The 59,512-nt window shown below is 38.1% G+C and overlaps 6 protein-coding genes and 1 pseudogene across 7 annotated transcripts; 1 reads left to right on the forward strand and 6 right to left on the reverse strand.

The window, feature by feature from the left end:
• Positions 1 to 7,712: 7,712 nt before the first annotated feature.
• LOC148636296 (ubiquitin-like protein 3) lies at positions 7,713 to 14,304 on the forward strand (the record flags this gene model as incomplete). The annotated part of the gene is made up of 4 exons (XM_088623512.1): positions 7,713 to 7,839; positions 9,315 to 9,401; positions 12,153 to 12,230; positions 12,546 to 14,304. Coding segments are annotated over 4 exons (345 nt in total), but the record flags the coding sequence as incomplete, so codon positions are not given.
• Positions 14,305 to 20,966: 6,662 nt separating this feature from the next.
• LOC148636297 (olfactory receptor 1E16-like) lies at positions 20,967 to 22,983 on the reverse strand. Its single transcript, XM_088623516.1, has 2 exons — positions 22,975 to 22,983; positions 20,967 to 21,950 (listed from the first exon to the last, which is right to left on the reverse strand). The coding sequence occupies exons 1-2, from the start codon at positions 22,981 to 22,983 to the stop codon at positions 20,967 to 20,969; spliced, it is 993 nt and encodes a 330-aa protein (XP_088479642.1).
• Positions 22,984 to 27,940: 4,957 nt separating this feature from the next.
• On the reverse strand, positions 27,941 to 29,942 carry LOC148636298 (olfactory receptor 1E16-like). The gene is made up of 2 exons (XM_088623511.1): positions 29,934 to 29,942; positions 27,941 to 28,924 (listed from the first exon to the last, which is right to left on the reverse strand). Exons 1-2 carry the CDS (start codon positions 29,940 to 29,942, stop codon positions 27,941 to 27,943), a joined length of 993 nt encoding a protein of 330 aa, XP_088479637.1.
• Positions 29,943 to 34,563: 4,621 nt separating this feature from the next.
• Positions 34,564 to 36,837, reverse strand: LOC148636299 (olfactory receptor 1E16-like). The gene is made up of 2 exons (XM_088623513.1): positions 36,829 to 36,837; positions 34,564 to 35,804 (listed from the first exon to the last, which is right to left on the reverse strand). Exons 1-2 carry the CDS (start codon positions 36,835 to 36,837, stop codon positions 34,794 to 34,796), a joined length of 1,020 nt encoding a protein of 339 aa, XP_088479639.1. The 3' UTR covers positions 34,564 to 34,793.
• Positions 36,838 to 41,690: 4,853 nt separating this feature from the next.
• Positions 41,691 to 42,695, reverse strand: LOC148636300 (olfactory receptor 1E16-like). The gene has a single exon (XM_088623517.1). It carries the CDS (start codon positions 42,693 to 42,695, stop codon positions 41,691 to 41,693), a length of 1,005 nt encoding a protein of 334 aa, XP_088479643.1.
• A 7,263-nt stretch (positions 42,696 to 49,958) lies between these two features.
• On the reverse strand, positions 49,959 to 51,193 carry LOC148636301 (uncharacterized; annotated as a pseudogene).
• A 4,412-nt stretch (positions 51,194 to 55,605) lies between these two features.
• LOC148636302 (olfactory receptor 2AT4-like) lies at positions 55,606 to 57,963 on the reverse strand. Of its 2 annotated transcripts, XM_088623514.1 has the most exons (2): positions 57,955 to 57,963; positions 55,606 to 56,595 (listed from the first exon to the last, which is right to left on the reverse strand). In XM_088623514.1, the coding sequence occupies exons 1-2, from the start codon at positions 57,961 to 57,963 to the stop codon at positions 55,606 to 55,608; spliced, it is 999 nt and encodes a 332-aa protein (XP_088479640.1). The 2 variants fall into 2 exon arrangements, with proteins under 2 accessions (XP_088479640.1, XP_088479641.1); XM_088623515.1 differs by lacking the exon at positions 57,955 to 57,963 and having other exon boundaries at positions 55,606 to 56,608.
• Between the last annotated feature and the right edge of the window lie 1,549 nt (positions 57,964 to 59,512).

Below are 59,512 nucleotides of genomic sequence, written 5' to 3' on the forward strand. Positions count from 1 at the left end.
GGCTTTTATTGTTTTTATTATTGTCCATTTTGGCTGCTCTCTTGATTGACTGATTGATTTGTGGATGAAGAGGCCAGGGCTTTGTGTTTGACATTCGTGGCTGAGGGAGGTGAAAATGCAGTTGCTGAATATTTAAAACGGAGTGGCTCGTGAACAAAATTAAGAGTTACAGCACCACGACTAATTGTCAGTTTCTGTGTTTGCCTTTTCTCCTAACTGTATTATTAGGTTTGGTTGCAGCTGCAAGGCGTGTTTGACTGTTATTCTTGCATGGTGTGCCATGTGATGGAATAGCAGTGCACTCCATTTGATTTGAGACCTTTTAGACTGCTTAGCCTGTATTTGCTTTCCTTTCCTTTATTGAGTAACTGGCTCGCAGTAACTTCAATGTGAATTCAGCCTTTCTCTGACCTCTGCCTGTTCCCATTTCTTGTTAAGTGTTGCCTGTTTTTAAATGTGTGTGATCTACAAATCTACTTTTGTAACTATGGTTTTTGTTGCTGCCTTAGCACAGACTTCGTATCTTCCTGCTAACATTATGCTGATATTATAGTGGTTGAACTGATGCATCTTAACATGAAATATGACTTGGTTAGTTTCAGTAATTCGTTAATTGCTCTTTGAGTATAGACAATAGCAAGTATGTCAGATTCAGTGCAAATGAAGTAAGTGTAGAAACTTGTAATTGCAGAAGGTGGTCCCTATTGATTTTTATACCATTGGTTTACTTATTACAAGAAAATGACACATCTTCGCAAGAGATTGGAAGTTTTCTGACTGGGGAAAAAAGTAAAGGGAAAGGAAGCTCTGTTTTTAAAATTGTTAAACAGCTTGTCCCAATATTAATGCTGTTAGCTATTCTTTGTGTTTTTCTGAAATTTTCCATGTGTAAGAGATTGACGTAAGAACAGAAAAGTCTGCAGTAGGAACTCCAAATTGCTCACAGTCTTGAAGGACTTTATTAAATACTCGTGTATCTCAAACTTCTGGAATTTTGTTGTTGGAAATGGATTTGTCAAAATTGTTTAGAAAATAACGTAAGTAACCAGACAAAACCTAGCCTTCTACTCTGTTCAATTCTTTGGTGGCTTAGTCTTAATTCCTGCCCTCTGGCTACTATTTTAATATAAGTTTTTTTTTTATCATACAAGATCGATTAGATTTACCCACTATAAAGATAAGCAGATAGTGAAGTGCTGTATTAGAGTCCTGTGCCATACAGTAGCTTTTCCTTTCACAATACTTCACCTTTTAATTTTCCCCTGGCCCTTCAAGGGAGCCAGCTGTGAAAGTGGGAGAGCTCCAGTAATTGAAAATCAATGACAAAGCAGTACATTATGCCACATTTTAGTAAACCTTCAAGGAAGACCATCTGCATTTGACAAATCTGAACTCTTAGGCAATGACAACTCTGTTGTACAAAGTAAAAACAATTAAAATGGCTCAATTACATTTAACTTGTGTTTTAAGAAAGGAATATAACAGAATGTACTTTTGCTGGTGGTATTTAGTGGTGACAAATGACATGAAATGCTTTGTGAAGAAACTGGTACAATAATTGTTTCCAAAATGGTTAACCTTTCTTTCCCTCTGTGAGTTAGAAAATGAATCTAAAATGTGTAAAAAAAAACAGCCTTCTTAATCATGAAGCCCTCCTGCGTCATACAGCAGACCGTGTGTCTGATTATTTGAAGGCTTTTTCTTTCAGCTCTGCTCAACACAAAGCATCATTCTTTACTGCAGACCTCTGCTATCCAGTGCATTTCTCTCCTTACCCCTTTCATTAGAGTAGTCTTATTTTTTGTGTTATTATAGGGGACCAGACACTGTTAGTGTATAGCTTGTGCTAATTTATCTTTGATTTCATTATGTCATTTATCAAAAATGAGAAAAGAGTTTCAGCAGTTGTCTGCAATATGAGACATGTTCTCCTGTTCCACACAATGGAACCAGTTTAAATGCAACATATGTAACTGAAACAGTAAAAGACACAGGAAAAATAATTTTCTGGTTTTGATGGACATTTAGCGCTTTGAGTGGAGTGTCCAGAAAAGCACTATATAAGTGTAAGCAATTGTTATTATTATTATTTAAATCAATTGATTTTTTTAAAGGAAAGAGGTGTATTAAAAAACTAGAAAATTGTTTTTTTACTGATTTTGAGAGTATAGATCTAAGAGTGTATAGAATACTGCTTTCCAACAGTATTGTAGAACGTTTTAGGTGTATGTACTGTCTAAAATAGTCTACAGATTCAAACAGTGTTGCACTTTTATCCTGTAAATGAATGTGTTGTCTGACTTGCCTGAAAATCTATCCCTAGTTTTTCTTGCTTTTCATGTTTACAGGTTTAGAATGTACATCCAATTTCAGTTTTTGTGTCACTCAGTGAAGTGCAACATCTTTTTTGCCTTGAACTAGTTTTTCGCTGACACTTTCAGGCTGTGCGCTTGGTTAATCCATGTATGCAGTTCATAAATTTATCACATGAGAATTTCAAAAGTGCTTTCAAATAGTGGCAAGTTGTACACAATGTCTTTTATGCTCATTCTGCCAGATCACTTAGAATCATGCTGAGAAAATTCTGTCTCCAGACGTCAGCCTAGATGTGAAAGATCTGAACAAAACAAAGTAACTGTCCTTTGTGGATCAGTACTCAAAATTGTTGTACTATACCATCATTTAAAGTATTCAAAGTGCAGATGACATTTAGATGTTACTTTGGGTGGAATAAGGATTATGGATTATGCAATATTATACCCTATTCTGCTTGTACTGTACATGTTAGGTTTAGTTTATTACTTTTGTGTCTTATTCTGTCTTTTAAACAGCCACTGAGTATATTCATGTTGAAGTATCTGAAGATGTGGACATACAGTTTGGCTGATGGCGAACAAACAATAACTAAACTGGAAGTGCCATACTATACACAGACAGCTGTAAATTACATCACCACTGACTACCTTATCTCAAGGGGTTTGGTTATATTACACGTTTGTGCCATTTCTAAATGGCCATTATAGACTGATAGTGTGAATCCCAATGATTTCGAAACCGACTCACTCACCAGTCCCGAATTATAAACGAAACTCTGCTTTTGAAGTCAGGTTTCCATCCTCTAGAAGCAAGAATTCTCTGGCAACACTACAAATGCCAAAACCTGGGTTTTTCATAATAGGATTGGTGGGCAAATTGATATTTTATGCCAAAGTATTATAGTCTTCTTTCATCAGTGTTATTCACACTTAGCTACTCGTGCAAAAAAAGTGCGGCTTATTATAGGAAACGCAATGTGCCTTTTCTAATCAAAACTTCTCATGAATCATAACAATAATTACCCAGGTATGAAATTGTTTTTATTTCCGCAGAATTGCTTTGTGTTGCTAGCAGGTTTGTAAATTCAGTGTTTGTATGTTTTCAACAGGATTTCACAATTCAAGAGCAGGGTGTGCAAGATAAGCAATTACAGTGCATATCTGAACAACTGTTTTTTTAATAAAGGGGATGCATGACTGGTTTAAAGAAAGCAATGCCTTAAGCGTTGTTTCTAATATTGCACTTTCATCAATATACTGTTGCATAATGGTCTGTTCGTGTAATTCTATTGAATAAATGTCATGAGAGCGGACTGCTTAAACATCTGTCAATGGACAGAGATGTGCACTGTATGCCACTAAAACACCTATTCTTGACTTTGTGTTTAACAGCTGCTTTGCCGAACATGGTCATGATGTTGAATGCATTTATGATTCACATTTTAATACTGGTATTTTGGTCAACCTGTGGGCCAAACAAACCTTTTGGCCAAAAGAAAGGATATTAGTGTTTTATGTTAACAGTTTTATAACCCCCCACCTTCCCTTAAGAGATACAATTAGGTTTTGTGAAAAAAGATACTTTTTCAAAAATCAATTTGCATTCCATAGCCTTTTGCCTTTCACCCTTATATCCAAAGCTTTTACTGCAGGTCACATCAAATACATCAGTGGGTGAGTGCTTCTGCAAATAGGGACTAGTTTTCATGGATTATTTACTTGTTTAAATAATCAATGGCAATTATATGCCCACTCATTGTAGCACAATCTGACCTCTAAAGTTTGAGATACAGAATATACCCCATCAACTGAGATAAAGGCATTGAAATGCTGCAAAATGCTGATAAATCTGTGGATATTACGGTTCAGCACATGATTGCATCTCAGTAAATCAAGCTGTTAAAACACCTTTCAGTCATATTTTCCTTGAGGAATAAAATCATTTCTTAAATTCTTAAATTTCCTGAAACAGTCACAAAGTCAGTTCCTATGAAGTTACTTTTGCGTGCAATCCGAAATATGAAACCAGATGCATTTGGTACAAAAATACAAGTGGAAACAGAGACAACGGAGACTAATTTTACATGATGCCAATTTTCAGATCATTAAAGGAGAAGCCTTGTCCCTACAGTATTACCCAAATGAAACTAAATTTCTCTGGGGCTTTGCTTCTGTGCATTGGAGCTGGTCCCTGGTTCAATATACTCAAGTGCAAATTCAGCAGAGGCCAGTTCAGATCTACTTCACTTATTGTGTTCACCACTGTTCACCATACTGTACAGTACATATTGATTTTTATCAGTAGTGTCTCTTATTTCTTTTCCAAGGGAAAATGATGACATCATTAGTTTGCTATTAAGCTTTGTTCTTGTTCCTTTAGAAAGGAAGATACTATCGAGAAAAGAGGGTGGGGGTGTCAAAAAGTACACACTGAGCACATGGTTTGTTGATTTCACTCTCTTTTCTGTAATATGCACTGCTTCTAATGTATTTGTTCTGAAATATGCAGATCGTGGAGTATTGTTTGGAATTGTGACACCACAAGTGTCTTAATTTTTAGCAGAACAGGATGAATACCAATTAACCAACTTTCAACTAAGAAAGCTAGAAAATCCATAGTATTTTATGGCAGCATTTACTGTACTATTCCTTGACTTGAACCAAACTGATCAGGGTGCAGAAAAAAAAGTTTACATATTTTCAAAATATTTTAAAGACCTTTTAGCTTTTAACTTAAGTATCAGGAAGTTTTGAAGCCTGTGCTTTTACAGGTCTGCCAGTTCATCTAAAAAAATGTGTCTTGTTATTTAGAAGAACTGGCAGACCTGTAAAAGCTTTAAAAGCTTTGGAAATGAGAGGCATATTTTGCAACTATCTGTTGTGACTAATTTATATTCAGTGCAGAAATGCAGTTTGCATTAAAATATTTAGGATGTTTACATATTGAGGCAATTAGGAAAACAGCATAGTAAAGTACTTCCCTATTATGTTTCATCTGCAGCTGGGGGTGATTTTGTAAGTGACAAATTAAAAATTACAAGACAGCATTAACACCAACACTAATGTTATTTTGTTAGAAAAAGTACTGTACCTGATGTTGCACTCACCATCTTTTGAGACAGCCATAGAAGAATTACATTGTTTTACAAAGCTGCTCATTCATTGAATATGCAAATATAAAAAAAAAATCATTTGACTGCCTATTGTCTACAAGTTTTTATTTAAATGTTAAAAATAAAATTAATTTGATGAACTGATTTGTATCCATCTTACATACAGTAGGAACCTTCTGGATTTTAGCATGATTAGAGATAAATGTTCTAGGTTTTCCATTCATGGTCCATAGATAAGCAGACCCATACAAATGCAGCATCATGTGTTTTATCTTGTTTTTTCTTTCAGTTTTGACACTTTGTTCACTCTCTTCTATATTGTATCTGAGTAGGAAGCTAAATACTTCAGTTTTCTGGCCTGAAGTGCAAAGTTAATATCCTTTTCTATCATTCCTCTGATGATTCAGGTCTTTCATGTACATCTGGTGCCTAAAAAAAGTCACATTGCACTTCATACATATAGAGGGTGTAGGAGGTAAAAATGGAATAAAAACAATAAAATGAAAAGTTAAAAATGTTTTTTTTTTCACAATTTGCTTTCTGTGAGCAATTTGGAAGAGACTCTTTCCCATTGAAACAGAATGGTAGGGAGCTGACTGCTGCCTTTTTAGTCACAGAGTAGGTGGACTGAAATCAGATTAGGTGAAGAGTCAAGACGGTGTTTTTGCTGTGAGCTATCAGCTTGCCGGAGGCATTCACGGTAATCTGGTTTGATAAGGTACTTAGGACAATCTCACTTTCAATCTACTGGTTGTTAACACTGTTATATCATATGGCTCAAGTGTATCAGCGTCCTGCATGTGTTCCTCTACACAGCCTTATGTCAAAGACTTTATTTTTTTTAGGAATGTACTGTAGGAAGACACAGCATGTCTGTGTTTAGCAAACAAATGCTTACCAGTGCGATTGAAATGATATATCATAAATGGTGCAATCTGTGTGAAGTCAGCTTGGTCTTGGCATGTACATCACACATGTATTCTAAGATTTGGCACATACATAATTTGACATTAATACCTCAAATAATTTTACTTGGTAATTTAAAGAGGCCGGATTCGGGCCAGGCAATCCTTTTTAAAATGAGGAATTTTTGCACCCTTTTTTGATATGTTCAGTCTGCATTGTACTGACAGTACTGTATAACATGACTGTAAGAAATCCAATATAATTTTTTGCATTTCTGTGCATTTCTGTATGCATTTAAATATCCACATGCATCTGTGTGTAATTTCTACAGATAAATTTGGTTTACTGTTCAGTAGACTTTTGCAGAGTTTAACTTGCTGGCCACAGTGACATTGACTCCACCACCAACCCTGTCTATGCCTTGACATAACCAGCCAGTGCTGAACCTGTGGTACCTCAAACATTACTAACATCAGGAGCTGCAGGACCATTTTTACATTTGTATTTACAGATACTCCTCTTGCCAATGGAACTGTGTTCCAGTAGACATTAGGATTATTGGTATAATTCATTTTTTATGTTAAAATATGTATTTACTTTTGATTTACTTGGGCTTATTCTTGACCTTTATTAGGTCAAGGTTTAAGACAGTGACTTTTGCAAACAACAAAGGATGCCTTGATCATGAGTATGCTAACCATTTAGTCTAATTCATAATTTACATTCAGTTGTCTTCAGTACTCACTTTCAGGTAATCGGTTTGCATTTCAGTGTGTCCTTAAGGGTTCTGGAGAAGCACATTTCAGCAGAGAACTGCTGCTGCAAATGATGTAAAAAAGCACCTTGAAGACCCACCCCTACATAAAAATGCAAGCTGACAAGTTCAGTGAACTTGGAACATGCATATGCAGCAATTTGAAACCGTTGCAAGAACATCACTTAATCATTTAAACACTAGCACGCCATATCTTGGTTCTTAAATAAAATGGACAGCCAGTCTCCTCTTTCCACTGAAATCGACCGTTTTCAAGCCAGAAGGTGAAGAACAGCCATTATTTCTTACATCCTTTTTTCAGTTCTCCAAATGAGACTTTGAACACTTGCAGAATGTTTTTTTCTGTTCTGTTGTCGCAAGGCTGTGGTCAAGCTTATATCAGATCTTCCAAGTCAATTTGCATTTTCCAATTCAATCTTTAAACTCACATCTATATTTGAGGTTTTCATTTTGTTTAATTTCCTATTTTAATTAATATTCACTTGTCACTTTGTTTCATTGTACAGCACCTTGAGATGATGTGTCCTAACAGGTGCTATATAAATACTGTAAAGTTGGTGATGATTATTATATTGGCCTACTTACAATGATGACTGACCATTTTTTCTTTGTCTTGTCCAGATCAACTTGCGACTCATCTTGGTGAGTGGAAAAACAAAAGAGTTTTTGTTTTCCCCTAATGATTCAGCTGCTGATATTGCCAAACATGTGTATGACAACTGGCCTATGGGTAAGTTGCTTTAGGTTTATGGTGGTAGCAGGGAGAATTAAGCATGGTGCCTTATCTCTATTAATTAAAATTAAAAAAATCAATATCTCTATCCAAACAGCTTTGGCATGTGGGGAGTTGTCTTGAATTTATTTATTTTTTTAAATTAATTTATTTCCCAATTAAACTACCAAGCCTTTTCATCTTCTTGGACTAAATAAATTAAAACGGTTAAAATAAGACATGGTTCTCTTAAAACAGCTACTTGCAAAAGGCAAGAAAGTTTTATGTGCATCAGGTATACAGATATATATTTTGGCCATTGTTATAGTTAATAAAAGTGTCATATCTGATATTTATACATCCCAAATGCTTTTTCTACATAAAATAACACACAGAAATGGGATTTTATGTCTTTTGGTGAAATATAGAGGATGTAGCATTTCAGCAAAATCTCTGAACTGCATTACTTTGATCTGTGTTACGTAAAACATGATTTTATGTAACAAATAAACCTTCGGTGAAAAGCATTAGGATATTAAAAATGAACAGGCACATCTGTATTATAGACACCCAGATGGCATGGACATCATGTGGGTGTGAACCCCGGGCTCTGCTTGTGCTGTTCTGAGTGTTGCTCTAATGGTTCCTATCATTGCCCTGCCTTTGTAAGGTGGCAGGGGGCTGTGGAGTTGGGGTCCTGCACCTCCTGCACCTTGTATATTAGAACAGCTTCAATAGAACTTGCTGTCACACCTACTGTACATGTACATACAGTACATCCTTTCCACAGGTATTACACTTGTATTACACTGCTCCACAGGTGGTCCCAAACCTTCCCTGGAGGAATTTGGCTGGTCTTATACAGTGTCAACACCTATATGAGTTGAATAACAATGAGTGATTCCTAATAAGAGTTGGGGAAAAAATATATACTGTATACAGGGATCAAAACACAGAGCTGTCTGTTTACTGGGTAGTCCTGCTCAGCTCACAGGTTTGTTAGTTGAAAACATAATCACAGAGCTTTCCCAATTATAATATCGACATACTGTCTTGCAGGCTCAGGATTAAAATGGGACTTGGATAAATGGCAGCCATATGAGGCAGTGTAAGCGGGAGTTGATCTACTAGATAACTGCCCAAGGGGCTTCATAAATTAGAGGAACACTTTCAAAATTAAAGTAAAAAATGGAGCCAGATCAAGCGCAGAATGTTATGATGCTTCACTCAGTCCAAAATAAAATTATCAAGAAGAACTTCATTTAAATGAAAGAAAAAGAAATTGGTACCAATTCTTTAAACCTACATTTCAATTGACAACAAAAGGTGTGGATATTGTCTGCCTGTTAAATGGAAATGTTATGTGTCAATCAATTTAATGAAGGCATTTTTAAAGATTAAAAAGACTGAAGATGCTATAGAAGAGGTACAGTGCATGCAGTATAAATCTTGTGTATTGCAATGCTTTCATACAGTTTTAATGTTTTCTGCAGACTGGGAAGAGGAGCAGGTTAGCAGTCCAAATATTCTACGGCTCATCTACCAGGGAAGGTTTCTGCATGGCAATGTGACACTAGGAGGTATGTAGGCCTGGTTCCATGGAGACCAACATTAAAGGTTTCCTGCCGCCCTTTTGTTGAACCATGGATCTGATCTACTTGAATCAAATTGGATCAAACACTTCTTAAAGAAGTGAAATGTAACACCAACTGACATCTACTGGAAACTTCCTCCAAGATGGTGTCTCGACTGTGAAATGTCTCTTAGGTTTTGTCTTCATTGTGTTTAAAAAATATGCTTAAGTGGCGCTGTTATTAGGGAAAAGAGATATCTTACCCGTGGTAGGGAATCTTCTTAAAACTGGAAATCTTAATCTGATCCTACAGTAGATCTCACTGTTTGAAGTTTGTACTAGTTCGTAAATACAGCAAGGGTTCTGACATGTTGTAAGAAACCAGTTTTCCATGGAACTGATTTAAGAGAAGTTAAAAGATAATTGTTATGGCTATGCATAAATATCAGTTTCACATCCAGTTTCACATCCTAAAAGTATTTCATTAAGTACATGATTTTAAAATCAATCTATGATTTTGGTATTAAAAAAAACATAACAATGGTAGACTCTCATTAATTTCTTAAATTGTTCTTTTAATTCACTTGCAGGAATTAAGTAGCAGTTCAATTCTAGAGAACACAATTTAGAAGATGTTAGAAGCCGCAATATTGAGACAACCGTAAAAGAACATGTCAAGCTCATTTTGTCTCCTGTGTTATGGATGCAAGTAATTGTGAAACCCAAACCATGTTATTCTGCACGAGCATTTTGTTACTACTTTAGTAAAATGAGATAAAGTAAAATAATCATGCATGTGAACAGTATCTCTTAAACTCAATTGACTTAAATCAGACCAAATGTAGCTTGAGTAGGAGTTGTTATCAGGAGATAAAAGTATGATCATTATGAGTTTTGCTCCTCGAAGATAATGCAGCCTTGAGGACACCAGCCATCTAACAAGAAAAAATAAATGTGTGATCAAAAAGCTGTACCTGGACTTTGTCTGCATTTGAGTGACATTTATGGTGTCAGGTTGTGTTCAAGAGATTAAGTTTTTAAGCTCTGTCTACAGCTTTGAGCCAAGTGACGGTGAGATTTTAATCCCTTCACAGGCTGCTTCATTACTAACAAAATCTTTGCTTTAATCTAGTCTCTTTGAATGGCCAGTACCACAAAAGGGTAGAACCAACCAAAAAAGGCTAGAACCAACACACGGTTTCCAAACATTTTACATCAGAAAACGAGCCATTTCAATTCATTTTCAATGCTAGTGTGTTCAATATCTTTGTGAGGAAAAATTATTTTTTAACAATTCTAAAACAGTCATTAAATAGTTGTAAATGCTAGATGTATTACAGTATATGCTGTTAAAAAAGCACAAAATTACAAACATTACAAAACTAAAGTAAGTAGACATTGCAAACACAACACAGCTACAGACTGCAGCTGCTTATGCCTCACTAAACTGTAAAAGCTGTAAAAGACATTATTTGATTTACCCCACAAAATTGTGGTTCCCTATTGCAAAGCGAACCCGTATACATCCCAGCTATAAAAGGGAGCCTGTGTAGGTGCTGATCTGTTTGTCAGGAGCTTGTGAATCTCATGGAATTGAAGAAACATATTCCTGTGTAAGATTCTAAAGATTTTGAAGCATTAAAGAGTCACAAGTTTTGCAGTCATTACAAGCTGGCTTGAGGTCCTAAGGTCTTTAGATCATTGTGTGGAAAACGTGCCTCCTCAGTGTCCATTATCACTGGAGTAAATAAAATATAATTTCTGTTCCACAACAAAAGCGGTTTACCGAGTAACCTTAGGCCACGACCATTAATAATATAAATACGGCCTTCTTTCATAGTTGGTCACAGTAGCCAAGATTCTTTAAAACTACAAATGAGAATAACAGCATAATCATATATATATAATAATTTAAAACAAAGTTCACAGTCTTTTGGGTCAGAACACATTAAATAGTTTTCCAACAATAAATCATTTCTCATTTTCAAATACTGGAAGATCTCCTGTTGGCATTTTCAAAACTACATACCATGCCAAGTGATTTCTGACTCATAGATATGCATATCCTACCAGTTGTCTTCCTGACTCAGAACAAGGATTGTAATGACATCTTGCCGCTTACAACTTAGATCAGAGGTATGGCTAGTACTGTGGTATCTTTTTTTATAATTTTTAATCTAACGCACATCTTAGCTTGTTGCTAAATGTAATTCATACACTATGTGAATGTATTCCCTACTAATTACTGGTATTCACTCAGTATTTGTGTTTCTTTTGCTTGTTCAATTGATTCTTTTCTCAAAGAAAACTGTGCTTAATACTTGTGTTTTAAGAGGTCTTCCCAAAAGAACATAAAAATTGTTGAGCTTTCTAAACACATCTGCTAATATAATGAATTGCAGTACAATAGCAATGGGCAATGTTTAAGATACATTTTCATAGCTTTAATCTGTTTTAAAATACAGCTTTTGTTTGATTTCAGCATGCATTTTGTGACTGCCACTATTTTAAATAAAGCAATCTTTGTAACTGTCTTGGTTGGTATAGGCTATATCCTATTTTAGGTCATGAAAATAGACAGATTGTGTTACTGCAGTGTAATGTGCCCTCATCCACTATCTACTATACATGTACTTGTGATGAACTACAAATGCAGTGTCAGCTGACAAAGAATCTAGTAATTGTGAATGGGATACTGTTTGTTTATTGCTCTGTAATAGTAAAATGAGCCTTCCTGTCTTTTTTTCTCTTTTTGAAGCATTAAAACTCCCTCTTGGCAAAACCACAGTGATGCATTTAGTTGCCAGAGAGACATTACCAGAGCCAAATTCCCAAGGTAACTTTATTACAGTAGCAATAAAATTCATGTGGACTTATGATATCTATACATTAGTTGTTTTCTTTGTAAGTCTATGCTTTAATTGTAATACTAATACTACTGTAGGTTTGGATTTGTACTGTAGTATTTATAAACTTGCAAGGACAAACAATTCCTTCATGCATCTTTCTTTGATGTGTGACCAGATGTGAATGATTGTTTATATGAATGAGATGCTAAATATATACAGTAGTCTAGGAATGCTTGAAACATTTATGACTTCACCTTAGAAGCAGCTGTAACACTCTGTAACTCTGTTCTCTTAAACTTCAGGTCAAAGGAACCGGGAAAAGACTGGAGAAAGCAACTGCTGTGTGATCCTGTAAATACATCCAGTTGTTTCTGCTAACCGTGATGTAATATAGTCTTCGTCTTTCATGCTGCTGAAATAGACACTTAACTTTGCTTCAAGGACCCATAGGAGCAGTCAGATGTAACAAAATCAAAATGAGAGAAGAGACAGATTTTTACCAGAACTGGATGGTTGTGTCAACATCATGTATCTTGTTCTTTGTTTCCTTTAAAACTGCTTTACTCCCAAAAAATCGTGAGAAAATGTTGCATCCTTCTGAGTAAAGTGCTGTCCTCGTCGCGCAGTGTTTGTTTGCACATGAAATGCCATAGTTTCTGCATAGTGCACTCTGGATGATTGGATGACGTCTTGATGATTCATGACAGGAAAACACGATTCTCTCTTGCTTGAAAAAGCTAGTTTGCACCTGATCGTTTTTATTTCAGTTTTGAGAAATCGAGTTCTTGAATACGGGCGGAAGGAAGGGAGGGAGAGAAAGGAGAGAATATTTGTGGGTGGATATATCCACTAGTAATGGAAGCCCTTTCACCAGATTTTTTAATGATGCATTACAGGGGTTCTCAAACTGTTTGTGTGGGCAAGGGCATTATATACCTGAATAATTTCGCTGTGTTTCCGTAACCACTGAAAAAATAAACACTTAGGTTCTCTTTAAGGCATACAATTTTGTTTTTGTAACAGAATGAGCATTGATGTGCCTGTAGAACTGAGAAACTGATCTTGTTCTTGAAGATATCCTTATCCTGAATGCATTCTAAAACAGCAAATTATGGCAAAACTTTTTGAAGTACAATGAGTACATTTCTAAGCCTTAACATAAGAATGGAGGCTTTCATTAAATCGTTTATTGTTCAAAACCTTTGAAAAGCCTACTAAATTATCTAGCTGTTTCTTTTTTTCTCATATTTAAATCTCTCTGTGCATTAACATAATGAAATCCTCAGCAATCATGTACCTAATTTCATTGTCCAGTGTTGTGTCCATCTGTATGGAGTAGTTTGGAATTACTTTTTAGAACGCATATATCTGTCAGTATAAGTTTTTGTCTGTTTTTGCAAGTAGTGTAACTGTATACAGTGCTTGCAGTTGACCAGGAGGTAAACTGGAATGATTATGCAGTGAGATTACTTTTTTCCCTTTTCGTTTAAAAAAAAAATTTTTTTTTGCTTACAAAGAAGTCAATTTGCACAACACTGAAGCATGAGCTATTTCATCAAAACTTGTAAAAAAAAGTTTTTTATATTTTTCCAGTGGGAATGATATTCTGAACTGAGGTTACATATATGTAGAATATATTTAATATGAATCTTATATAGAACATGATTATAGATCTTATTGATATACATTGGTGTGTAGTATAGGATAATCTATATAAATAGCTTATTAGCAGTCAAAAGCTGACAGTATGTCTTGGGCCTAATACAGGTAACCCTGATCTTTCCATAAAAATAATGTAATACATGTATATTTGTTTCCTTTTAATTTTTTTTACTCATCTGCTCTTACTTTAATATCATTTTCCCCCTTCTCTGTGGTAATTGCTTTAATGAAATGCTTTATAATTCAGTACAAGGTCTTATGAAAATATTGTTCATATTGATCAGGATTTAAATCTGTATAGAGCAAAGTTTTCAAACTGATTGTAAATAGCACTAATCATTTTTCTTCAAACTATCAATAGAAACCTTCTGTAAACTAAATAAAGAATATTGAAGTGCATTTCTGTTGCATGGAGTTATTTTTGTGGTAAAATCTAGAATCAAGCTATTGTTTAAGGAGATCTATTAAAAAAAACATTAAGCTGATATAAAGACAAAAGTCAAGATGATGTTCTTTACTTAAACATTGATGGTAATTGGCACAAAATGGAAACACCAGGGTAAGTGAGAGACACCAAATATACTGAAAGCAAGGGCTTCCACACAGGTGTGGTTCATGAGTTAAAGGAGAACTTCAATGCTTTTTTTATATTTTGGGGTTAGAAAAAATTGGCATTGAGTGTATTTCAAACCACCATGAAAGTAAAATGTACACAGTAATGTGTAAAACTTATAATTTACATCACAAAATAGATTACATTTCCAGGTATGTGCCATGCAATATTCTGCTATTCGGAATGGGGCAACTAAACGTCTGGTGATGTGAAGTGGCCCTATTACATTGTAAACAAGCAGGCTTGTGAATACATCTCTTTTAATCACTTTAATTGCTCTCAACTTTGAGATGGTTTTGCCAACAAATACAACTTACTTGTTGACTGCATGGAGATAAAATTGGAACATTTTTGCTGCACAACCTGTATTTGCTTGTACATTACACTAGTTATTACATTGACTATTGAGCAGGAAGGGCGGCTTCACGTGGCAAGGCCAGCAGTTTGCAACATGATTTTTGATTTTTGTTAATGATTTTTTGCTTAATTCAGAATTTGTAAAATGTTCTGATACCGTCAATTAATTATTTTTTTTTTGGAGAGATGTAATAACTGGTTTGAGAAATGAGGACCGCAGTTCCCCTTTAAATAAGCAGGCAACATCTCAGCATGCTTAGGGTCATAGAGCAATGCTAGACAGGCCTGGTTGCCTATAATTGTGGCTAGCAGGCTAGCACTGCGAGACCTCAGTGACTCTGAAAAGAGGGGTGATTTTGGGGGCGTTTGGCAGGAGCTTCAGTGACCAAAACGGCTTAATTTGCCTATCTGTTCAGAAGCAACAATATCTAAAATGATATAAAATCATTTTAAAATCTAAAAGGAGGGAAAGACAATTGATAGCAAAATACAACAGAGAGAGGAAGAACATACTCTAGGATTCAGGTACAGTATGTGTTTCTATACGGAACAAATAAACCTATTGCTTATTCCCTGGGATCTTGGGGATACTCCTTAAAAAATAACACACTGGAAGGAGAAAGAGGCTGGTGGTCCGGATTATCCTTCTTAAAATCTGATATGAATAAAACAGCCTGAAAATAGTGAGGAAATACTGTATTTCCATGTCTTTTTAAAACTTTTTCTTATTTTAGTACAAACTGGAAAAGACAGTAGCACTATGAAAAGGAATCTTCTTTTTTGCACTGAAAGTTCTTAAGGACAAAAATGCTTTTTAAACATAAGCTTTTGATCTACGGAACTCCTTTGTATTTCATTTCCGAAACGTAGGAAGTCTATAAATAACACCTTGGGTCAAAGGAAGCAGAAGTCAATATTGTTGAGCACATGTCAAAGTGGGTAATGTAAATTCCATTCCCTTCAGTTTTAGTTTGATTTGCGAACCAAAGACAAAAGGAGTTCTGGGAAATCCCTGCCATCTAATTCATTCAGGGAATACATGTCTGCCTTGTACAAATTAAGGAAAAAAGGAACACAAGGAAACGTATATAAATACTCTCTGCCTTGAGGACAAATACATAAAATTGAAAACATTGTGTGACAGGAAGCTGAAATTTCCCCGTGCAGAATTTTTATCCAGGGTGTTAAATTTCTGAAAGCAACCTCTGCTTTATCTTCATGGAGTAGAATGGCAGTCTCTGCATGTATAGCCAAGAGCCAGAGGCCTTTTCTGACCTTCTCAATCTTGAACGACAGGATCATAGTCTTGTGCGAGTTAATTTATTTAAAAAAGGTTTCTTTTTCGTTTCCTTTTTCAATGCCTGAACCATTGCTCCATATACTATTACATTTCTTATGTTAGATTATGGTGTAACTGCCTTGAGCCCATTACTTGCTGAGACTCTGGCTCCCCCAAAGCTCGTAATTGGATGAAGCGGTCTGAAAATCGACAGGTGGATTATGGTGTATAAATAATTTAATTGGTGCCATATTAATGATCACTGTACTCTAAGCTGAAGCTCTTACCATTAGTATCAGTAGTGTCCATTCAAACCTTAACCTCAGCCTAACCACATCACTGCTGAATATCTGTCAGTGTTTTATGAACATTCTGTAGAACCTCAATATTAATAAGATTTGATCATTCGTTGAATATCTCCTAAATCCATCTATTTTTACCACTTAAGCAGAGTATCAACACAAACATCTGTAGCTGGTCTAAATCTGCAATAGATCCACTGGGTGAATTTTCTCCTCCAGTTCTGATTTTGCCATTCAAAGCCTTTTCCTACTTCTTAAAAAAAAGTATGCTGAATTTGCTTCATCTGCTGCAAGAGTCCTATGCGCTAGTCCATTACACCCCCCACATGATCTACATATAAATTGCTGTGTACTGCTTCAAAAAAGACCAAGCACTGGATTTATGTTTACCTGATATATGCAATCAGCATCTGACCTCTGATTCCATTTTAAAAATATTTTGCAAGGCTTTTGTAAGCCATTATGATTATGTTGTCATTACAGGTCAAAAGCAGGGCTCCTAAGGCAGGAACTTTAAAAAAGTGTTGGTGATAACTACAAAGGCCAGACTCTGCCTTTTAATACTGGGATGGATTTCCAAGACACATTGCTCATACAGTACATGCTGGCTGGACTTTGACAGGTTGTCTTCACAGATGACACGTTTATCATTTTATAACCATGCTTCACGGTGAACCTTGTGTGGCACAGGCATGAGCTCATGAATTCATGGCAGGAGAGTGGCCTTGATCTGGATGCAACATTTTTCACTGCTAATCTGCATTGATAAACTAAATAAGTGTGATTGGTAATGAAATTGCACAACTCCCCTGACCGTTGAAACTCAGTATTACAAATTCTTACTTCTGCCTTTTCAGGATACATGCAATGAGTAATTTAATGAGTAGTTGAGCTACTACAGGAGAGAAAAGGTTATCTGTATGATGTCCCAGTACTTTCATTGCCTCTGATTTTGAAGTAATGGCATGCTGTGCTTTGATAGAAATGAGAGAAAAAGTAGCAGATTATCTGAGGTGGTTTCTGAGGGTGTGCTCACCATTGTTCGTTTACATTTGAAAACTGCTGGATTTTAATGTCAGCTAAGGACAAAAACCGACAAATCCAAACTGCACATCTGTAAAGCTAAAAATGTTATTTCCTTTTCAAGCTGTGATCAAACGCATCTCGACGTTTATTTATCATCTTATCATCTGTACAACATGCGTGTAAATCTGTGCCTAAAAACAAAAAAGTTTTTTTTTAAAAAGTCTAAAAAAAGGATTTTATGACATAAGAAGAACACCAATAAGAGAAAATGATAATGCATGTTTTATTTCGTTAAAGCTGGAATACTAGTAAATAACATACATTATATAGATTAGTTCAAGTGAGGCCAGCTTTCTTGTTTTGAGTTTCAGGGAGCAAAGAATTAGTTCCTTGTTTTTCTTTTACCATCATGTCAGTTTACCCTTCCGATAACTATCACATCAATAAAATTAAGCATCAGCAGAAATCTATCACTGTATTTACTGTATGTGTGTAGGCTTTAAAAAAATAAAGTATATGCCTTTCGATATTAATTCGATATTTTATTTTTGATCTATTGATCAAGCATGTGGGCTGCATCGCAGCAATGTGGTTGGCATTGCTGCCTCTCAGTGCTGGGGCCCTGGGTTCCATTCCTAGGATGCTGTCTGTGTGGAGTTTGAATGTTATCCCCATGTTCTCATGGGTTTCATCTGCAAGCTCTGCTTTCTTACCACAGTATAAATGTATACTTCCTTACTGGGGGAGTTGATGGGACACAGGTGATCAGGTAATTTAACCTGTTGAATGCCCAGCCTGGAGAAGGTTTTGTGACATGTTTGAAGACAAATGTGATGGATGCTAGTGGATGTGACAGAATTATACACTAAATGTTGTGAACAACAGACCAATCGATGGGGAATCGATGGGGAAGTCCATGAAGTGATGATCTGGGCAGGACTGTCTAGTCACCACAAAACTGCGGATGTAGTGATTACTTGCTATTTGACTTTATGGTGCTACATTGATCTTATCCTGGCAGATGAGAATATAACAGCTATACTTGGATACCCTTCTTGCCCCATTGAACATCTATGGGATGAGATAGGATGATATCTAGTGCTCTGAGACCTGTTAACAAACAGATGCTTGTCCAGCATCCGTAACCTGGTGTAAAACATAAATTGCAAATCTTGTATTGCTATGACTTTCTTAGTTTACCAAACCTATTGATAGTTTATCATACTCCAATTTATCAACCCTGTTGATGACAACATCAACATTATGAATTTACCTGGTGGTTCAATAAAATCTTTATGCTTCTGCTAAATAAGATTTTGCTTCCTTGTGAGGAACTTTGTGAATTAATTGCAGTTATAATTGATTTTCTTTGATACACAGTAAAGATTATTAAAGTAGTTCAGGTGGGTAGCTGCGTCAGCATGTGTAGGCTGCAAAGGAACAAGTAATAAGTTTATTCCATGCTGAAAAGAGAAGAAAGAAAACACAACGTTTTGGCAGTGGAGAAGGCTCCACGTTCGAAACTTTGTGTTTTTTTCTCTTTTCAGCATGGAATAAACCTATTACTTGTTCCTTTAAAGATTATTAAAGTAAACTAGATTGGAAAATATCTCAAGGCAGCAAAAAACTGTCCTGATTTGTCATGCCAACAAAAGCCTATATTCTTATCTATAAAAAAGATCTCTTATTTTTTGATAGTTCTCTTCAAGTCCCTGTTTTATTTGTAATAAAAACATAAGGAAACGAGTGATTCAAACTGCAATTAGATTTTTAACAGCAAACCCTAGTGAAATAGTGTGTATATGGTTCCACCACATGGTCGGTTATCATTACTACAGTCTATGAAATTTAAAGAGTCCTGAATAAACCCAGCAGATCAGGATTGGTAGTTTTAAGCATGATGGACTTGGCTCCAAAGTAAATGAAGACACCGGATATCTTATATACTGTATCTTACATAGCTTCATGTATAATACGAACTGTATGATGGGATATGACATTCCACTGTAATAATCGACAGTGTTACTGCAAGTTGTCTTTTGTACTAAAGAAACTCAAAACCTTCTACTGTCAACAGACCTTTAAAGGTTATACAGGATATGGCTGGAACCATAATGCTTTTTGTAAAAGCTCTTCAATACTTTTTTAAAACTCCTAGTGTTAATTCTATAAATATATTTCATTATCCATCCATTTTAAACATACATAACTAACATATGATGCATATATAACATTTATATATACAGTGTATATGGTATACCTTATTTGTTAAACCAAAATACTGAGAAAAGTCCGTTCATCCATCTACCCATTTTCTAACAGCTCCATCCAGTTTAGGGCCACAGAGGAGCCAGAGCCTATCCTGGCAAGGGACAGGCACAAGGCTCGATACACCCTGGAGTGGTCACCAGTCTAACACAGGGCACACACAGACACACACAGTCACACCAGGGCCAATTAACCTACCAGTTTGTCTTTAGTATGTGGGAGAAAACTGGAGCACCCATAGGAAACCCATACGAACAGGGGAAGAACATACAAGCTCCACACAGATAGCACCCCAGGTCCAGAATTGATCCCAGGGCTCCCACACTGTAAGACAGCAATGTGAACCAGGGTGGCACTGTGCCACCCACCAAAGTCTGTAACAAAGTCAATCTTTATTAGTAAAAACAAACTTTAAAAAGTAATCTCAACTGAAATAATATTCATTATGTACTATATAAAAGTGTGTTACTTATACACCCACAATGGTTCTACTTAATAAATTATATTAATGAACACATGCACAGAATTTGTTGTGTTATCTGTGCTGCTTTCCACATTATTAGAAATCAGTCTCTGCCAATTTTGTTAAAGAATAATCTGATTCTTTAGTATAAAATTAGATTAATACAATACATTAGTGAACACTCAGGTGTGTTCATGTTGAGACATAAATTATATCTTCTAGACAAAATGCAAACTGAATATTAGGAATTAAAACTATAAAACTGTGAATATATGTAGTTAAACCTGTAGAAGTTTGATTAGTCAATATTAGACTAAAATGCACAATGCACTTGTAATACTACATTACAAAACAAATGTAGTTTTCAGTCATCAAAAGAGAAAAATCAAGGGCACCTCAAGTTATGACTCTCAAGGGCTTTGACAAATTCAACCCACTGACCTGCTTTAGAGCTAACAGTGTAACACAAACCAGAACACAAAAGGAAACTATGGAAACGTGCTATTAAAACAAACTTTTTGCACACAGGGCTGTGGGAGTCTAGAATAAGGTATGGTACTAGGCGACATGTTTGAACCTGATTAATATCTTGGCTTCTTTCTAGAACAATGTGGTTAAGATCCTCAGATCAACTGGCTACATACAGTAGCAACCACATAAGCTAGATGGGGCCAAAATGGCCTCCTTTTGTTTAAAACAGTTGTTCTTCAGTTTTATTTCGGTTCTTAGCAGTATATAATGCATTTTTTCAAATTATTTGTTGACAGAAAAGATACATCTCACCCGATTTTCAGCAGTTTTAAATCTTAACCTTTTGACCAAGTTCTGCTTGATTTCTTTTGTTTTGAAGCAGTAAATCAGAGGGTTTATCATGGGTGGCACCAGGCTGTAAGTCAGAATCAGGACAATGCGGAAATCAGTGTTTATCGCAATATTCACACTGTTTGCTAGGTAAACAAAACACCTGGGAAGGTAGTAGAGAGCTATGATACACAGCTGAGAAGAGCAGGTGGAAAATGCTTTGTATCTCCCTTCAGAGCTCGCAATCCTCAAAACAGAGAGAACGATCTGAACATAAGAAAATATTATAAAGAAAAGGGGCACAAGCAACACAATTATGGCATTAATTAAAGCCACTAAGCTATAGGACCTGATGTCTGCACAAGCTAGCCTGGTTATTGCTATGTGATCACAGTAACAATGTACAATAACATCGGGCCCACAAAAAGGCAAAGTGACTGCCCGAATGGCTGAAATAGCAACAATAAATACTGTTACACCCCATGAAAAAGCACACATAATGAATACATTGGTGTTTTTAAGCAATGTTGAATACCTGAGAGGGTTACATATTGCAATGTAGCGGTCGATTGCCATTATCATTAAAAGAAATGAATTTACGGATCCCAAGTAATGGACAAAAAACATTTGTAGGAAACAAGCAGAAAAAGGGATAGCTTGAGAACCGAACCAGTACCTGGCAATGAGTTTGGGCAATGTAGTCGTACTGAAAGCTAAATCTGCCACTGCAAGGTTCCCGAAGATGAGATAGGTGGGTTTCTGCAGGTTTTTCTCAATGATGATGACCACAACAATAAATCCATTCCCAATTAGAATTGCCACGTAAATGAGAAAAAAAAGAGCAGACACCAGTGAATGATATTGTGGCAGAAGTCCAGGGAAACCCGAGATGAAAAACTCTGTGATTTGGGTTCTGTTTTCCTCAGGCATGGCAAGCTCTTCATGTAGTGTACTCTAAAACACACAGAAAAAACAGGCAGGAACAAATTAGAACATCTCATGCAGTAGAAACACTTTCAAACAACGGATGCATATTCTTAATGATTTCTTACAGAGTAGCACAGGTAATATTATGCTATTATATTCTGCTATGCTGTAATATCTCAAGTGATGCCTCTTGAGTCCCACATAACTCACGATCAAAATATGAAATTCACTCTCTTCATGCAATGTCCCATGACTTGAAGAGACTAGCTTTATCGCTAATGCATTTAAAAGAAACATATTGTGATTTGTCAGAAAACTGCAAGAAGAGATTTTGTCATCCTCACCATGAAGCTCAACATTTCTAAACACAAAAAATAAACCGTGTGCAGTATAATGAAGACCTCAGGGTAGGGAACTGCCTGAGAATTTGAGCTGCAAGTAAAACAAAATAAGAAAATATCTTTTGATCTGAGGACTCTTCTTCAGTTGTGTGAAGAACTAATTAGGCCATACAGATTAGTTATACAGTATGTAATGGATAGATAAAACAGACTAACACTGAAGAGTTTGTGCAATATTCAAAACAGATTTACCTATTGTTTACAAAAATATTAATGAGGAAAAATATTTTTCTAATAAGTGTTTCAATGTAAGCACGTATTAGAGATTTTGTGTTCTTAAAACTCACTTTGTTAAATTACTGTTGAGACATCTGGAATTATATTACAGACCCTCAATGAGAGAAAGTCTTTGTTTTTCTCTAACCATCCTGTGTCATACTGAGTCAAGTGAGCTGAGCTGTAAGAGAAAGCAGATTAACATTTTGTCCTTACCGTTCAATGTGTAATCACTGAAATCACACACTTCAGTTGTAGACCCACTCGTCCTGTGCCTGACATTATTTAAATACAGTATCTTTCCCCTTTGGACTGCATGTATTATTACATCTCTCCATAGGGAGGTAAAAACCAAGGTACCTACATTATTATAAAAGATAAAACACTGTGTTTACAAATGACAAAGCAGAAGTCACCAGTGACATTTTATTCCATGATTTCATCATTGAAAACTCATTATCTTAAGCAATTGTAACATATTTAGAAATAATTTATTGTATAAAAAAATGCTACACTTTATTTTGTTTGCCTGTATACCTACAGTATCTTTCTTGTTTGACCTGCTAGTAGATTCTACAACCAGGGATACATCATCTTCATGTTTTCTGATCACTTTGTTACTTTTTGCATCTGCACGCCCTGGTTGTGCATCAGGTCTATCACACTTCCAGTACCAGTGTTATTTAACTTGTTTATTTATAGTCGTAATGTCTGTCCAGTCTGGATTAAGCAAAATGGATACATGCAGAAGAAAAATGTCAGACACCTACAGTCATTTATACAGTAGCTGCAAAGTTTAATCAATTTAATAATAATTAATAATAATCATTGTTTTTGGTGATAACACAAACATGGTTAGATATTGCTTAACAAGCCCTTTGTTGGCTATATTAAATCACATGTATATTTACAAAAATGTTATGCCACAAGATTTTAAAGCACTTATGAATTAAATGGATAACAAAAGATAAACTAAAGGCTATGGCCCCCCACCGCAACCCTGTGCTTGATAAAGCAGTTTGGAAATGGATAAAAATAATTAATAATTACTTATACTTATATAACGCTTTTCTGGACACTCCACTCAAAGCGCTTTACAGGTGATGGGGACTCCCCTCCACCACCACCAATGTGCAGGCCTCACCTGGATGATACGACGGCAACCAAAATGTGCCAGAATGGTCACCAGACATCAGCTATCAGTGGGGAGGAGAACAGAGCGGTGAAGCCAATAAAGGATGATCATGCATAATTGAGCATGATATTCTTGTACAACTTTGACTTGTGTAAGAACTTAATAACCTCATTAATGGGGGAGTTGATGGGGCACAGGAGATGAGGTGATTTAACCTGTTGAATGTTGATTATCTAGTCACCACAGAACTGCCCTTGTAGTGACTAGTTGCTAACTGACTTTACGGTGCTACATTGACCTCATCCTGCCAGATGAGAATGTGACAGCTATGCTTTGGATAACCCTCTTGCCTCATTGAACATCTGTGGGGTGAGAATGGGATGTGCTTGTCCAGGCTCTGAGGAATGAGGAATGAGACTTTCCTGCTGTTACTATCATAGTCTAGCCATCCTGGTTATAGTTTATAAACCCGCTGCTTATCAATCCTGATGATGACAACCTTTCATAAATATGATGAATTTAACTAATGCATGTTGGTCCAATGAAATGTCTATGCACCTGCTACAAAAGATTTAATTGTTTTCTTGTGAGGAACGTATGGTCTATGTAAGTGATTTCCACTAAAGCTTTAAGGATTATCAAAGTCAAGTAAATAAATATCTATGAAAAAATTTAAAATAAATAAATATGGATCTATCACATCTATCATACAGCTTTATAAAGCCCTCCTAACCAGTGTAACTTTCTGGATTTGTCATGCCACCAAAAGTCTATATTCTTATTTTAAAAAAATGTTTATTTTTGGATAGGTTTTAATCTCTTCAAATCCCTCTTTCATTTGTAGTAAAAACAATATTAAAATATTAAAAAACACAAGGAAACCAGTGTATTACAAGGCTTCGAACTGCAGTTATTCATTTTTAACAGCATGCCTAGTAAAATAACGTGTATGTGGTTCCGCCATGTGGTCACTTAGCATTACTGCAGTCTAGTACTGCACACAGTATATTGCTGTATATCTAATTAGTAATATGATAGCTGTTTTGTGACATATATAAACATTTTGAACATTTTAAATTTAGTTAAATGTAGTTTTTGAGACAAACTAAACATAACGGTAATCGCTAAGTTTTGTTTGTGCATCTGATTCGAGATAAAATTAGAAATTAATATGAAATACGAAGTTGAGGGCTGGATTTCTTTTCTAGTCAACGTTTAAAGGACCGGATCAACAGTAACGGGCATCAGATATGAAAAAAAATAATCGAGAATTGTGTAATTTTTCAAGTTATGAAGGCAGTAAGAAATATTAAATGTATAATTAAAACAATTGATAATGATGATAATAAAGAGCTTCCCAAGAAAATCAAAGTATTAAAACAATGACTTCCATATTAGCCATCAACTGTTACAGCACATTCATTTTTTTATTTTATTTTCAGGTTTAAGTCTAAATGTACTTTAAAGCAGTAGAAGGGGTGAGTTTTGTTTCTCAGAAGTTTGTTTTCTATTGTCCAAAATATCAGCCACAAATTTAGAATTTACTGTATAACAAATAACTCCAGCTATTTCTGTGTGTTTACTGGTGATAGAAATAAAAAAAAAACACTGCATATTTGAAGCCCTGAAAAGGCCTGACCTTTCAGTGTGGAATTATCCTTTTTACTCCTTAGCAGGCCCGCACATTGACTCACCTCCCCAACCTGAGTAATTACTATTGACATACTATAGCGTACAGGTTTATATCTCTCTCTAGTGCTCCCATGCAGTATTTGTTTAGTGATTTCAACTTTTTTCAATGAATTCATTAGTAAAAAAAAAATCAGTTTGATCGATCAGGTTTTCCACATTGCATTTTCACAGTGAGCATCAAAGTGTGCAGATATTTTGTACGTTAACCAACCTTTAAATTCCTGATTTTGCACAACAGCAAATACAGCATGTTACATTACAAATCTGTAACATACATTTACATACTGTACCTACAGTATTTGTCCTCGCTGGTTATTTAATTATTTCTATTTATAGTTAAAGAATACTGGACTTATGATTAGGACAGGAAATCTACCTCTTGATCTATGAAACCAAGATTTATTGATTCACATTTTAGTTAAAAAAAACCCACCCATGAATAAATTGCTTATCAGGCTGGTAATTAATCTGTTTTTTTAGAAAATATAAACAGTAGGGGTGCATGATACTGTATTGTGATAATCTACAGAGACAATTCACAGGGACTGAAGTCTGTGTGTTGCAATTTGTTTAACATGTTGAATGCTAGAAGAACAGAGATTTATGCTAAAAACATTCTACTGTCTACCCACTTCTTTGAAGAAGTACAGGAAGTGGATTGTGCCCTTAAATTTGGTTAAAGCTGTTTTTCAACATCCTTTTTATATCGAATGTAAGAGTATTGTTAAAATAAAATACTGACCAAAGTCAGTAATGATTTAAAAGTGTTCATTTTATTAGTAAAAAAACCCTGTAAAATACTAATCTCATTTGTAATTATATTCATTATTTATTATATTTACAATATGTATGCATGTTTCCATAATTACATATGATTATATACAGGGGAATGACATTTCTTTTTCCTAATGGCCACAGTGTATTCTTTGTACTGGAAATAATGTGACAGGAATAAGGAAGGAAGTCTCCGCTGAACCCTATTTCCATGCAGGGTGAGGACATAGAGGGGGTGCAGTCCTACAAGTACTTAGGGGTACACCTGAATGATAAGCTGGAGTGGTGTGGTAACACCGATGCCCTGTACAAGAAAGGTCAGAGCCGACTGTGTCTGTCAGGGTGTATAATGCTGCCCTAGGCTAGAACTGTTAGCCCTTCTTTTGCTCGTCTATGGACAGCATGTTGCTCCATTGTACTTTTTTTGGGACACTCAATCTGTATATACAGTGGGTTTGGATTTTTTTTCCCTTAATAATAAAAACCTTCATTTAAAAACTGCATTTTGTGTTTACTTGTGTTATCTTTGTGTAATATTTCAATTTGTTTGATGATCTGAAACATTTCAGTGTGACAAACATGCAAAAAAATAAGAAATCAGGAAGGGGGCAAACACTTTTTCACACCACTGTACCTATGCACATTTTGCACATATTTTATTGTTTTTACAGTGACTATGAGCATATTTTGCACCCTACGTATTTATTTGTATTTATTTGAGATTTATTTTGTATTGCTTTATGTATTTTAATTTTTCGGTGATTCTGATGTCTTTTTTTTTGCTCGTCTTGGGCTGGACTGCTGTAACACATCAGTTTCCCTTTGGGATCAATAACGTCTTATCTGTCTATCTAGAAATATTAACTTGTTGAATTGAACCTCTGATATAAAAACTGAAAAGGGGAAGATCAAGGGCGTGATACACTTCAACCCTCCATCATTTTTGGGGATGATACAGTACATGTATGATTTTTTTGCTTGATGGAGGAGAGGAAGATTGGTGGAGGCCTGCCAGTAATGACAGCCATTCAATTCACCCAGGAGTCAAATCTGTGGGAATCTGGATCTTTCTTTAAGAACTGGATTTGGAAGAACAATACTACATACATTTGAGAACCACCTGCTACGTTTGTTACTCATACAGTGCATCACAAATTTTGCAATAAAGGATATTGTTAAACATATGCACATAATTGTTTGTTTTTCCTGTAAAACCTGCTTTTCCACATCAGTCAAATCTTTCCCTGGCAGCTTTATTGTGTATTAGGCATTCAGTACATAGTTATAGTAAAAAACATCTTCCAGGCAACATGTACTGTAGTAAAACTTTTAGAATTAGAACTTTTAGAACTTTAGAATATTGTGTACATTATTGGTCACTACTTTATAAAAAAAAGTAGCTGCCCCGGGAATATGTCTAGAGAAGGGTGACCATATACATTCTGGCTTTAATGCGATGCCTTATATTTACAAAAGAGGTTTAAAACACTCAACCTATTCTACTTTCTTAGAACCTGCAGTGAAACACAAACCCCAAAACATAATGGAAACTATGGGGAAATGCATTTAAAAAGGGGAATGTTTTATGTACAGAGGATCTTAGGAGTCTGAAACAAGTTGGCCATGCTGTTTGAAAGGACACCCTCACTTCTTTCAAGAATAATCTGGTTAAAAACCATGGATTAGTTAGCTATTGTTCTTAGAAATTAAATAAGATAGATGAGCCAAATGCCCTTCTTTCTTTTGAAAACTTCCTTAAGTACTTATAATGCAATTTTAAATTAGTTTTCTACACAGGAGATACAGCTCACCCGGTTTTCAGCTGTTTTCGATCTTAACTTTTTGACCAAGTTCTGCTTGATTTCTTTTGTTTTGAAGCAGTAAATCAGAGGGTTTATAATGGGAGGCACCAGGCTGTAAGTCAGAATCAGGACAATGCGGAAATCAGTGTTTATCGCAATATTCACACTGTTTGCTAGGTAAACAAAACACCTGGGAAGGTAATAGAGAGCTATGATACACAGCTGAGAAGAGCAGGTGGAGAATGCTTTGTATCTCCCTTCAGAGCTGGCAATCCTCATAACAGAGAGAATGATCTGAACATAAGAAAATATTATAAAGAAAAGGGGAACGAGCAACACAAGCATGGCACTAATTAAAGCCACTAAGCTATAGGACCTGATGTCTGCACAAGCTAACCTGGTTATTCCTATGTGATCACAGTAACAATGTACAATAACATCGGGCCCACAAAAAGGCAAAGTGACTGCCCGAATGGCTAAATTAGCTACTATAAATATTGTTACACCCCATGAAAAAGCACACATAATGAATACATTGGTGTTTTTAAGCAATGTTGAATACCTGAGAGGGTTACATATTGCAATGTAGCGGTCGATTGCCATTATCATTAAAAGAAATGAATTGACTGATCCCAAGTAATGGACAAAAAACATTTGTAGGAAACAAGCAGAAAAAGGGATAGCTTGGGAGCCGAACCAGTACCTGGCAATGATTTTGGGCAATGTAGTCGTACTGAAAGCTAAATCTGCCACTGCAAGGTTCCCGAAGATGAGATAGGTGGGTTTCTGCAGGTTTTTCTCAATGATGAGGACCACAACAATAAATCCATTCCCAATTAGAATTGCCACGTAAATGAGAAAAAAAAGAGCAGACACCAGTGAATGATATTGTGGCAGAAGTCCAGGGAAACCCAAGATGAAAAACTCTGTGATTTGGGTTCTGTTTTCCTCAGGCATGGCAAGCTCTTCATGTAGTGTACTCTAAAACACGCAGGAACAAATTAGAACATTTCATGCAGTAGAAACACTTTTAAACAACGGATGCAGATTCTTAATGATCTCTTACAGAGTAGCACAGGTAATATTATGCTATTATATTCTGTTATGCTGTAATATCTCAAGTAATGCCTCTTGAGTCCCACATAACTCACGATCAAAATATGAAATTCACTCTCTTCATGCAATTTCCCATGACTTGAAGAGACTAGCTTTATCGCTAATGCATTTAAAAGAAACATATTGAGATTTGTCAGAAAACTGCAAGAAGAGATTTTGTCATCCTCACCATGAAGCTCAACATTTATAAACACAAAAAATAAACCGTGTGCAGTATAATGAAGAGCTCAGGGTAGGGAACTGCCTGAGAATTTGAGCTGCAAGTAAAACAAAATAAGAAAATATATTTTGATCTGAGGACTCTTCTTCAGTTGTGTGAAGAACTAATTAGCCCATAAAGATTAGTTATATGTAATGGATGGATAAAACAGACTAACACTGAAGAGTTTGTGCAATATTCAAAGCAGATTTACCTATTGTTTACAAAAATATTAATGAGGAAAAATATTTTTCTAATAAGTGTTTCAATGTAAGCACATATTAGAGACATAATTGTGTTCTTAAAATTCACTTTGTTAAATTACTGTTGAGACATCTGGGATTATATCACAGACCCTCAATGAGAGAAAGTCTTTGTTTTTCTCTAACCATCCTGTGTCATACTGAGTCAAGTGAGCTGAGCTGTAAGAGAAAGCAGATTAACATTTTGTCCTTACCGTTCAATGTGTAATCACTGAAATCACACACTTCAGTTGTAGACCCACTCTTCCTGTGCCTGACATTATTTAAATACAGTATCTTTCCCCTTTGGACTGCATGTATTATTACATCTCTCCATAGGGAGGTAAAAACCAAGGTACCTACATTATTATAAAAGATAAAACACTGTGTTTACAAATGACAAAGCAGAAGTCACCAGTGACATTTTATTCCATGATTTCATCATTGAAAACTCATTATCTTAAGCAATTGTAACATATTTAGAAATAATTTATTGTATAAAAAAATGCTACACTTTATTTTGTTTGCCTGTATACCTACAGTATCTTTCTTGTTTGACCTGCTAGTAGATTCTACAACCAGGGATACATCATCTTCATGTTTTCTGATCACTTTGTTACTTTTTGCATCTGCACGCCCTGGTTGTGCATCAGGTCTATCACACTTCCAGTACCAGTGTTATTTAACTTGTTTATTTATAGTCGTAATGTCTGTCCAGTCTGGATTAAGCAAAATGGATACATGGAGAAGAAAAATGTCAGACACCTACAGTCATTTATACAGTAGCTGCAAAGTTTAATCAATTTAATAATAATTAATAATAATCATTGTTTTTGGTGATAACACAAACATGGTTAGATATTGCTTAACAAGCCCTTTGTTGGCTATATTAAATCACATGTATATTTACAAAAATGTTATGCCACAAGATTTTAAAGCACTTATGAATTAAATGGATAACAAAAGATAAACTAAAGGCTATGGCCCCCCACCGCAACCCTGTGCTTGATAAAGCAGTTTGGAAATGGATAAAAATAATTAATAATTACTTATACTTATATAACGCTTTTCTGGACACTCCACTCAAAGCGCTTTACAGGTGATGGGGACTCCCCTCCACCACCACCAATGTGCAGGCCTCACCTGGATGATACGACGGCAACCAAAATGTGCCAGAACGGTCACCAGACATCAGCTATCAGTGGGGAGGAGAACAGAGCGGTGAAGCCAATAAAGGATGACCATGCATAATTGAGCATGATATTCTTGTACAACTTTGACTTGTGTAAGAACTTAATAACCTCATTAATGGGGGAGTTGATGGGGCACAGGAGATGAGGTGATTTAACCTGTTGAATGTTGATTATCTAGTCACCACAGAACTGCCCTTGTAGTGACTAGTTGCTAACTGACTTTACGGTGCTACATTGACCTCATCCTGCCAGATGAGAATGTGACAGCTATGCTTTGGATAACCCTCTTGCCTCATTGAACATCTGTGGGGTGAGAATGGGATGTGCTTGTCCAGGCTCTGAGGAATGAGGAATGAGACTTTCCTGCTGTTACTATCATAGTCTAGCCATCCTGGTTATAGTTTATACACCCGCTGCTTATCAATCCTGATGATGACAACCTTTCATAAATATGATGAATTTAACTAATGCATGTTGGTCCAATGAAATGTCTATGCACCTGCTACAAAAGATTTAATTGTTTTCTTGTGAGGAACGTATGGTCTATGTAAGTGATTTCCACTAAAGCTTTAAGGATTATCAAAGTCAAGTAAATAAATATCTATGAAAAAATTTAAAATAAATAAATATGGATCTATCACATCTATCATACAGCTTTATAAAGCCCTCCTAACCAGTGTAACTTTCTGGATTTGTCATGCCACCAAAAGTCTATATTCTTATTTTAAAAAAATGTTTATTTTTGGATAGGTTTTAATCTCTTCAAATCCCTCTTTCATTTGTAGTAAAAACAATATTAAAATATTAAAAAACACAAGGAAACCAGTGTATTACAAGGCTTCGAACTGCAGTTATTCATTTTTAACAGCATGCCTAGTAAAATAACGTGTATGTGGTTCCGCCATGTGGTCACTTAGCATTACTGCAGTCTAGTACTGCACACAGTATATTGCTGTATATCTAATTAGTAATATGATAGCTGTTTTGTGACATATATAAACATTTTGAACATTTTAAATTTAGTTAAATGTAGTTTTTGAGACAAACTAAACATAACGGTAATCGCTAAGTTTTGTTTGTGCATTTGATTCGAGATAAAATTAGAAATTAATATGAAATACGAAGTTGAGGGCTGGATTTCTTTTCTAGTCAACGTTTAAAGGACCGGATCAACAGTAACGGGCATCAGATATGAAAAAAAATAATCGAGAATTGTGTAATTTTTCAAGTTATGAAGGCAGTAAGAAATATTTAATGTATAATTAAAACAATTGATAATGATGATAATAAAGAGCTTCCCAAGAAAATCAAAGTATTAAAACAATGACTTCCATATTAGCCATCAACTGTTACAGCACATTCATTTTTTTTATTTTATTTTCAGGTTTAAGTCTAAATGTACTTTAAAGCAGTAGAAGGGGTGAGTTTTGTTTCTCAGAAGTTTGTTTTCTATTGTCCAAAATATCAGCCACAAATTTAGAATTTACTGTATAACAAATAACTCCAGCTATTTCTGTGTGTTTACTGGTGATAGAAATAAAAAAAAAACACTGCATATTTGAAGCCCTGAAAAGGCCTGACCTTTCAGTGTGGAATTATCCTTTTTACTCCTTAGCAGGCCCGCACATTGACTCACATCCCCAACCTGAGTAATTACTATTGACATACTATAGCGTACAGGTTTATATCTCTCTCTAGTGCTCCCATGCAGTATTTGTTTAGTGATTTCAACTTTTTTCAATGAATTCATTAGTAAAAAAAAAATCAGTTTGATCGATCAGGTTTTCCACATTGCATTTTCACAGTGAGCATCAAAGTGTGCAGATATTTTGTACGTTAACCAGCCTTTAAATTCCTGATTTTGCACAACAGCAAATGCAGCATGTTACATTACAAATCTGTAACATACATTTACATACTGTACCTACAGTATTTGTCCTCGCTGGTTATTTAATTATTTCTATTTATAGTTAAAGAATACTGGACTTATGATTAGGACAGGAAATCTACCTCTTGATCTATGAAACCAAGATTTATTGATTCACATTTTAGTTAAAAAAACCCACCCATGAATAAATTGCTTATCAGGCTGGTAATTAATCTGTTTTTTTTTAGAAAATATAAACAGTAGGGGTGCATGATACTGTATTGTGATAATCTACAGAGACAATTCACAGGGACTGAAGTCTGTGTGTTGCAATTTGTTTAACATGTTGAATGCTAGAAGAACAGAGATTTATGCTAAAAACATTCTACTGTCTACCCACTTCTTTGAAGAAGTACAGGAAGTGGATTGTGCCCTTAAATTTGGTTAAAGCTGTTTTTCAACATCCTTTTTATATCGAATGTAAGAGTATTGTTAAAATAAAATACTGACCAAAGTCAGTAATGATTTAAAAGTGTTCATTTTATTAGTAAAAAAACCCTGTAAAATACTAATCTCATTTGTAATTATATTCATTATGTATTATATTTACAATATGTATGCATGTTTCCATAATTACATATGATCATATCCAGGGGAATGACATTTCTTTTTCCTAATGGCCACAGTGTATTCTTTCTAATGGAAATAATGTGACAGGAATAAGGAAGGAAGGAAGTCTCCGCTGAACCCTATTTCCATGCAGGGTGAGGACATAGAGGGGGTGCAGTCCTACAAGTACTTAGGGGTACACCTGAATGATAAGCTGGAGTGGTGTGGTAACACCGATGCCCTGTACAAGAAAGGTCAGAGCCGACTGTGTCTGTCAGGGTGTATAATGCTGCCCTAGGCTAGAACTGTTAGCCCTTCTTTTGCTCGTCTATGGACAGCATGTTGCTCCATTGTACTTTTTTTGGGACACTCAATCTGTATATACAGTGGGTTTGGATTTTTTTCCCTTAATAATAAAAACCTTCATTTAAAAACTGCATTTTGTGTTTACTTGTGTTATCTTTGTGTAATATTTCAATTTGTTTGATGATCTGAAACATTTCAGTGTGACAAACATGCAAAAAAATAAGAAATCAGGAAGGGGGCAAACACTTTTTCACACCACTGTACCTATGCACATTTTGCACATATTTTATTGTTTTTACAGTGACTATGAGCATATTTTGCACCCTACGTATTTATTTGTATTTATTTGAGATTTATTTTGTATTGCTTTATGTATTTTAATTTTTCGGCGATTCTGATGTCTTTTTTTTTTTGCTCGTCTTGGGCTGGACTGCTGTAACACATCAGTTTCCCTTTGGGATCAATAACGTCTTATCTGTCTATCTAGAAATATTAACTTGTTGAATTGAACCTCTGATATAAAAACTGAAAAGGGGAAGATCAAGGGCGTGATACACTTCAACCCTCCATCATTTCTGGGGATGATACAGTACATGTATGATTTATTTGCTTGATGGGGGAGAGGAAGATTGGTGGAGGCCTGCCAGTAATGACAGCCATTCAATTAACCCAAGAGTCAGATCTGTGGGAATCGGGATCTTTCTTTAAGAACTGGATTTGGAAGAACAATACTACATACATTTGAGAACCACCTGCTATATTTGTTACTCATACAGTACATCACAAATTTTGTAATAAAGGATATTGTTAAACATATGCACATAATTGTTTGTTTTTCCTGTAAAACCTGCTTTTCCACATCAGTCAAATCTTTCCCTGGCAACTTTATTGTGTATTAGGCATTCAGTACATAGTTATAATAAAAACATCTTCTGGGCAACATGTACTGTAGTAAAATGTTTAGAATTAGAACTTTTAGAACTTTAGAATATTGTGTATAATAGTATAAGGCGATAAGTATAAGGTTTAAAACACTCAACCTATTCTACTTTCTTAGAACCTGCAGTGAAACACAAACCCCAAAACATAATGGAAACTATGGGGAAGTGCATTTAAAAAGGGAATGTTTTATGTACAGAGGATCTTAGGAGTCTGAAACAAGTTGGCCATGCTGTTTGAAATGACACCCTCACTTCTTTCAAGAATAATCTGGTTAAAAACCATGGATTAGTTAGCTATTGTGCTTAGAAATTAAATAAGATAGATGAGCCAAATGCCCTTCTTTCTTTTGAAAACTTCCTTAAGTACTATATAATGCATTTTTAAATTGTTTTTCTACACAGGAGATACAGCTCACCCGGTTTTCAGCTGTTTTAGATCTTAACTTTTTGACCAAGTTTTGCTTGATTTCTTTTGTTTTGAAGCAGTAAATCAGAGGGTTTATCATGGGTGGCACCAGGCTGTAAGTCAGAATCAGGACAATGCGGAAATCAGTGTTTATCGCAATATTCACACTGTTTGCTAGGTAAACAAAACACCTGGGAAGGTAATAGAGAGCTATGATACACAGCTGAGAAGAGCAGGTGGAGAATGCTTTGTATCTCCCTTCAGAGCTGGCAATCCTCATAACAGAGAGAATGATCTGAACATAAGAAAATATTATAAAGAAAAGGGGAATGAACAACACAAGGATGGCACTAATTAAAGCCACTAAGCTATAGGACCTGATGTCTGCACAAGCTAGCCTGGTTATTGCTATGTGATCACAGTAACAATGTACAATAACATCGGGCCCACAAAAAGGCAAAGTGACTGCCCGAATGGCTGAAATAGCAACAATAAATACTGTTACACCCCATGAAAAAGCACACATAATGAATACATTGGTGTTTTTAAGCAATGTTGAATACCTGAGAGGGTTACATATTGCAATGTAGCGGTCGATTGCCATTATCATTAAAAGAAATGAATTTACGGATCCCAAGTAATGGACAAAAAACATTTGTAGGAAACAAGCAGAAAAAGGGATAGCTTGAGAACCGAACCAGTACCTGGCAATGAGTTTGGGCAATGTAGTCGTACTGAAAGCTAAATCTGCCACTGCAAGGTTCCCGAAGATGAGATAGGTGGGTTTCTGCAGGTTTTTCTCAATGATGATGACCACAACAATAAATCCATTCCCAATTAGAATTGCCACGTAAATGAGAAAAAAAAGAGCAGACACCAGTGAATGATATTGTGGCAGAAGTCCAGGGAAACCCGAGATGAAAAACTCTGTGATTTGGGTTCTGTTTTCCTCAGGCATGGCAAGCTCTTCATGTAGTGTACTCTAAAACACACAGAAAAAACAGGCAGGAACAAATTAGAACATCTCATGCAGTAGAAACACTTTCAAACAACGGATGCATATTCTTAATGATTTCTTACAGAGTAGCACAGGTAATATTATGCTATTATATTCTGCTATGCTGTAATATCTCAAGTGATGCCTCTTGAGTCCCACATAACTCACGATCAAAATATGAAATTCACTCTCTTCATGCAATGTCCCATGACTTGAAGAGACTAGCTTTATCGCTAATGCATTTAAAAGAAACATATTGTGATTTGTCAGAAAACTGCAAGAAGAGATTTTGTCATCCTCACCATGAAGCTCAACATTTCTAAACACAAAAAATAAACCGTGTGCAGTATAATGAAGACCTCAGGGTAGGGAACTGCCTGAGAATTTGAGCTGCAAGTAAAACAAAATAAGAAAATATCTTTTGATCTGAGGACTCTTCTTCAGTTGTGTGAAGAACTAATTAGGCCATACAGATTAGTTATACAGTATGTAATGGATAGATAAAACAGACTAACACTGAAGAGTTTGTGCAATATTCAAAACAGATTTACCTATTGTTTACAAAAATATTAATGAGGAAAAATATTTTTCTAATAAGTGTTTCAATGTAAGCACGTATTAGAGATTTTGTGTTCTTAAAACTCACTTTGTTAAATTACTGTTGAGACATCTGGAATTATATTACAGACCCTCAATGAGAGAAAGTCTTTGTTTTTCTCTAACCATCCTGTGTCATACTGAGTCAAGTGAGCTGAGCTGTAAGAGAAAGCAGATTAACATTTTGTCCTTACCGTTCAATGTGTAATCACTGAAATCACACACTTCAGTTGTAGACCCACTCGTCCTGTGCCTGACATTATTTAAATACAGTATCTTTCCCCTTTGGACTGCATGTATTATTACATCTCTCCATAGGGAGGTAAAAACCAAGGTACCTACATTATTATAAAAGATAAAACACTGTGTTTACAAATGACAAAGCAGAAGTCACCAGTGACATTTTATTCCATGATTTCATCATTGAAAACTCATTATCTTAAGCAATTGTAACATATTTAGAAATAATTTATTGTATAAAAAAATGCTACACTTTATTTTGTTTGCCTGTATACCTACAGTATCTTTCTTGTTTGACCTGCTAGTAGATTCTACAACCAGGGATACATCATCTTCATGTTTTCTGATCACTTTGTTACTTTTTGCATCTGCACGCCCTGGTTGTGCATCAGGTCTATCACACTTCCAGTACCAGTGTTATTTAACTTGTTTATTTATAGTCGTAATGTCTGTCCAGTCTGGATTAAGCAAAATGGATACATGCAGAAGAAAAATGTCAGACACCTACAGTCATTTATACAGTAGCTGCAAAGTTTAATCAATTTAATAATAATTAATAATAATCATTGTTTTTGGTGATAACACAAACATGGTTAGATATTGCTTAACAAGCCCTTTGTTGGCTATATTAAATCACATGTATATTTACAAAAATGTTATGCCACAAGATTTTAAAGCACTTATGAATTAAATGGATAACAAAAGATAAACTAAAGGCTATGGCCCCCCACTGCAACCCCTGTGCTTGATAAAGCAGTTTGGAAATGGATAAAAATAATTAATAATTACTTATACTTATATAACGCTTTTCTGGACACTCCACTCAAAGCGCTTTACAGGTGATGGGGACTCCCCTCCACCACCACCAATGTGCAGGCCTCACCTGGATGATACGACGGCAACCAAAATGTGCCAGAACGGTCACCAGACATCAGCTATCAGTGGGGAGGAGAACAGAGCGGTGAAGCCAATAAAGGATGACCATGCATAATTGAGCATGATATTCTTGTACAACTTTGACTTGTGTAAGAACTTAATAACCTCATTAATGGGGGAGTTGATGGGGCACAGGAGATGAGGTGATTTAACCTGTTGAATGTTGATTATCTAGTCACCACAGAACTGCCCTTGTAGTGACTAGTTGCTAACTGACTTTACGGTGCTACATTGACCTCATCCTGCCAGATGAGAATGTGACAGCTATGCTTTGGATAACCCTCTTGCCTCATTGAACATCTGTGGGGTGAGAATGGGATGTGCTTGTCCAGGCTCTGAGGAATGAGGAATGAGACTTTCCTGCTGTTACTATCATAGTCTAGCCATCCTGGTTATAGTTTATACACCCGCTGCTTATCAATCCTGATGATGACAACCTTTCATAAATATGATGAATTTAACTAATGCATGTTGGTCCAATGAAATGTCTATGCACCTGCTACAAAAGATTTAATTGTTTTCTTGTGAGGAACGTATGGTCTATGTAAGTGATTTCCACTAAAGCTTTAAGGATTATCAAAGTCAAGTAAATAAATATCTATGAAAAAATTTAAAATAAATAAATATGGATCTATCACATCTATCATACAGCTTTATAAAGCCCTCCTAACCAGTGTAACTTTCTGGATTTGTCATGCCACCAAAAGTCTATATTCTTATTTTAAAAAAATGTTTATTTTTGGATAGGTTTTAATCTCTTCAAATCCCTCTTTCATTTGTAGTAAAAACAATATTAAAATATTAAAAAACACAAGGAAACCAGTGTATTACAAGGCTTCGAACTGCAGTTATTCATTTTTAACAGCATGCCTAGTAAAATAACGTGTATGTGGTTCCGCCATGTGGTCACTTAGCATTACTGCAGTCTAGTACTGCACACAGTATATTGCTGTATATCTAATTAGTAATATGATAGCTGTTTTGTGACATATATAAACATTTTGAACATTTTAAATTTAGTTAAATGTAGTTTTTGAGACAAACTAAACATAACGGTAATCGCTAAGTTTTGTTTGTGCATTTGATTCGAGATAAAATTAGAAATTAATATGAAATACGAAGTTGAGGGCTGGATTTCTTTTCTAGTCAACGTTTAAAGGACCGGATCAACAGTAACGGGCAACAGATATGAAAAAAAATAATCGAGAATTGTGTAATTTTTCAAGTTATGAAGGCAGTAAGAAATATTTAATGTATAATTAAAACAATTGATAATGATGATAATAAAGAGCTTCCCAAGAAAATCAAAGTATTAAAACAATGACTTCCATATTAGCCATCAACTGTTACAGCACATTCATTTTTTTTATTTTATTTTCAGGTTTAAGTCTAAATGTACTTTAAAGCAGTAGAAGGGGTGAGTTTTGTTTCTCAGAAGTTTGTTTTCTATTGTCCAAAATATCAGCCACAAATTTAGAATTTACTGTATAACAAATAACTCCAGCTATTTCTGTGTGTTTACTGGTGATAGAAATAAAAAAAAAACACTGCATATTTGAAGCCCTGAAAAGGCCTGACCTTTCAGTGTGGAATTATCCTTTTTACTCCTTAGCAGGCCCGCACATTGACTCACATCCCCAACCTGAGTAATTACTATTGACATACTATAGCGTACAGGTTTATATCTCTCTCTAGTGCTCCCATGCAGTATTTGTTTAGTGATTTCAACTTTTTTCAATGAATTCATTAGTAAAAAAAAAATCAGTTTGATCGATCAGGTTTTCCACATTGCATTTTCACAGTGAGCATCAAAGTGTGCAGATATTTTGTACGTTAACCAGCCTTTAAATTCCTGATTTTGCACAACAGCAAATGCAGCATGTTACATTACAAATCTGTAACATACATTTACATACTGTACCTACAGTATTTGTCCTCGCTGGTTATTTAATTATTTCTATTTATAGTTAAAGAATACTGGACTTATGATTAGGACAGGAAATCTACCTCTTGATCTATGAAACCAAGATTTATTGATTCACATTTTAGTTAAAAAAACCCACCCATGAATAAATTGCTTATCAGGCTGGTAATTAATCTGTTTTTTTTTAGAAAATATAAACAGTAGGGGTGCATGATACTATATTGTGATAATCTACAGAGACAATTCACAGGGACTGAAGTCTGTGTGTTGCAATTTGTTTAACATGTTAAATGCTAGAAGAACAGAGATTTATGCTAAAAACATTCTACTGTCTACCCACTTCTTTGAAGAAGTACAGGAAGTGGATTGTGCCCTTAAATTTGGTTAAAGCTGTTTTTCAACATCCTTTTTATATCGAATGTAAGAGTATTGTTAAAATAAAATACTGACCAAAGTCAGTAATGATTTAAAAGTGTTCATTTTATTAGTAAAAAAACCCTGTAAAATACTAATCTCATTTGTAATTATATTCATTATGTATTATATTTACAATATGTATGCATGTTTCCATAATTACATATGATCATATCCAGGGGAATGACATTTCTTTTTCCTAATGGCCACAGTGTATTCTTTCTAATGGAAATAATGTGACAGGAATAAGGAAGGAAGGAAGTCTCCGCTGAACCCTATTTCCATGCAGGGTGAGGACATAGAGGGGGTGCAGTCCTACAAGTACTTAGGGGTACACCTGAATGATAAGCTGGAGTGGTGTGGTAACACCGATGCCCTGTACAAGAAAGGTCAGAGCCGACTGTGTCTGTCAGGGTGTATAATGCTGCCCTAGGCTAGAACTGTTAGCCCTTCTTTTGCTCGTCTATGGACAGCATGTTGCTCCATTGTACTTTTTTTGGGACACTCAATCTGTATATACAGTGGGTTTGGATTTTTTTTCCCTTAATAATAAAAACCTTCATTTAAAAACTGCATTTTGTGTTTACTTGTGTTATCTTTGTGTAATATTTCAATTTGTTTGATGATCTGAAACATTTCAGTGTGACAAACATGCAAAAAAATAAGAAATCAGGAAGGGGGCAAACACTTTTTCACACCACTGTACCTATGCACATTTTGCACATATTTTATTGTTTTTACAGTGACTATGAGCATATTTTGCACCCTACGTATTTATTTGTATTTATTTGAGATTTATTTTGTATTGCTTTATGTATTTTAATTTTTCGGCGATTCTGATGTCTTTTTTTTTTTGCTCGTCTTGGGCTGGACTGCTGTAACACATCAGTTTCCCTTTGGGATCAATAACGTCTTATCTGTCTATCTAGAAATATTAACTTGTTGAATTGAACCTCTGATATAAAAACTGAAAAGGGGAAGATCAAGGGCGTGATACACTTCAACCCTCCATCATTTCTGGGGATGATACAGTACATGTATGATTTATTTGCTTGATGGGGGAGAGGAAGATTGGTGGAGGCCTGCCAGTAATGACAGCCATTCAATTAACCCAAGAGTCAGATCTGTGGGAATCGGGATCTTTCTTTAAGAACTGGATTTGGAAGAACAATACTACATACATTTGAGAACCACCTGCTATATTTGTTACTCATACAGTACATCACAAATTTTGTAATAAAGGATATTGTTAAACATATGCACATAATTGTTTGTTTTTCCTGTAAAACCTGCTTTTCCACATCAGTCAAATCTTTCCCTGGCAACTTTATTGTGTATTAGGCATTCAGTACATAGTTATAATAAAAACATCTTCTGGGCAACATGTACTGTAGTAAAATGTTTAGAATTAGAACTTTTAGAACTTTAGAATATTGTGTATAATAGTATAAGGCGATAAGTATAAGGTTTAAAACACTCAACCTATTCTACTTTCTTAGAACCTGCAGTGAAACACAAACCCCAAAACATAATGGAAACTATGGGGAAGTGCATTTAAAAAGGGAACGTTTTATGTACAGAGGATCTTAGGAGTCTGAAACAAGTTGGCCATGCTGTTTGAAATGACACCCTCACTTCTTTCAAGAATAATCTGGTTAAAAACCATGGATTAGTTAGCTATTGTGCTTAGAAATTAAATAAGATAGATGAGCCAAATGCCCTTCTTTCTTTTGAAAACTTCCTTAAGTACTATAAAATGCATTTTTAAATTGTTTTTCTACACAGGAGATACAGCTCACCCGGTTTTCAGCTGTTTTAGATCTTAACTTTTTGACCAAGTTCTGCTTGATTTCTTTTGTTTTGAAGCAGTAAATCAGAGGGTTTATCATGGGTGGCACCAGGCTGTAAGTCAGAATCAGGACAATGCGGAAATCAGTGTTTATCGCAATATTCACACTGTTTGCTAGGTAAACAAAACACCTGGGAAGGTAATAGAGAGCTATGATACACAGCTGAGAAGAGCAGGTGGAGAATGCTTTGTATCTCCCTTCAGAGCTCGCAATCCTCATAACAGAGAGAATGATCTGAACATAAGAAAATATTATAAAGAAAAGGGGAATGAACAACACAAGGATGGCACTAATTAAAGCCACTAAGCTATAGGACCTGATGTCTGCACAAGCTAGCCTGGTTATTCCTATGTGATCACAGTAACAATGTACAATAACATCGGGCCCACAAAAAGGCAAAGTGACTGCCCGAATGGCTGAAATAGCAACAATAAATACTGTTACACCCCATGAAAAAGCACACATAATGAATACATTGGTGTTTTTAAGCAATGTTGAATACCTGAGAGGGTTACATATTGCAATGTAGCGGTCGATTGCCATTATCATTAAAAGAAATGAATTGACTGATCCCAAGTAATGGACAAAAAACATTTGTAGGAAACAAGCAGAAAAAGGGATAGCTTGGGAGCCGAACCAGTACCTGGCAATGAGTTTGGGCAATGTAGTCGTACTGAAAGCTAAATCTGCCACTGCAAGGTTCCCGAAGATGAGATAGGTGGGTTTCTGCAGGTTTTTCTCAATGATGAGGACCACAACAATAAATCCATTCCCAATTAGAATTGCCACGTAAATGAGAAAAAAAAGAGCAGACACCAGTGAATGATATTGTGGCAGAAGTCCAGGGAAACCCAAGATGAAAAACTCTGTGATTTGGGTTCTGTTTTCCTCAGGCATGGCAAGCTCTTCATGTAGTGTACTCTAAAACACACAGAAAAAAACATGCTAAAACATGCTTGAACATTTCATGCAGTGGACACACTTTGAAAAAATGGATGCAGATTCATAGTGATTTCTTATAGTGTAATATAGGAGTTTTGCTGTGATATTTCAAGTAATGCCTCTTGAGTCCTGCAGTACTCATTACCAGCATATTAAATTCAGCCTGTTCATGCAATTTTCCCTGACTTGAAGTGGCATACTGTAGATTTGACCACATATCGTATATTCAGTAGGAACCCATTTAGAGTATATTGCCAATTTTGTTAGTGTTTTACTCGTATAACTGACTGTATTGGTGTTTCATTTGAAAGACAAATATTGTGATTCATCCTATGAACCTTTACTCCTCTGACTGGCTTTATCACTATTGCATTTAAAAGAAATATATTGTGATTTGTCATAATATATTTGCAGAAAACTGCAAGAAGAGATTTTGTCACCCCCTTATTGAAGCTCAGCATTTTAAATACAATTTATAATCCACATGCAGTATAATAAAGAGTTCAGAGTGGAGAACTGCCTGAGTATGTGAGCTGCAGAGGTACTAGTTGATGATTCAACATCTTAAAATAAAATAAACAAAGAAAAAATAACTTTTTAGCTGAGGAGTCTTCTTCAGCTGTGTGGTCTGGTTTATGTATAGTAGATTTGTTAATCTTTAAAACCAGTCTCATTTTGTGCCATTTTTTAGAAACAAAACAAAATAATGTAAGTCTTTTTAATGTGGCAATACCATGATTGTAAAATGAAACTTGAAAATATTTTTTTCCTTCTGCAAAATTGTATTCTGGGATTTTATCATGGACTCTCAATGAAAGAAAGTCTTAGTTAAGTACTAACCATCCTGAGTTATACTGAATCAACTGAGCTGAGCTGTACAGTAAGTGAAAGCAGCCGAACATTTTTTCCTTACCGTTCAATGTGTAACTGCTGCGATTATGCTCTTCAGTTTTAGACTGACTCCTCCTATGCTTGACAGTATTTAAATACAATATCTTTCCCCTTGGAGTGCATTTGTTATTCATATCAATTCTCTCCAAAGGGAGATAAAAACCTCCCCTTTCTTGTTTGGCCTGTTAGATACTTGATCCATGGATGCCATAAAGAAGTTGTTAGTTCCATGCAGCCACCATTCTTTTAGTAAATATGTGCATCACATTTCCGGCCTAAATATGCTCTAAATACTAAATTCTCTCTAAATACAACAAAAATAAAGTTCAATTTGTTCCTTTTATGGATTTCCTTTCATAAGTTCACCTGAATCAAAACACCAGAGTGTTTTATGCATTTCACAAAGAAGAATTTGTAATTCTCCTGGTGTAAGACAGGGTTAGGCATTCCTGGACCGAGTTACATAGGTTTTCTAGATAATTTCAAAGCAGAGTCACCTCAAGAGCAGGTAGAAGTTATTAAATTGGTCCCATTAAGCCAATAATTTAGGTTGTTAGGAATCACATTTGAATGAAATCCTGTAGATCACTGGCCCTCCCCTGCCCACTCCTGGTGAAAGGCATACTATTCAGTACATTCATTTCACTTCACATAAGGGCGTAATCAGGCATTTTTGGAATATAAAGGCCACACATTGGAGGAGGGATGGTTGGAGTTTTTGGATGCTGGTAGATGCTTAAGTCATGAATGAAGCTTTCTGGTCTTCATGTCTTTTGATCACTTTGTTTCTATGTGTCTGTAGACCCTTGAGACTGCCCTAGTTGAGGGTGGGGTCTGCCACACTTCCAGTATCAGTGTTTTATTTAGTTTATTCTTTTATAGTTTTGTTTGTCTTGCCTGGTTTAAACAAAAATGGATTGATTTAGAAGAAAATGTCAGACACCTAGTTATCTCCCTGCAGAATTTAAACAGTGCAATGAGTAATTGAGCTGCTGCAGAGGAAGAAATGTCTGTTATCTGTATGATGCCCCAGTACCCATCACCAATACCTTAATTGTCTTCATTTTTGAATTTATGTCAATGTCAATAGTTTGATACAAATTTGATTAAAATCGCAGATTATCTGAGGTGGTTTCTGAGATAATATGGCTCACCATGCTTGTCAGTGTATTTGAACACTGCTGGATTTTAACATCAGCTAAGGACAATAACGACAAATCTGAATTGGACATCTGTAAAGCTAAAAATGTTGTTTCTGTTTCAAGCTGTGATAAGTGATAAGTAGTATCTCAGTGTTTATCATCTGTACAAAATATGTGTAAATGTTAGTCTAAAAGCATCTGACAGACTCTTATAATAAAAGTACCCTTTCTTAAACGAGAAGAATAAAGAAAAGAGAAACAAAAAGATAATGTAGATTATCTTTTATTCTGTTAGATGTGGGCTACTTAAAAAATGATGTAAAATACTTAAGCAGATTAGAATTTCATAATAAATATCAGTTTCTTTTTGCTGAGTTTCAGGCTGCTAAGAATTAGTTCCTTATTTGTTTTTTTATCTTCATATTAGTTTACACTTCTGGTAAACATTACATCAATAAATCTGGGACAAAATGCACATCAGGAGAGACCTATCATTGTCTTTATGTGTGCAGGTTTTCAGCAAAATAAAGTATACAATTTTGATTAAATTTTGATATTGGTAAAATATTTTCATGAATTGATCATGAATTAGGGTGGCATGGGGGCACTCTGGTTAGCACTGCTGCCTTGCAGTGTTATGTCCCTGGGTTCCATAACTGGGATGCTATCTGTGTGGAGTATGTTCTCCCATGGGTTTCCACGGAATGCTTCCTCCCACATTCCAGACACACTGGTAGGTTAATTAGCTTATGGGAAACCTGACCTTGGTGTATCTGTGACCGTGTGCCCTGCGATGCATTGATGTTCCATTCAGGGTGTATCCAGCCTTGCGCTTGGTGCTTGCTAAGGTAGGCTTAGTGACCTTGTGACCTTGTACTGGATAAAGTGCTTAGAAGACAGATGAATGGATGATCATGGATCATTGACCATGATATACTTGCATGACTTTGACTTGCATAACACTAACTAACCTCATCAGTCGGCGAGTTGATAGGATATAGGCAATTAGCTTATTTAATTAGTGGAATTTCAAGGAGAAGCTTGGTAGCGAGTGTGACGGAATTACACAGAATTATCGTGAACAACAGACCAATCGATGGGGAAGTCCATGAAGTGATGATCTGGGCAGGACTGTCTAGTCACCACAGAACTGCCCTTGTAATGATTAGTTGCTACAGTATTTGACTTTATGGTGGTACATTGATCTCATCCTGCCAGATGAGAATGTGACAACTATGCTTTGGATACCCTTCTTGCCCCATTGAACATCAGTGGGATGAGACAGCAACCTGGTACAAAGCCATAACTGCAAATGTATATCTTGTATTGTTATGACTTTCATAGTTTAACAAACCCCTGTTTAGCATCCCTGTTGATGACAACCTTTAATCTCAATCTACCTAATTCATGCTGGTTCAAAATGGCTGTGCACCTGCTAAAACAAGATTTTGTTTTCTTGTGGGAAACTTTGTGAATTTATTGCAGGTGTATGTAATTGATTTCCTCTGAAGCCCAGTAAAGTCTATAAAAGAAGGCAAGTATGAAAAACATTACAAAGCAGCACAATACTGCTTTATAGATCCCTCCTAACCTGTGTAATTTTCTGGATTTGTCAATCTATATTCTTACAAAAATGCGTATTATCATCTCTTCAAATCCCCGTTTGTTTCATTTTAAATAAAAAAATATATGAAAACAATAACAGCACAAGGAAATAAGTGTGATGCAAGGCTTTGAACTGCAGTTACTCATTTTTAACAGCATGCCCTAGTACAATAGTGTGTATGTAGTTCCACCATGTGGTCCCTTTGCATTACTGCAGTCTAACTCCTGCACCATGGATGAAGTTTACAATATACTTACCGTACATTCTACACTCACATGCCTTAATAAGTAAATGTTAATGCAACAGTTGTAGTTTTGGGTAATATATCTAAATATTTCTGAATCTACCTAAATATATCTAAATATTTAGAATTTTATTCAAATAAAATAATTTAGTCCTTGAAACAGACCTCTTCAACATAATGGGCATCACTTTGTTTTGTTAGTACGTCTTCTTTTGAAATAAAAATGAAAATGAAGTGCGAAGCTGGCTGCGCTGGATCAACAGTATTAGGCATCAAATACAAAATGACAAATTGAGACATTAATTGTGAAGCCTTTTTTCAGATTATTGTAACGCCCTCGCCTGGTGGTGAGGAGGAAGCACCCCTAGGCGCTCGTAGTACCGCTGGGCATGCTGGGAGTGGTAGCCGGGTAGAGTCTGAGGGTCAGCACGATGACCAGCGGCTGACCCTACCTGTGTAAATAATGTCCTAGTAGTTCTAGTGCCCTGTGTAGTCTTATAAGAGTATAGCTGTTATGAATCCCTGGTGGGTAGATACAAGGATCCTGTGCAGACGCAGGCACGGGTAATAGATGAGGCAGGAGAACAATCCAAAACAAGAGGCAAGGTCATGGTCAAAAGGCGAAAGGCAAATCGTAATCCAGGGAGATCACCGGTGGCAAAAAGTCCGAGGCGAGAGGCGAGGTGCAAAGTCGAAAAGGCAGAAGGGGTGTCCAAAAACCAGAATAAACGAGGTACGGGAAAAAATGCCAGGTAGAGCTCTCAAGGAGTAGACTCAATACCGAGCAGTGGGAAGCAGGTGAAGAAGGTATAAATAGCACTGCGCACCGCACGGTGGAGTGTGAGCAGGTGGTTTAACTTGTGCGGCGGCGTTTGTTAATAATCACCCGCTGCTGGGGCTGATTAGCTCGCTTACGAGTTGGTCTTGACTGCCTGGTGGTCGTGACAATAGCGTGTTGTTAAGTAATTACCACCCTAAAGATGTGTACGTGTTCCGTCAGTCTCATGTGCGTGTATATCCTGTGTTTGGCTTTGTGTGGTTGCTAATGAATAAAGCTAGCGCTTGGTTTGTTAATCACGTCTCCACTGGTTCTTTGTTCTGAAAAGAACCTGTAAATGCTACATTGGTGTCAGAAGCGGGCAGGATGGACAAAGCGTGGCAGACACTACCCGATTCTGTTAAGCACCGGCTGACTCTTAAAGAAACAGAACCCATCGGCAGCGCACATAGGTCCTGGGTGCGACAGGTGGCCACAGCCCTTACCAGGGCTACTCAGTAGTGGTCCCGCCGGTAGAATTGGGGCGACTGGCCGATACTCCTGGTCAGCGGGTGCCCCAGAGAAAGGATACCCTCCCTGCCGGAGCCGACCAGCGATTCCCACACCCATAAGCGCTGGTGCGACCAGGTCGCTACGACGGGGAAACACCTTGGGAAACCTATGAGGCGCAGTTCCAGCTCGCGGCCCGGACGAATGGCTGGAGCCGGGCGGAGATGGCCGGCCACCTGGCGGCGGCGCTGGAAGGAGCGGCCTGCCAGGTGCTCCTGGACGTCCCGGAGGAGGACAGAGGCGAATACACTGCGCTGTCAGCAGCTCTCCAGCTGCGCTTCAGTGTGGAGGTGGCGCCGGACTTGATGCGGGAGAGGCTGGCCCTGCGGCGGCGCTGACCAGGAGAGCGACTGGGCCCTGTTGCCGCTGATGTCATGTTCCTCGCCCGCCGAGGATACCCAACTTTTCCCCGGGAGGCGCAGTGGGAGATGGCTCTCCAGGCCTTTCTCAAGGCCCTCTCACCCGAGGAGCTGCGGCGCCACGTGCAGCTGGCCGCGCCAACATCGCTGGAGCAGGCCTTGGCCCTTGCTACACAGGCTGAGGCCGTTTTCGGGGTGGCTGGAAGCACCAGCAGACGCAGTGCGCCCTGCCGGCTGACTGAGGCGGCGACGGAGGAATCCAGCGAGGGGGAAGAGGAGCCAGCCCATGCAGCGACCCCCGCGGAACAGCCCCGCACGCTGATTTGAGAGGACACCGAGCCCGGTTCTGCCGGGCACCCGAACCTCGCACTCCTCGATCGGCGTTGGGAAACGGGAACGGGGCTGCTCAGCGCGGGGAAGGCCGCCCTTGAACACCTCTACCCCTGTTCCGGAGAGCGCTGTAAAGACCAGCGCCCCTCACGCCACCGTGGGGCTAGTCGGCTATAGCTGGGGCCTGTACCTCCACTGCCAAATCGAGGACCAACCCTGCCTGGCCCTTCTCGACACCGGTTCATTGGTAACCCTACTCCGGCCGGGCATCCTCCCTGACACCGAGGGTACCAACCCCCCCAGGATGGGAGGCCTCCAGCCTGCGGCTAAGGACCGTGACGGGACAGCTCGCTGCAGTCCGGGGGAAACAGGTGCTTGCCTTCCGTCTAGGTACAGCGACAGTGGGCCACCCCTGCTACCTCATCCAGGAGGACTGCATTCTGGGGCTGGACCTACTTCAGTGAGTGGGGGCCAGTTTGGCCTTGGGCTGGCAGGAGTTGGTGTGGCAGGGGGAGCAACTTCACCTGGTGGAGGGCAGACCCGGCGAAGGCCGAGGGACGCGGGCTTGCTGGAGCTGGGGGAAAAAGAGGCAGTGGCAGCGGCGGCGGCGGCAGTCGCCGGGGCAGACCAGGCCTGCGAGCCGGGGAGTGAGCGTGCCGGATCCTGCCCCCGAGTCAGCCGGGGGGCCAGACAAGGCGGTGGCGGCGGGGGCCGAGCGTTGCATAGAAGCAAGCGTGCCGTTGAGGACCTCTACCAGCGGAGCTGCAAGGGTCTCGATCAGGACCAGGGGCAGCGGCTCCAGGAGCTACTCGCCCAGAACGAGGACCTCTTTGCGGCGAGAGATGAGGACTGCACCCGCACTGCACTGGTCCAACACGAAATCAACACCGGCGACGCTTGGCCCATCCGCATCCCACTGGGACGCATGGTTCATGCCAAGCGGACCGCCGCTGAGGAAAAGATCCGGGAGATGGCCGCAGCGGGGGTGATTGAGCCCTCTGCGAGCCCATGGTTGGCGCCAGCTGTACTGGTAAAAAAAAAAGACGGCTCGTGCAGGTTCTGTGTCAACTACCGCAAGCTGAACGAGGTCACCCGGAAAGATTCCTACCCCCTGCCAAGGATAGATGACGCCCTGGACTACATCACCGAGTTGACCTGGTTCAGCTCCCTGGACCTCCGCTGCGGCTACTGGCAGGTACCACTTGCTCCGGATGCTCGCCTGAAGACGGCCTTTTCCATCGATCAGGGCCTCTGGCAGTTTAATGTCATGCCTTTTGGCCTGTGCAATGCCCCAGCGACTGAGAGGCTGATGGAGACGGTGCTGGCATCGGTCCCGCGGAACCAGTGTGTGCTGTATCTGGACGATCTGCTGGTTCATGCCCGGGGTTTTGACCAGGCCTTGACGAACCTCCAGGCGGTGCTGGGCTGCATCGGCCGTGCTGGCCTGAGGCTCAACCCCCGCAAGTGCGAGCTCCTGCGGCAGGAGGTGACCTTCCTGGGACATGTTGTTGGACCGCGAGGGGTGGCTACGGGCCCAGGTAAGGTCGCCGCAGTGAGGGGCTGGCCGACTCCACGCACCGTTGCGGAGCTGTGCAGCTTTCTGGGGTTGGCCTCGTACTACCAGAGGTTCGTCCGGGACTTTGCCAGCATCGCTGCCCCGCTGCACCGCCTCACCGACAAGGGCCGCCGTTTCGACTGGGACTCGGGCTGTGAGACGGCCTTCGGCCGGTTGCGTGAAGCTCTGGTGGGGGCCCCCGTGCTGGCCTACCCCGACCCGTGGTTACCGTATGTTCTTGATACCGATGCGAGTAACTCGGGGGTGGGTGCGGTGTTGGCACAGGAGGGGCCAGATGGGGAGCGCGTAGTGGCCTACTATAGTCAGGCTTTGACTAGGGCTGAACGGAACTACTGCGTGACCAGTCGCGAGCTGCTGACGGTGATGGCGGCGGTCCACCACTTCAGGCCGTACCTGTTCTGGACCCGGTTCCGGTTGAGGGCCGACCATGCGTCCCTCACCTGGCTGCTCCACTTTAAGGAGCCGGAGGGGCAGATGGCACGATGGATAGAGATCCTGCAGGAGTACGACTTTACTGTCATGCTCCGTGCGGGATCTCGCCATCTCAAAGCAGACGCTCTCTCAAGGCGCCCCTGCGAGGCCGCGGACTGTCACCACTGCGCCCAGCGGGAGCAGCGTGAGAGGGCTGTCCGCACCGTGGCGGAGGCGAGCACCGCGGCCACGGCCCGGGAGGGGCCGCTGGGGGTGGGCCTGTCAGACCTGGCGCAGCGTCAGGCAGCTGATCCTGACGTGGGGCCGGTGCTCCGCTGGAGGGCCCCGCACCCAAAGTCCGTCAAGGCCCTCTGCACCCTGTGGGAAGCCTTGGAGGTAAAGGACGGGGTGCTGCGCCGAGGGTGGCGGGTACCCTCCAGTGGCGAGGTACGGTGGCAGCTGGTGGTGACACAGTTGCTCCGCGGGGCAGTGCTCCAAGTGGTGCACGGCCAGCTGGGCGTGGGGCACTTCGGCGGTAAAAAAACCCTGCAGTGTCTCCGAGGCCATTTTTATTGGGGTCTTTGCCACCGGGACGTGGAGCGGTATTGCTGAACGTGTGCGGTGTGTGTAGTGCAGAAGGGCCCCCCCAAGCGCTCTCGGGCCCCCCTCCAACAACACCAGGTGGGGGCTCCTATGGAGGGGGTGGGGGTGGACGTTTTGGGCCCGTTTCCGCGCACCGAGAACGGCTACGTCTTGGTGGCCATGGACTATTTTACGAAGTGGCCGGAGGCTTACGCCCTCCCGGACCAGAGTGTCCCCAGGGTGGCCGATGCACTACTGGAGGGGATGTTTGCCAGGCTGGGGGTGCTGGAGGAGTTACACAGTGACCAGAGGTGTAACTTCGAGTCCCAGGTCTTCGCCAGAGTGTGCCAGCGCCTGGGGATCACTAAGACGAGGACCACCCCTCTGCATCCCCAGAGCGACGGGTTGGTGCAGCGGTTTAATCGGACACTTGCCACCCAGCTGGCCACCCTGGTGTCCCGGCACCAACGGGACTGGGACTGCCACCTCCCCCTTGCACTCTGGGCGTATAGGACCGCGGTCCAGGAATCCACTGGGTGCACCCCCGTGGACCTGGTCTTCGGCCCGCCGCCCAGAGATGGGTCAGCACCGCCGGCTGGACGGGACTACGAGTGGGACCTGCGGCAGCGGATGCGGCTGGTGCACAGCTTTGCACGGACCCACCTGACTCAGGCGGGGGTCCGGCAGAAGTGGCACTACGACCTGCGCTGCAGGGGGCCTGCCTTCCAGCCCGGGGACTCGGTTTGGGTGTACAGCCCGCGCCGCCGCAAAGGCCTCAGCCCTAAGCTGGCGCCGTCGTGGGAGGGGCCCGCTGAGGTACTCGGGATGGTGGGCGAGGTCTGCTACCGTGTCCGGTTGCGAACATGGGGTAGAGTGGTGATCCTGCACCGAGACCGCCTGGCCCCCTACCAGGCCCGGGAGGAGGAGCCGTGTGGGGAGGCTCTAGAGGAGCACCCGGGGCTGGAGCCGGCCGATAGTGGGGCGTCCATGGGTCGCCAGCCGTCACCGCGGCGCAGCGGCCGCTCACGCAGGGTTCCACAGCAGTTAGCTGAGTACGAGTACAGCCTGAGGGGGGGTTGTTAATGAATAAAGCTAGCGCTTGGTTTGTTAATCGCGTCTCCACTGGTCCTTTGTTCTGAAAAGAACCTGTAAACGCTACATTATGAAGGCAGTGCAAAATATTTAATTGAAACAATTGATAATCGTATAATTAAAATGTACTGTGAAGTATTAGAACTCTTCAGTTTTTCTTGCTCAGAAATGTTTATGTTTAAATTAAGAATGTGTGAGAGTTTACTTTGTGAATGACACTTGACAAGGGTTCTGGATTTTATTTGGTAATAGGAATGTACAGGTGACCAGTAAATAATTATAAGATGTCATGTATTGTATTGTTCTCTCTTCAATTTTTCCTATTCAGCATAGAATGAACATCTTCTTGCTTCAGCTTGAGCAATTATTATAACGGACAAAAAAAGTAAGTTTACATCTTCCTCTACTGGTCACATGTAGTATCCTACCACTGACTACCAAAAGGAAGTGGTATCCAACAACTCCCTTCTTATCAGCAGCAAGGAACTTTTCACAGTTCCTTCGACTATGACGTCCCTGCAGTGATGACGTCGATTTCCAGAACCAAGCACTCAAAATACACTCAGGAACTCCTGGTCTAACATAGGCATTCCTTCCCTTCCACCCTTACACACTTCCTATCCCCAGGACCATTAACGACAACATTTCCATCCTACAGTCTGATCCCTCCACTGGGGCCCTCTTTTCTGACCGCCTCATCATCTCATATCGCCGATCACCTAATCTGCACAACCTTCTTGTTCACAGCTCCCTTGACCACCCTCAGCAACCATCCATACCAGGCACTTTCCCTTGCAACAGAGCTCATTGTACCACCTGCAAGTACACATCACAACACCACACTCATTCAGGGCCCCTCAGTACAATTCCGGATCACTCAGATGACATCTTGTACCTACAGCAACCTTATTTACTGTATCTCTTGCAGGAAATGCCCAGCCATCTACATTTGGGAAACAGGAAGGAGACTCAGAGACCACTTCAGAGACCATGTTAGGGCTGTGAAGATTAAAGTTAAACATGCACTTCTTGTGTATACTTACACTGACAATGGAAATACTTACGGCCTTAAAACCCTGATTTTTCCCAACAGGAAATACAGTTTCTAACATTACAAATCTTTAACTTACATTTACATACCTTTTGGTCCTCACTACTGGTTTTGGATTTGGATTTATAATTAAAGAATAGTGAACATATGATTAGACAGGAAATGTATCTCTTGGTCTCAGAAATAGTAAGTTATAGATTTAACCTTTTAGTTAAGAAACACTACTCAGCCATGAATAAAGGCTTTGAAATTTAGATTTAAGTTATTGCTATGCATGGCTTCTAATTAAACTTTTTTTTTAATATAAAACATTAGGAGACACTTGCAGAGACCTGAATACACCCAGCAGGTTAGATTTTAGAATCTGAAGCATGATACACTGGGCTGCAAATAAATCTTATACTGTATGTCTTCCATATCTTCATGTATGATGAAATGATACAAGCTGTGCAGAAACATGTCTTTAGCGATTCTACTGTCTACCCACATTTAAAAGCTATTTAGGAAATGGATAGTGTCATATTTCTTTAGGTGAAAGCTCGTCTTTAGCACCCTTTATCTGATCTAAGAGTGTTATACCACAATACGTGTTACAATAAAATACTGACCGAAGTCTGTAACGGTATACAAATGTTCACTTTATTAGTAAAAACAAACTGTAAAAAACTAAAAATCTAATTTGTAGGTATATATATTATGTAAGGGAACAAGTAATAGGTTTATTCCATACTGAAAAGAGAAGAAAGAAAACACAACGTTTCGGCCATGGAACATTCTTCAGGTGTGAGGTGTCAGGTGTTTCTTTCTTCTCTTTTCAGCATGGAATAAACCTATTACTTGTTCCTTTGCAGCCTATGCATGCTGACACAGCTACCAACCTGAACTATTTATTATCGTAATGCTTATGGCCGACATTACAGGTGATGTCACCGCCCTTCCCTGTGAATAGCAGGGACCGCAGCCATCAGGCTGACGGGAGATCTTCCTTTAGCTCAAGTGGCTGGGTCCCTGTTGAGAAACCCCGGAGGCCCGGGTTCAAGTCCCCAGTGGTGGGGGGCCGACCTGAGGCAGCAGTGGCGTGGGCGCATAACCACGTGAACCCGAAAGCGCTGTATTGGTGTCAGGAGCGGGATGGGATAGCCCTTCACCAAGGGTGGTGAATTAAGCAGAGATTCCCCTTTAGCTCAACTGGCTGGGTCCCTGTTGAATGACGCCGGAGGCCTGAGTTTGGGGGGCCGACCTGAGGCGGCATACCCACGTGAACCCGAGAGCGCTACATTATGTATTACATTCAAATTATATATGCATGTTTCCATAATTATATACGATTATATTCAGGGGAATGACATCTCTCTTAATGTGTATTTTTTCTACTGGAAGCTCTTACCAGAGCTAATAGTACCAGAACTAATAACTTGCTGAATCAAACCTCTGATATAAATACTGAAAGAGGCAAAATCATGGTCACGATACACTTTAACCCTCCATCATTTTTAGGGATTATGGATGCATCATTTATTTGCTGCTTTCATTGAAAGAAGATTGGTGAAGGCCTGCCAGCCATTCAATTCACACATTTTCTGAATATTGCAATATTGCAATCAATAATAACTGATAAATAAAAAAAGACAAATAAATAATGTTAAACACATGCACATATTTCTTTGTCTTCTCCTGTTAAAGCTGCCTTTTCACATCAGAAGAAATTAGTTTCTGGCAACTTTATTGTTTAATGGACATTCAGTACAAAAGTTAAAATATAGCAGTGAACACTTGGTTGCTTTATGTTGAAATCTCAGTTTATATTGAAACCATACACAAAGTAATGTGCCTGAATCAAGAAAAAGAAAACAGAAAATTAGGAAATGTAGTTAAAACTTGAATTTAAATTTAAATACAAAAATAGTGCTGCCCTGGAATAAGTACAGAGAAGGCTGATCATATACATTCTGGGATAAAGCAGTGTCTTACACTTAAAAAGAAATTTAAGACACTCAACCCAATTCTTTACATCCAGCAGTGAAACAGAAACCAGAAAACACAATGGAAACTTTGGGAAAGTAAAATGGAATTATTCAATGCTCAAAAGGTTGAGGGAATCTGAAATAAACTACCTGGTCATGCTGTTTAAGATAATACTGAGGTTTTTTAAAATAATTATCAGCTACTATAATTAGCATCCAGATGACCTAAATGGCCTCCTTTCTGTACTACTTATTTTCTAAGTAGCAGTATACAATGCTTTTTTTCCAAATTATTTGTCAACAAATGAGATACCTGTACATCTCATCCGGTTTTCAGCAGTTTTAAATCTTAACCTTTTGACTAGGTTCTGTTTGATTTCTTTTGTCTTGAAGCAGTAAATCAGAGGGTTTATCATGGGAGGCACCAGGCTGTAAGTCAGAATCAGGACAATGCGGAAATCAGTGTTTATCGTAATATTCACAACATTTGCTAGATAAACGAAGCTCCTGGGAAGGTAGTAGAGAGCTATAATACACAGCTGAGAAGAGCAGGTGGAAAATGCTTTGTATCTCCCTTCAGAGCTCGCAATCCTCATAACAGAGAGAATGATCTGAACATAAGTAAATATTATAAAGAAAAGGGGAACGAACAACACAAGCATGGCACTAATTAAAGCCACTAAGCTATAGGACCTGATGTCTGCACAAGCTAGCCTGGTTATTCCTATGTGATCACAGTAACAATGTACAATAACATCGGGCCCACAAAAAGGCAAAGTGACTGCCCGAATGGCTAAATTAGCTACTATAAATATTGTTATACCCCATGAAAAAGCACACATAATGAATACATTGGTGTTTTTAAGCAATGTTGGATACCTGAGAGGGTTACATATTGCAATGTAGCGGTCGATTGCCATTATCATTAAAAGAAATGAATTGACTGATCCCAAGTAATGGACAAAAAACATTTGTAGGAAACAAGCAGAAAAAGGGATAGCTTGGGAGCCGAACCAGTACCTGGCAATGATTTTGGGCAATGTAGTCGTACTGAAAGCTAAATCTGCCACTGCAAGGTTCCCGAAGATGAGATAGGTGGGTTTCTGCAGGTTTTTCTCAATGATGATGACCACAACAATAAATCCATTCCCAATTAGAATTGCCACGTAAATGAGAAAAAAAAGAGCAGACACCAGTGAATGATATTGTGGCAGAAGTCCAGGGAAACCCAAGATGAAAAACTCTGTGATTTGGGTTCTGTTTGCTTCAGGCATGGCAAGCTCTTCATGTAGTGTACTCTAAAACACACAGAAAAAACAGGCAGGAACAAATTAGAACATCTCATGCAGTAGAAACACTTTCAAACAACAGATGTAGATTCTTAATGATTTCTTACAGAGTAGCACAGGAGTTATGCTGCAATACTGTATCTCAAATAATGATTCTTGAATCCTGCAGTACATGTTACCAGCACATTAAATTCAGTCTGTTTCCTCAGTTTTTAAGTGGCATAAATTCATAAATTAATATTAGATATGTATCATATTTTTCAGTGGGGAATTCATTGTGAATATGTGGCCAGTATTTCAGAGTTTTACTCATGTGACTCACTTTATGATTATTGCATTGTAAATAAATATATTGTGATTTGTCAAAACATATTTGCAGAAAACTGCAAGAAGAGATTTTGTTCCCCTCTTGGAGCTCAGAATTTAGAACACAATATATAATCCACATCCAGTATATTGAAGAGCTTGGAGAAGGGAACTGCCTGAGTGTGAGAGGTGCAGAGGAACAAGTACTAGTTAATTCAAAATTGAAAAGTTAAAAAAAAGATATAAAATAAGATATAAATAAATTAAAATAAGAGAACTTTTGATCTGAGGAGTCTTCTTCAGTTGTGTGAAGAACAGAAGAATACTCCACCATTAAAAGTTGATATTTGTGTTTATGTACTGTATAGTTTTAATGAATTATTTGTGAATCTGTAATACTAATTAGTCACATCCTGTGTCATTTTTTAGAACCATACAGGAGATTATGTAAGACTTTTTAATATGTCAATACGATGGTTGTAATGATAGTTGAGTTTTTTCCTTCTGAAAAAATGTATTTTGATTTCTTTTTACTTTGTCTTGAATAGTTAACTGTTACTCATTGTGTTTCACACTTGCAATGTACAGTTATTGTGGATGTATGATTCTGACATTTTACTAATCGTTCAGAAAAAAATAGAAATGAGGAAAAAAATATAAAATATTTTTGGTGTTTACATTTATTTGAGGTAATTTGTTCACTAAACTCACTTTGTTAAATTACTACTAAGACATCTGGGATTTTATCACCTACTGTCAATGAAATAAAGTCTTTGTTTTGCACTAACCACCCTGATCATAAGTGATCTGAACTGTAAATGAAAGCAGACAAACTTTTGGCCTTACCTTTCACTGTGTAACCACCGAAAGCATGTGCTTCAGTTGTAGACTGACACTTTATGTGCCTTGCACTATTTAAATACAGTATCTTCCCCCTTGGATTGCAATTACTATTCATATAAATTTCCTCCAAAGGGAGATAAAAATCAGTGTACCTATTATAAAGAAAAAAACAGTGTTTCTAATTGACTAAGTAGAAGCCACAAGTGACATTTTATGTCACAACTTCATTATTATAAAAACATTATCTTTAACAATTGCAATTTACAATTAACAAGTGTAAAAATTTTTAAAAAAATATTGCATAAGAAATAAAAAATGCTAAATTTTGTTTTGTTGTGAAAATGTAATTTTGATTGGTCATTCTTGAGTTTATATTTAAGAAAGTTTGCCTGTATGCCAGTCTTTCTTGCTTGGCCTGTTAGATACTTGATCCAGGAATACCATGAAGTAGTTGTTAGTTCAATGCAGCCACCATTCTTTTAGTAAATATGTGCACATTTACTAGTTAAATACATTCAAAATACTAAACCCTCTCTTCAAACAATTTAAATGATGTTCCATTAGTTAATTTTATGAATACAGCTCAGAAGAATCTGTAATTCTCTTATTGTTTTGGTGGGCAAAAGACAGGAGTGGGCAAAAGTCTGCAGTACATAGTCTGTAGCCTGCAGTACAAAAGTCTGCTCCTGGTCTGCAGTACATACTGTAGGTTTTCTAGTTCTTTTCAAAGCAACATGAAGTAACAATGTTACTTAACAAGTTTAATAACAAGAAGTTATTAAACTGGTTCCATTAAGCCAATAAGAAGATACTGTGTACAATTCTAGGTTGTAAGAGCCATGTTTGAATGAAATCCTGTAGATCACTCACCCTCCAGGACTAGGATTGCCCAATCCTCGTTTAAACATACTATACATACATATATAAAGGGGTTCAATTACAGTTGATCTGCCACTGGAGACCACTATAAAGCGTGAAGTCATTGTAAATAGCCATAGTGGGTGTTAATTACTTTAATTAATAAATAAATTAGTGGAAAAACTGAGAATTTCAGATTCTTCACGGTGCGTAGCTACAGGGAACAGAAGCTACTTTTTCAGTAGATATAATAGTACATGAGAATATTACTAGCTATTTTATGAAACCACTATTTGATGATATTTACTAATGTATGGCTAGGAAATGTTATGAATGCTCACAAAAAAATGTTTTAGTGCAAACATGACTTTCCTCATTGCTAACACACTGTTGCTTTATCCCAGTTGCCAACACAGTAATAAATCTGCACCAGTCACAAGGAGTCTTAGCCCAACAAACAGAGTTTGAGTTTCTTTTAACACTTGGCCAAGACAAGCAATGTTAATAATGTATGAGAGATTGTGACTTAAAAGTATACTGTCTGCTGAAATGGTACCTTTCAAATAAAATTATCAGGAAACTGTAAATGGTTTTGGTGACCTTTAAATTTTAATTCTTTCTGCAAAGCTCTAATGTCAACTGGATCCCTGACAAAAAGTGATGTCATTTTTTGCATAGGACTCGTTGGTCTGTGAGCTGAGCTCTTAACCTTAAAGTCAGGTTAAGAGTAGAGGAGCAGATTGAGTAGAGGATATTTTACTATAGTTACTTAACTGATACAATTCAGTCTTGCTTTGTGCAACAAAAAAATCCTGACTTTAGTGAACATGTTTACTAAAGTTATTTAGGTAAAGGGAAACCATAGCCCCACTTTAGCAGACCAGTTGTTAAATTTTGGTAA

Source organism: Lepisosteus platostomus, unplaced genomic scaffold (assembly GCF_059453375.1).
Source record: "Lepisosteus platostomus isolate fLepPlt1 unplaced genomic scaffold, fLepPlt1.hap1 Scaffold_181_H1, whole genome shotgun sequence".
Classification (NCBI taxonomy): Eukaryota; Metazoa; Chordata; class Actinopteri; order Semionotiformes; family Lepisosteidae; genus Lepisosteus; species Lepisosteus platostomus.

Bases quoted from the DNA above. Each gene is read 5' to 3' on its own strand.
- LOC148636300 (XM_088623517.1), bottom strand. From the start codon at position 42,695: ATGCCTGAGGAAAACAGAACCCAAATCACAGAGTTTTTCATCTTGGGT.